Source organism: Bos taurus, chromosome 11 (assembly GCF_002263795.3).
Source record: "Bos taurus isolate L1 Dominette 01449 registration number 42190680 breed Hereford chromosome 11, ARS-UCD2.0, whole genome shotgun sequence".
Lineage (NCBI taxonomy): Eukaryota > Metazoa > Chordata > Mammalia > Artiodactyla > Bovidae > Bos > Bos taurus.
In genome coordinates, this window is record NC_037338.1 from 100871344 (window position 1) to 100932291 (window position 60948).

Sequence of the window (60948 nt, forward strand, 5' to 3'; positions counted from 1 at the left end):
GCTACCACCGGCACTCCAGCCCATTTCTGTCCGCTGACTCATGTCTCTTTCCCATCACAGATATCAACTATAGGCTTTCTTTATGGTTTGGTGATTATCTTCTGTCCTTTGTGACTCCTTCCTGGATTTCGTTTCCAGGCCCTGTCCTAACTATCTTGTTCCTGACACCATGCTGTCTTGGTGAGGATGGATTATTGCAGGAAGGGCCTTTCAGAGGCCATACTTCAATAATCTATACACAGGAAGAGCCTTTGTTGGGTGGATGAACAGGTGGAAGGAAGGAGGTTTAATGTAACAAACCCTGCTGCTGCTGCTACTAAGTCACTTCAGTCGTGTCCGACTCTGTGCGACCCCATAGACAGCAGCCCACCAGGCTCCCCCATCCCTGGGATTCTCCAGGCAAGAACACTGGAGAGGGTTGCCATTTCCTTCTCCAATGCATGAAAGTGAAAAGTGAAAGGGAAGTTGCTCAGTCGTGTCTGACTCTTAGCGACCCCATGGACTGCAGCCTACCAGGCTCCTCCATCCATGGGATTTTCCAGGCAAGAGTACTGGAGTGGGGTGCCACCCTAATAGTCATTAATTACTCTCTGTGCAGGAAGAAAAAGTTTCACAGGCAATCAAATGATTTTGAGAAAGTCTAGCCAGGAAAGAAGCTGTCTGTTCAATGCATAGTTAAGGATGAGGAGGGCTGAATGTGTCTAGTGGGGTACATGTATTTTATTGACGTATAGTTGATTTACAATGCTGTGTTAATTTCTGCTATACAACAAAGTGACTGTTTTATGTATCTATACATATACATACATACACACACATATGTATTCTCTTTCATCTTCTTTTTCATGATGGTTTATCACAGAATGTTAAATATAGTCCCTGAGGGCATGTATATTTTTGAATGCTGTCTGAGCATGACCCATTTAAATTCATCTTCTTTCAATCAAATCTGTTTCTTCTCTCACACACTCAAACTGTTTTGGGGTCACTATTTTTAGTGGACAAGAGTTGTTTTTTTTTCCATTGTACCCACTTTTCTTCTGGTACCAGCTATATTTTCTTCAAGCCCTTCATTCCCTTCTCAGGTCTACGGCTCTGAGATCTCTGAGATCTTAAAACACTATGGCTGAGATCTTTGGCTCAACTTTCTTCCTCCAAGATGGCTGATGTAATCTTTTTTTCCCAGCGTATTATAACAAAAGTTTCAAATAGACCAAAATTGAAAGAATTTAATAGTGAACAACTATTAACCCCACCTCAGTTTCTCCTATGAACATTTCACTACATTTGCTTTATCTCCTGTCTATTCACTTACCTGCCCCTCCATTAAGCAATTAATCCATCTTATTTTTGTTGCCTCCCAATGTAAATTGCAGACATTAATACATTTCCTCATAAACCTGTATCATTCAGTACATTTCTTCCTAAATGTGTATCATTGATTAGAGTACAATATTTGTCTGCATGCTTTTTCTTTCATTATAAAATTTACATACAATGAAATACACCAATATTGACATATGCTAAATTCTGTACATATTGTGCAGCCCCAATCCCTATGAATATACAAACATTAGCATTACCCTAGAAAGTTCCCTCATTCTCCTTTCCAGTCAACCTCCAGTCAACCTCCATCCTCCTTTCCAGTCAACCATCCATCCAATTTCAGAGGCAACTACCATCCTGATTTTTCCACTTGGGCTGTTTCCAGTTTTAGGCTATGATGAAGTTATTGTGATAGTTACTGTATAACTTTTTTTAATGGACACATGTTTTCATTTCTCTTAGGTAAATATGTAGGACTGGAATTGCTGGGCAAAAGAGTGGGCATATTTTTAATTTATTAAGAAACTTCCACTCTTTTTCTTTGGTTGTACCATTTTACAGTTCCCAAAACCATGTGTGAGCATTCCAGTTGCTCCATACCTTGTCAATATTTGATATCTTTTCAGTTATAGTTTTAGCCATTCTAGCCACCCAGCCATTCTGGGTGTGTAATGGTTTTAGTTTGTGTTTGTTTAATGACTAATAATGTTGAGCACATTTTCTGGGGGGTATTGATCATTTATTCATCTTCCTTTGTGGTGTGTCTAATTTTCTTTTTACCCCCTCAAAAAGATACATTCACTCCAATGTTCACCGCAGCACTATTTACAACAGCCAAGACATAGAAGCAGCCTAAGTGTCCACTGACAGATAAATGGATAAAGAAGATGTGGTATATTTATACAAAGGAATATTATTCAGCCATAAAAAGAATGAAATAATGCCATTTGCAACAACATGGTTGGACCTAGAGATTATCATACTAAGTGAAGTAAGTCAGAAACAAGACAACTATCATATGATATCACTTACATGTGGAATCTAAAAAAATTATTCAAATGAATTTATATACAAAACAGAAATAGACTCATAGACATAGAAAACAAACTTATGCTTACCAAAGAGGGAGGAGGGGGGCTAAATTAGGAGTTTGGAATGAACATATACACACTGCTATATAAAATAGATAACTAACAAGGATCTTGATGAAAGTGAAAGAGGAGAGTGAAAAAGTTGGCCTAAATTCAACATTCAGAAAACTAAGATCATGGCACCTAGTCCCATCACTTCAGGACAAATAGATAGGGAAGCAGTGGAAACAGTGACAGACTTTATTTTGGAGGGCTTCAAAATCACTGCAGATGATGACTGCAGCCATGAAATTAAAAGACACTTGCTACTTGGAAGAAAAGTTATGACCAACCTAGACAGTATATTAAAAAGCAGAGACATTACTTTGCCAACAAAGGTCCATCTAGTCAAAGCTATGGCTTTTCCAGTAGTCATGTATGGATGTGAGAGCTGGACTATAAAGAAAGCTGAGCGCTGAAGAATTGATGCTTTTGAACTATGATGTTGGAGAAGACTCTTGAGAGTCCCTTGGACAGCAGGGAGATCAAACCCTGCTGGAAGGACTGATCCTGAAGCTGAAACTCCAATACGTTGGCCATCTGATGCAAAGAACTGACTCATTGAAAAAGACCCTGATGCTGAGAAAAATTGAACGCAGGAGGAGAAGAGGATGACAGAGGATGAGATGGTTGGATGACATAACTGACTCCACGGATATGAGTTTGAGTAAACTCTGGGAGTTGGTGATGGACAAGGAGGCCTGGTGTGCTGCAGTCCATGGGGTGGCAAAGAGTCAGACCCAACTGAGTGACTGAACTGAACTGAACTGACCGAACAAGGATCTACTATACAGCCCAGGAAAACTATACTCAATATTTTGTAATAATCCATAAGGAAAAATAATTTGAAAAAAGTAGATACATATGTATATATAACTGAATCATTTTGCTGTACATCTGAAACTAACACAACATTATAAATCAGCTATGCTTCAATAAAAAAAAATTTTTAAAGGAAGGAAATTCTGACACATGCTACAGCATGAAGTAGCCTCTAAGACATTAAACTAAGTGAAATAAGCCAGTGACAAAAGAACAAATATCGTATAATTTCACCTAAAATAGTTAAATTCATAGAGACAGAAAATAAAGTGGAGGTTTCCAGAGCCTGGGAGAGGGGGAAACAGGGGATTTGTGTTTAATGGATACAGACTATTCATTTGAATAGTTGAGATATTGAATTCAATATTCATTGAATATTGAGAGACTTTCTGGAACTAAAGAGCTTTTTGATGAAGGTGAAAGAGGAGAGTGAAAAAGCTTGCTTAAAACTCAACATTCAGAAAACTAAGATCATGGCATCTGGTTCCATCAATTCATGGCAAATAGATGGGGAAACAGTGGCTTTATTTTCTTGGACTGCAAAATCACTGCAGATGGTCTCTTCGGCCATGAAATTAAAAGATGCTTACTCCTTGGAAGTAAAGCTATGACCAACCTAGACAGCATATTAAAAAGCAGAGACATAACTTTGATGACAAAGGTCTGTATAGTCAAAGCTATGGTTTTTCCAGTAGTCATGTATGGATGTGAGAGTTGGACCATAAAGAAAGCTGAGCACCGAAGAATTGATGCTTTGAACTTTCATGTAAGAGAAGACTCTTGAGAGTCCCTTAGACAGAGGGGAGATCAAACCAGTCCATCCTAAGAGAAATCAGTCCTGATTATTCATTGGAAGGGTTGATGCTGAAGCTGAAGCTCCAAAAGTTTAGCCACCTGATATGAAGAACTGACTCATTGGAAAAGACCTTGATGCTGAGAAAGATTGAAGGCAGGAGGAGAAGGGAATGACAGAGGATGAGATGGTTGGATGGCATCACTGACTTGATGGACATGAGTTTGAGCAAGGTCTGGGAGTTGGTAATGAACAGGGAGGCCTGGCGTGCTGCAGTCCATGGGGTGGCAGCTGGGGTCATGACTGAGCAACTGAACTGAACTGAACTGAGATGTTCTGGAGGTGGATGGAGGTGGTGGTTGCACAGCAATGTGAATGTACTTAATATCACTGAACCGTACACTTAAAAATAGTTTAAATGGGGACTTCCCTGGTAGTCCAGTGGTTAAGACTTTGCCTTCTGATGCAGGGGGTGCAGGTTGGATCCCTGTTTGGGGAGCCAAAAAAAGCAAAACAGAAAACAGAAGCAATATTATAACAAATTTAAAAAAAGACTTTAAAAAATCTTTTTAAAATAGTTTAAATGGTAATATATGTAATCACAATATAAAAATTAAATATTTATTTTAAAATTGATCAGATTTCCAAAACTAAAAATAGTGATATAAACAAGTGTCAGCCAGGAGGAAGAGTAACAAGAACTCATCTGCGGCTGGTGGGATGTGGGTCCTCCTTTGGAAATATTGTCCACGTTGGAGAGCAATTGGGCTTCACCTACCAAAGCTGACGAGGTGTATTCCCTATCACTTCCCCCAATTCCCAGGAATTTCACCCCTGGGCGTACATCCTAGAGAATCTGCCAAACACTACATAAGCAGACAAGTTCAAGAAAGCTCATTGCCACATCATTTTGTCGCAGAGAAAAGAAACATGGAAACAATTTAAATGGTGATCCATAGGAGAAAGAATATATAATTTCTGGTTTATTCATATAAGGGAATCACAGAGTGGAAGTATCTAAAATATGGCTACATATTTGAACTTGCATACACCTCAAAAATACATGTGGGGCCAAAAAAAAAAAAAAAGACACAAATGACAGAAGGATATATAGAGCGTGATACTATTTATATAGTGTTTAAAAGCATTACACACACACACACACACACACACGAACACAGTGACCATTAGAATGGATTTGTATAATGTTTAAAGGCATTACACACACACACATGAATACAGAGACCATTAGAATGCATATCACCAAGTTCAGGAAGGCAGTTACTACTGGAGAGGGAAGGAACAGGCAAGGATCATGGGGGCTTACACAGGGCTCTTCACTAGTAACTGCAGTGCTGATTTCTTATGTTGACATTAGGGACATGGATATTCATTACATTATTCTATATAATTTTTGTACGACCCAGATAATCACGATGGTGTGATCACTGACCTAGAGCCAGACATCCTGGAATGTGAAGTCAAGTGGGCCTTAGAAAGCATCACTACAAACAAAGCTAGTGGAGGTGATAGAATTCCAGTTGAGCTATTCCAAATCCTGAAAGATGATTCTGTGAAAGTGCTGCACTCAATATGCCAGCAAATTTGGAAAACTCAGCAGTGGCCACAGGACTGGAAAAGGTCAGTCTTCATTCCAATCCCAAAGAAAGGCAATGCCAAAGAATGCTCAAACTACCGCACAATTGCACTCATCTCACATGCTAGTAAAATAATGCTCAAAATTCTCCAAGCCAGACTTCAGCAATATGTGAACCATGAACTTCCTGATGTTCAAGCTGGTTTTAGAAAAGGCAGAGGAACCAGAGATCAAATTGCCAACATCTGCTGGATCATGGAAAAAGCAAGAGAGTTCCAGAAAAACATCTATTTCTGCTTTATTGACTATGCCGAAGCCTTTGACTGTGTGGATTACAATAAACTGTGGAAAAGTCTGAAAGAGATGGAAATACCAGACCACCTGATCTGCCTCTTGAGAAATCTGTATGCAGATCAGGAAGCAACAGTTAGAACTGGACATGGAACAACAGACTGGTTCCAAGTAGGAAAAAGAGTACGTCAAGGCTGTATATTGTCACCCTGCTTATTTAACTTATATGCAGAGTACATCATGAGAAACGCTGGACTGGAAGAAACACAAGCCAGAATCAAGATTGCCGGGAGAAATATCAATCACCTCAGATATGCAGATGACACCACCCTTATGGCAGAAAGTGAAGAGGAACTCAAAAGCCTCTTGATGAAAGTGAAAGTGGAGAGTGAAAAAGTTGGCTTAAAGCTCAACATTCAGAAAACGAAGATCATGGCATCCGGTCCCATCACTTCATGGGAAATAGATGGGAAAACAGTGGAAACAGTGTCAGACTTCATTTTTCTGGGCTCCAAAATCACTGCAGATGGTGACTGCAGCCATGAAATTAAAAGATGCTTACTCCTTGGAATGAAAGTTATGACCAACCTAGATAGCATATTCAAAAGCAGAGACATTCCTTTGCCAACAAAGGTTCGTCTAGTCAAGGCTATGGTTTTTCCTGTGGTCATGTATGGATGTGAGAGTTGAACTGTGAAGAAAGCTGAGTGCCGAAGAATTGATGCTTTTGAACTGTGGTGTTGGAGAAGACTCTTGAGAGTCCCTTGGACTGCAAGGAGATCCAACCAGTCCATCCTAAAGGAGATCGGTCCTGGGTGTTCTTTGGAAGGACTGATGCTAAAGCGAAACTCCAGTACTTTGGCCACCTGATGGGAAGAGTTGACTCATTGGAAAAGACTCTGATGCTGGGAGGGATTGGGGTCAGGAGGAGAAGGGGACGACAGAGGTTGAGATGGCTGGATGGCATCACTGACTCAATGGACATGAGTCTGAGTGAACTCCAGGAGTTGGTGATGGACAGGGAGGCCTGGGGTGCTGCAATTCATGGGGTCTCAAAGAGTCGGACACGACTGAGCGACTGATCTCTCTCTGAAACATTTTGTAATAAAAATAATAGATCAGAGATTAAGATAATACGATGGGACATTGCCAAAAGGGTCTACTCATTAATTTACAGAAATCGTTGCTCTTTGAACGTGTACTTGGGCTCAATACTGGAGACACAGGGGCAAACGTGGACATAGCGCTGCTCTCTCTGCAGTTATGGTCACGTGGAAGCATTAGTCAGATCATCAGGTGAATGAATGTATGATTTAAAATAGGTGCTTGGATTTCCAGAAAGCAGATTGAGCATTTTCTATGGGGAGTCTAACTGGCCCAAGAGGAATGGCTTAAAGATGCTGACACTGGGAGATGCCCAGTTGGACCATTCTACATTGAAGTCCACAGTCAACAATCCTCACCTATGCTCACTTAATCACCCACTCAGAAGCATGAACAGGCCACCATGTATTCCCAAACATTTGAGGAAAGTCTGCACCATGAAAGATAGGGACCATAACGCCTACCTACTTGATTGATAGATAATCACATACATACATACAATATGAAAACAGTGACCTGTAAGCCACATGAAATGTGCAATGAGAGTAAACTTTTATTTAAAGACTATCTTTATCATCCTCAGGGAGACAGGAAAGATATCCTATCCAGGAAACAAGAACAAAATGCTACTTTTTAAAGAAAGGAATGTTGGGAAAGCACGGAAGAGCTCTTAGGAATTAAAAACGTGAAAGCATTGATGAAAAACCCTACAGAAAGACAGGAAGATCACGTTGAGAGGAGATCTCCATAAAGAAGAGCAAAAGACAAAGAGCAGGGAAACAGAAAAGACAGAGTGGGAATGGCCTATTTACATGACAGTCTCATATGCAATGAGTAACCACAGAATATGTGATTTTTTTTTAACCTCCGAGAATCTTCTTCCTACCCAATATAAGCAAAATCATTCCCATTCATTAATTTCAAAAATATTGAGAGCCGACCAAATGCCAGGCATTGTGTTAGGTATTAGGGAGAACGATGAACAAGACGATACAGTCCTGGTCTCAGCAGAAGTGTTTTATTCTAGTGAAAAAAAAAAAAAAAACAGATAGTAAGTACACAGTGATTTAAAAGCAACTGCAATACAAGCTAGGATGATGAAGTCTAGGGAGTTAGTAGAACATAGAACACTGACCTGACTAGGTCTGGGTCATTCTCTTTTTTGGTGCCCCCAGAAATATTGAGAGTTGTCCAAAGCTACTCAATCACTAAACGGGAAGAATGGGAACCTCACTATCTTATTTAGGCATTCTGTGGTCTTTGGAATAAACCTTGAACTGTGTCTTATATTTGGACCAATCATCCTGTTTTCATTCAAAGGGCAAGCCAGCTGGAATTTGGATGAATCAACACGGTACTCAGTCATGTCTGACTCTGCGATGCCATGGACTGTACCCCACCAGGCTCCTCTGTCCATGGAATTCTCCAAGTAATAATACTGGGATGGGTTGCCATTTCCTCCTTCAGGAGATTCCAGACCCAGGGATTGAATCTGGGTCTCCTGCATCTCCTGCACTGGCAGATGGATTCTTTACCACTGAACCACGGGAAAGAAAAGTGAAAGTGAAGTCACTCAGTCGTGTCCGACTCTTTGCGACCCCACGGAATGTAGTCTACCAGGCTCCTCTATCCATGGGATTTTCCAGGCAAGAGTACTGGAGTGGGTTGCCATTTCCTTCTCCAGGGGATCTTCCCAACCCACGGATCAAACTCTGGTCTCCTGCATTGCAAGCAGATGTTTTACCATCTGAGCCATCAGGAAAGGAACCATGGGAGAAGCCCATAAATCAACGTACTCAGCTCAGAATTTTTAAAAATATTCAAAACACAAGTATCACTGATACTGGGTCAGTAGAGCTATTCACATTTGGGAAGGTTGATGCCATATCCTTAATTTTTGTAAGAATAAGAAAGTTAAAACACTAGCAAACCCAGGCTGGACCACAAATAGATGTGTTGGCCTGCCTCATAACAGCACTTAAACAGCAGTGACACAGCCAGCTATGTGATTTCCAACATTTTGGCCAAAAGTGATCATCTCCAGTATTGCAATCTTGCCAAATTCTTTTATTTTACCATAACCTGTGGAGAAGGAAATGGCCACCCACTCCAGTATTCTTGCCTGGAGAAGCCCATGGACAGAGGAGCCTGCCTGCCTCCAGTTCATGGGGTCACAAAGGGTTGGATGTAACTGAAAAATTAACACTACACACCATAACCTAGCAATTAATCCAACTTGGTTTTATTCAATTCAAAATAAGTTTCTAAGTACCTAGGGATACAGGGAGAGATAAGACTCAGTCTCTGCTCTAAAGGGACTCATAGTGGAATAGTGAAGTCACTAATAAAGGAAGAATTGCTCTTGGATTATTGGCCAATTATGTCTCTTACTGCTTTGCAAAACCTACAGTCTCCTATTAGTTTAACAAAAAGGCTCAAGAGAAGTCACACTTGATTTTTTATCTTTATTTTCCCTTTTTTAGTGCTCATCTTCCTTCATAACTTCAGATAGTGCACACAATGGTTGACAACATGACTCTCCATTAAAATTCAATTCCTTAGCACTATAGGGCTTGGAAATATTAATCACGAGGGTCATCTTGTTAGGCCAAAGAGGGGCACCCCAGTTTGGACCTGCCACTGACAAGATGGGACTTCCCTGGTGGCTCAGATGGTAAAGAATCTGCCTGCAATGTGGGAGACCCAGGTTCGATTCTTGGGTCAGGAAGAGCCCCTGCAGAAGGGACTAACTACCCAGTGCAGTATTCTTGGGGCTTCCCTGATAGCTCAGTTGGTAAAGAATCCGCTTCCAATGCAAGAGACCCCGGTTGGATTCCTGGGTTGGGAAGATCTGCTGGGGAAAGGAAAAGGTTATCCACTCCAGTTTCTTGCCTGGAGAATCCAATGGACAGAGGAGCCTGGCAGGCTACAGTTCATGGAGTCACAAGACTTGGACACGACTTAGTGACTACACCACCACCACCATCACCGACAAGATGCGTGTCAAGCCCCTAAATCTTGTTTCTTTGCAGGGGGAGGACGTTTGCTCATTTGTAAAAATCCACCTCAAAAGCTCAAGGTGTCCCAGTATTAAGATTCCGTCCCTCGCTTTGAAATATCCGTTATCTAGTTACTTAAGCGTTCCAAGAAGCCCTCTAGCAATACTGTTTTGACTCAGCAAGCAGTGAAGCAACGATGGTCCGGTGGTATTTCCTGTTTCCCCTGAGCCCGAGTTCGTGAAGGAATGTGTCAGAAGACACAACCGCTGGCTTCCACAGAAGCGTCCTTTCAGAGCCGTGTCGCTAAGCAATGCCAGGTGTGGCATTAGCTCATCCTACTGCAAACTGATGACGCTGCAAGAACTCGGGCCCAGGATTCTGCAAACGTGGGGCACTGACATTTTTGTGGTGCTGTTGCTTGCCCTCCAGCCACCCTCTGTGTCCTCACGGTGCCATTTCAAACCGCTTAGTCTCAATATTCCTAATCGATGGTCACTTTCTGAGAGGGACAGCCAGGGTGCCGTCTAGGGAAAGCCACGTCACTCCCCTCTGGGTTTCCAAACAGCCGACAGCCGGGCATCTCGGACCACAGACACACGCCTCAAAAAGTCTGTCACGACATCCTCGAAGGCCCTAGATGAAGTCGCGTCTGGAAATGGCCAGGGAGCAACCGGTCCCCTCAAGACCAGACGACAGGACCCGCCCCTCCACTTCCGGTCGGACCGCGGTCACGTGCCCCGACCCAGCCCCCGCAGACGCGGCTCCTCTCGCGTCGGCGAGCGTCCCGGCTTCCCTTCCGCCGGAAGTGGAGCGACTTTCCCTTTCCGGCTACGGGTCCCCAAGTGGAGCGGGAGGCCGGACAGGGGAGCCGAGCGGCGGTGGCGGCGGCGGCGGGCGGCGGCGGCGGGGGCGGTAATGGCGGAGCTGGTGCAGGGGCAGAGCGCTCCGGTGGGGATGAAGGCTGAGGGCTTCGTGGACGCTCTGCACCGGGTCCGGCAGGTACGCGCGCGGCCGGCCGGCGGGAGCACGGGAGCCCGAGGCGGGGCCGGTCGGGCCTGATGGGGAGAAGGAGGGGGGTCTGTCCTGGGGGCGGGACGTAAACCTGGGCTGACGCCCCAGCTGGGCGCTTCGGCAGTTTCTTGGGACGCCTGCAGCCGGGAGGAGCCATGGGATGAGGCACCAGTGGGAGGACCAAGGCCCAGACTGTCGGGCGGGTCTCCTAGGTTCCCGCAGCTGCTGGGAAAGGGTTGACCCAGGACGCCTGGGCCCTGTCGCGCCCTCGCGCCGGGGTGGGGGCTGGACCCGCAGGGCAGCCAGCCTGGGGTTCTGAGGTTTACAGGGGTAGGGAACTGGGGGGCTCACGGAGTGAACCCGGGTCTGGGCAGAAGGGGCCTGTCTCAGGCCCAGTAGCTTCTTAAAAGTGGGGAAACAGCCGGTTTAGACTAGGAATTAGAGGGTAGTTTACTTTTGAGGGCGCTCTGGGAGAGGGAAGTTATTAAGTAGATGTGGATGGTCCATAAGACATAGACATTCCTTATGGGCAATAGTTTTTCCTCTTTCAGGGAGCATGTGATAATGGAGTCATTCCAGCAGTGAAATTTGACCATCTGACAATGTCGTGCATTTTGTCAGAGTTAAATAAACTGGTTTTTAAGAGGTTTGCAAGCTTCCCTGGAGAATGAATATGGGACCTGCCAGAAATACTCTTTGGTTTCTGGTATGATGCTTAGAACAGAACCTGTATTGTGTGTGAAACTTAGCGATAAGTTAGCTCTAACACTTAAACTTCTTTGCTGAGTGTCTCATACTCATCATCTCTTCCTATTTAATTGTAGGCATACTAACGAATTCTTTAAAAGTTGGGCTATAACTAATTACTGCTTGATTCCTAACAGAAAGCTACAGGACCCATTGTATTAGAAGAAAGTCTCAACTTGGTCGCTTGAAGATACGGTCTTTACACCTCTTTCCAGTATTCCAGGGGAGGGAACCCTACCTGTTTCCCAGATACTGACTTTTCATTTTAATACTGATGCTCCTGTAGACATTACATTGGATCCCAGAAGTTTCCAAACCTGTGGTTCAGCCTAAAATTTTATCCGATGACTTGTTACTTACTGCCTAGGCACCAAGCAATATGCTAGTGAGTATCCATCTTACTTAGACTTCAGAGCCAGCCAGTGGCTGTAATGGATGAACAGTGCCATCCAGCTCCCCTTCCACCACTCTGCTTGCCGGCGTGTTACACTGCTCTCTACAGTACAGGGTCCTGAACCTTGTTTCTCACTGGCTACTAATATGTAATGGCTTTTCACTCTGTGCTGATGTGTGACAATCACCTTGTCGGCCTCTGTATCCAGGAAGAAGTATAGTCACTACCCTAAAGAGCTCAGATCCTCAGTTTGCAGAAGGCCTATAGTTGAACATAAAATGAATTTTGAACCTTTGAGAAGACTTTCTGCTTCTCTTGAGCCAGTGGTTGAACTCGTATTCTTGGACAACCTGCTCAAGAGGGAGAGAGACCCTCTGTTTATATGCTGACCTAATGTGGATTGTTGAAGCAGTGGTGTTTACTACTAGCAGAGGAAACTTCACTGGAACTGTTCCCAGCTCTGAAATGCACCATTGACTGGAGCAGTTGTAAGCCCAATGGAGACAGTGCTGTAAGTGTATCACTTCTGAATGTTAACAGCTGGAGGTCGATACTATCTCCAAGGACTGATGGCCTTAAAAACTAAAGAAAACACAGGTTTGTGGCTAATTTTAGGTTTATTTATAGATTTGCATTGGGCACGAATGGGATGTTAGAAATCTAAAATATTGTGTGCTTACAGTAAAGCTTACCTCAAAGGGCCTCATACTATTTGGGTATCTGATGGTGGTGTTTCTACTTTGCCATTGTATACACAGCGTGTTACAGAGGTGTGATCTCCGCCCCGCCACCCCCACCTCCCCACCCCCCCAGTAATTGGAGATAAAAGACAGTGAATTTCTTTAAATGATTGCAAAGCTTTCCCTTCTCTCAGGTACCCTTGTAAACACCAGGGTCTGTTGGTAAGGCCCTCCTAAGTTAGTCAGGGAGCACTGAGCTGTCTGATGCTCAGTTTATCCAGAATATCACAGTAGAGTCTGAGTTGACCCTGCTTGGATTTGAACCTATGGTTTCTCTTCAGTCTGGTATGTGGAGTCCAGCACCTAATCCACTAAGCTTCCCTCCTAGCCTCTTGAAGCCTCTTTTCATATCCTTTGGACGCTTTCCAGCAAAGGGAGCCAGTTGTTGCTGTTAGTTTGCCCTGAGCCTGGCATTCCTAGATCTGAAGGGAATCTCTGAAGATGTCATATAAAATTTAAAATCTCTGCAGCAGCATGAAGTCCAGTGAGTTAATAGTGTTTGGCCAAAGGGCTCACATAGCCATTTTGTAGGAAAGTACACACACATGTAGAAAAGTGTTGCAATTCGATCCCACTGGTGAAGATCTAAAACTGCTGGGTATTAAAAAAAAATCATGTCCAGTTCTCAGAAGTCATTGACTGGTTAGCAAAATGAAAGTGTGTCTTCCGCTCATTGTTTAGAGAGCACAGGGTCCAGATAAGAATGGGATGTGGACTCAAAGCCAGGTTATCCTGTACTGTGGCCCCACTGCACCTCTACCCTGACTGCTGTCTCTCAGGCTTTCGAGGGAACTTTGTGGAAATGATGGACAAATTAGATGCAAACCTGTTTTGTCTTATTTCATTTTCCTAAAAATATAAAAGCGTTCCTGGAAAGCCCACTGTGATGATTCAGTAGCATCCATGTCCAGGTTCACCCATCTGCATGTTACCAGGACAGTGTCACACCACTGTGTCTTAGAGGTCCCCAGCAGCCTTCTATGAGCTGGGCCAACCGCCTGCCAGTCGTCACCCAAATAGACATTCTTTTGCCAGACTGCCAGGGCTTTTTAAGGCTTTAAGGTCCTATTTTGCCCTCAACCCAATCAGCACCTCTGCACTGCATAACTCGAAAGGGTTCTGTTCCCATACATATAGCGTATGTATGGTGGCTGATGGCATTGGGCATCTGGGTGCTTCTCCTTCCAAATGATTGTGACCAAACCAGTGGAGAGTCTGTGGAAAGTAACATTTTGACCGGTTTTAAGACCTAGGACCCATTCCTTACCAGCACTTTTTCTGGGAGCTGGTGGGCGGCACAGGGCCTCAGAAGTTCCACAGTCCACCTGGACATGCTTTTCAGTGCCACCGGTTCACACTTTGAGCCTGAGCAGTTGATGGTTCGGCCCCTGTGCTGTGGAGATACACTGCGTGTCCTTTAACAGACTGTGTGTCCATCATTTAAAGAAAAGGCCTGTGTTCATTTCCCGCTGCACACCCCTTGAGAAGAGACGCCTTTGCTCACCTCATGTGTGATGTATGCACCTCACAACGGAGTCATGGGTACTCAGTGCTCAGTTGCTGTGAGTTTACTCCACTGAGACCATCTCAGGAATGCCCGCTGGTTGAGGAGCTCAAGTCATCGTTTCACAAGGGACTAACTCCAATGTGTGCATTCTTTTGAACTTTCTCAGACACTTGAAGAAAAGCAGCATCTGCAGGACATCTGTGGGCTGCTCGGTATTTAGAGGTATATAGAGGACCCTACAGGGAGCAAGTTCCTGGGTAAGGGTTTTCATGATGCGACTGAGCCCCTTTGGGTCACCAGACTTCATCTTTGGTGTTGAAAAAGGGTAGATAAAGAATGCATTACACTGGATGCCTCTTAACACTGTTCTCATTTTCAGCTGAGGCTTCTTTATCTTTCTTGTAAAATCTGTCAGCCCATGTGTATCATCAAATTAATGTTTCTGTTACATGTCCCAAATTCAAATTTGCCTAGACCAGAGTTTTTAAACTGGTGGCCTGTGGACTGGAGAAGGCTCAGAGTGGTCCTGCAGGCCTGTACTGTTTGACCACAGGGGTCCACCACTTGATAACCAGAACAATTCCATGCGAAAATGGGAATTTCCAGCTCAGCCTTGGCCACACTGCTCCCATGTTCTGCAGTGAGCTGGAGCTGAGTAGCAGGAGCTCAGTAGCAGCTGCCCCTTTGGACGTGATATTGACTCTCTGGTTTGCCTGGATTCCCACCACCTTGCTTTATGCTGCCCATTGGATTGCCTGATCAGCAGCTTTGTCCCCTCATCTTTGTCCAAATTGTAAGTCCATACTGTTACTTGAAATTTCTAATGGCGAGAACTCTGGGTGGAGAGTTAGGACATCTGAGTCTTTTGCAAATAGCTACATGACCTGGGGCCAGCTTGGCCTTTCCCAGCGTTTGATCTACAAGCTGTTCATAGGTCTTCCATGGAAAGGGCTCATGGCCAGAGAGGTCTGGGGGATACAGGGTTAAATAAGGGTGAATTGGCTTCTTCACTTCAGGACTTGTCGGAGCCCTTGTTGTTACGCTCAGTCTTGACTAACTCTTTGCAGCCCTCTGGCCTGCCAGGTTCCTCTGTCCATGGAGTTTTCCAGACTCGAATACTGGAGTGGGTTGCCATTTCTTGGAACCCTAAGTTTGCTTCTATTCATAAGGTCATACTAGGGTTTGGGATATGCATTGTAAATATGCCTAAGAAGATCTGTCACTTCTTACCCTCTTTTCATGAAACCAGATCACCTCCTGTGGATCAGACTTTAGGAAACATTAAGCTAGATAATCTCAATGGCCCCTTCAAGCTCACAAACATTCAGAGCTTCTGTCTAGCTAGATCTGAAAAAAATTTTGATGGTATTATTTTGATTCTTTTCCTTTCTAATGTGTTGTGTTGGGTGTCTGTTCAAGGTTCCCCTCTCCCTAGCTTTTCTGTGCAATTCTTTCACTCTGTTAAGAATCATCCCTCTTGAAAATGTTTTGCGTTTAGAGTTCAGTTACAAGGATACTTGGGAAAGAATAGCCAATACTTTTGGAAGCATGAACTGCATTTTTATCCTAATGTCAGATGATAGCAAATCACTTGCAAGACTGAGTAGCGTTCATGGAAATTGTGATGTAATTCAGATTGCCTGCCATTATTTGAGGATCTGCTGAGTCCAGGGCCCCTTGCTGGGTGCTGGGCCATTGTAATGATTAATAAGACAAGTTTACCACTGGTTTTATCATACCAGTATCAGCTCCTCACGACAACCAAGTGAAATAGTCAAGATAAGGGTTATAATTCCCATTTTATATTTGAAAATAATAAGCCAAAGGTAGATAAAGCAGTTTTCTCAGAAGCACGCAAATAATTAACATACGCAATAGTCCTTGGACCCTGTCTTCTGCGTTCTAAGAGCGACTTGTTTCCTTTGTAGTGGTAGTTTGGTAGTTTTCAATTTCAGTGAGAATTCTGCAGCGGGGTCTTAAAGCATTGAAAGGATGCTGGTGCAATTAGATGGAAACTAAGAGAGGGCTTCCCTGGTGGCTCAGAAGGTAAAGAATCCATCTGCAAAGCAGGATACCCGAGTTTGATCTCTGGGTCAGGAAGATCCCCTGGAGAAAGGAATGGCTACCCACTCCAGTATTCTTCCCTGGAGAATTCCTTGGACAGAGAAGCCTGGTGGGCTACAGTCCATAGGGTCCCAAAGAGTCAGACATGATGGAACAACTAACACTACAGGAGATAAGTAATGGTCATGTCATCTTTAGGGCCTTTGAGGGGGGCTCCTAGCTGGAAAAGTATTTTGGCCTAGAGCCTCAGCTGGTCATCGTAGCATTTTGCCTATAGGAGGCTTCTCTATATTAAATTTAGCAAAATTTACTGAGTACTTTCTATGTGCCAAACATTTTGCTGTGTGTTAGGGAGGTTCTTTAACTTTTTTTGGAGCGTGGAACTTTACAAGACTCCTGAAAACTTTGAACTATGTCTCAGAAATATTTAAATAGTTCTGTCTGTTATTTCAGGAGGTTTATGAATTCTCTAAAGCTAACCCCTGGAGCTCCCAGTCAAGGGACCTTTGTCCTTGGAGTACCAGGATGATTGAGAGGTCCATGCCTCAAAGAGCTCCCTACAGTGAGGAGAGTATAATCAATAACTTCCTCCATGAGATCAACCACTTAAAGGTAGTTTACACAGTGCTTTGCAAACAGATAATAGAGTGTTTAATTCTCACCAAATGTGGGTGGCCTGTATTGTCAGGAAAAGCTACCAAGAAGAGCTGATATCGTATTCGATTGTTTTGGTTAATGCCAGTTAATAGGGCAGGATCAGACAGGGCCCCACCTCTAATGACAACAGCAGTAGCTCCCATTCAGTGAGCTTGTTGTGGTGTGTGCCAGGCAAGGACTTTGATACAGATTCTCTCATTTGATAGTTGTGGAATACACAGGAGGTAGTGAAGTGATTATTAAGATGACTGGATTCATTCTATATGAGTTCCAATTCTGGTTCTGAAAATTACTCGGTTAATGACTTTGGACAAGTTATCTAACATCTAAGCCTCAATTTTTCTCATCTGTAAAATGGAGGTCGTGGGTGGTGGTTTATATGTATACACACATACATATAAAACCACCATATAGATATATGTATATATTTATGGAATAGCTTGGGAGGTAGAGGTGGGTAGTGACTGAAAGGAGTTTGAGACCAGCTTCGAGGGTACCAGTCATGTACTGTTTCCTGATCAGGATGCTAGTTGCACAGGCATTTTTGTATATGAAAATTCAGGTTAACAACTTGCCTATGTACTTTTCCGTGTTATTATTAATTCAATAAAGGATTAAAATAGCAAGCACTTCTCTTTCCTTACGGTGTGCCCAGCATTGTTCCGGGTGCCTTACATTGTTATCTTGGTATCCCCTTGGATACAGTTCCAGCAGATTGGCTCCAAACCCCATAGAATTGAGACTAGTAGCTACTTTCTGAGGTCACTGAGGATTAAATGAGGGCACCATCAGACACTTAGTACACAGCAAGCTTAATATACAATCTGTCTTCTTAGTAACCTAGATAGTGGGCTTGACTCTATCCACGGCTCTAGACCCTGCTCTCTGGGACTTGCTCACTCTTGGCCACTGGGTTCCACTGCTCTGGCCACATACTGTTTTCTTCCAGCTGTGGGGAGTAGAGACTTTGCATCCAGCCTGTGAATTCACCAGGGGTGAATTCTCCAGGGCAGGGCCACTTGGGGCGACTTTAGAGCAGAGGACGCAAGTTGGGTTCCTTCTCTGCAAGTGGTGGTGTGAGCTGTCACCTCTGCTTGCTGGCCCCATGAGAATCAGCAGTGACTCTTGAGTAGCACGGACACAGCGTGTGGATGACTTGCTGCGGCTCAGATGGCCTTGCCTGTTTCCATTTAGTGTGAAGTTTTACTGAATGTGAAGTTGTGAAAAGAGACACAGCTTTCTGTTTGGATTTATAGGGTGAGCTACTCTGATGACAGAACTTAAAGATGTGCACTGGGGTTAACTAATTGCCCTGGTTCTAAGTGAACCTTCAATATTCTTTTTACTTCATATTTTAAAATCATTGTAAAATTTAGATTTGCTAAAAATGTTTTGAACATTCATCCATGCACCTCCCCAAATTGCCTTGTGCTCCTTAGAAAACAGTGGTTTAGTTCGCCCCTGCATTTTTCAGGGAGCAAGCCCACTGAAGGTGGACCACTGAAGGTCTTGCCCAAGGTCGTACACTGGAAGGCCAGCTGGAAAGGCCGGATCATGACTGACCGCCGGTCCAGTGCTCCCCTTCGCGTCTCCACATTTCCACTAGCGGCTGGCAGTGGAGGTTAAGTGTCATGGCATTGATTTATAAATATTTCATCTATTATGGTGCTTAAAATAGCACAGGTAGTGAGGTAACCCACTCTTGCCGCCTTCCCTCCAGAAGGGAGGAAAGTGAATCAAGTAGCAGAAAATCAGTACCAGCGTTCCCTCAAGGTCGTGCTTTCAGATAAGCGTTGGCATGGCCTTGTTCTTGGAATATCCTGGCTTCTGTGGCTCTTTTCTGACCTACACCATTATTAACTGAAGATGTACCTTGCTTCCCTTAAGCAGCTGCTGTTCAGGATGGTCAGTTACAGGCATGACGAATTGCTGGAGTTCTGTGTACTGGAGCCCATTAGGCTTTAAGTCCTCGGGGAGTGACTCTGGTTAAGAAAGCATTAGGTGGAAGTAAGAGGGATAGTTAGCCTAGTGCTGTGATTAGTAGCATGGACTCGAGTCAGGCAGCCTGTGCTTCAGCAATGTTTCTGCCACTTAGAAGATGTGTGACTCTGGGCAGGTCACTCAGCTTCTTTTGAGCTTCGCTTTTCCTTGTCTTGAAATGGAAATAATACTGCTAACCTCCTAAAGAATCATCGTGAGAGAAAATGAGATGGCATCTTTAAACTGCTCTTGGAGTGCCTGGACATAGTAAGCACTCATAACACTTAAACTCGTACTATTTTAGAAGGCATTTAAAATCACTTCTTAGAACAAGGTTGCATTTGTTTGAATAAAGGAATACATTGTTTCTTTATTGCTGTAAAGAGATATTACAGATTATTGCAAAATATTACGTTATAAATATAAAAATTACAAAGTATATTGTAATATACAATGTAATATCAATGTAAACTATGAAATAATTGTGTATTATAATGTTCAAATACTTCTAACGTTTGTTTAGCCAGGGTTCAAGTGCAGTTATTGACTTCAGGGCTACAACTCTTAACCATTATCCTGTACTACTTTTCTCTTAGTGAAAATTTCCCAAATTTATAGCTGCCCGAAGCAAACATGATTTAAAAACAAATCTGAAATTCTCAGTCATGTTTTAGGAGGCTTGTTGACTTAATCAAAGGTAGGAGCAGAAAAGCTACTGTAACGTAATGATTTAATATCTCAGCTTTGGCAGAAAGTGACATTCTGGCAATATGTGAAACATAGTATATAAATTATAAGGAAGGCCAAGGACTCAGGAATAACATCTTGGCTACTTTGGAAGGAAGGAAGAAGCTCTGGGAGCCAAGAGGCATCAGCAGAAGAGGGTAGAAAGGGACTTCCTGGTGCTGGAGTGGTTTAGATTTTGCCTTCCAGTGCCAGGGTTACCAGTTCGATCCCTGGCTGGGGAACTAAGATCCCACTTGCCTCGTGGCCAAAAAACCAAAACATGAAACAGAAGCAATATTGAAAGAAATTCAGAAAAGACTTGAAAAATGGTCCACATTAAAAAAAAAAAAAATGGATAGAGTGTGCCAAATATGTAGAGCTTATCCTCTCTTTGAGAGTGATTCGGCATGCATGCTGTTGAGGGACTCCACTGATAATCACACCCTTTTCCCCTGTGTTTCGGGGTCCTCCTCACTGTCTCTTGCCAATATTTTGGTCTGTCTTTAAACCAATAATCTTGGAAAGCCCCGCATCGGCCATGTACCTGCTCAGTCCATTGTGGCAAATGAAAGGGTCTCCATGGGGGCATAAACTGCTGCAGTATTCTCGCCTTTTAATCACTTGCTTTCCCAGCTGAGTCCTTAAAGATAATTTTTGCATCTTAAGTAGCCAACTTTCCACTAGCTTATCCAAAACAAATATGGAGAGCAAGATTGTGAGTTGGTGGTAAAATGCTGTTAGGCAAGATTTATACAGTATTTTGTTTTAGAGCAAATGGCCACTTGCCTTGAAGTTTGAATATAGGAGATGAGGTTTCTATCAGCAGTCTCTCTTAACTTTGAGTGTTTAACTTAAAATAATACTTTAAAACAAGCACCTATCCAGGCTACCATCATCTGTAGCCTCGACAGGGCAAACTCTTTTTTGTTTTTTAAGTCCAGATATTAAATTATATACATGTATATGCTCTGCACAGCATATGATCTCTGTGAAATGGGTGTGGCTTTGTTATAATGAATCTTTATTTACCAGGATAGGTAGTTCATCAGCTATGGCTTGCTGACTTCTGGCCTAGAATAATTCCTAAATGGCCTTGCTACTTTTGTCCCCTTTGAATCTATTTTCTTTGTCCAAGGGAATCTTTTAAAATCATAAATTAGCAAGTTACTTCTTTTACTAAGTCTTGTAGTTGCCTCCCATCACCCTTCATATAAAACCCAAGCCCCGGATTTCTCTGACAGTCCATTGGTTAGGACTCCACGCTTCCACTCCTTGGGGCACAGGTTCAATCGCTGGTCAGGGAACTAAGATCTTGCAACCCAAGGGGGTGCAGCATTAATTAATAAATTAATTCTCTATATATACATATAATTCAAGCCCCTTCCAATGACCTCTAAAGCCCTACATGAACTGGCCATTGCCCACCTCTTGGAATACATCTGGTTCCTTCTATTCTAGTGACATCAATCTCTCTTTCAGGCACACACCTGCCAAGCTTGCTCTAGCCTCAGGGTCTTGGAACAAGCTATTTCCTCTGCCTGTAATGCTCTTCCTCATCATGCAGGTCTCAGATGCCAGCTGCCTTCCCTGGTCACCCCATTTAAAGCAGCACCTCCTGAAGGCTCTGTGTGTCCTTGCCTTTCAGTTAGTATTGTGTATCAGCAGCTGGAACGATCAGCTTATTGATTAGCTTGTGTACCTGTGACTCCCCCCTGACTCTTCACCACTGAGCCTGGGACATAGTAGGCCCTCAGCTCTTTGTTGGGTGAGTTGCCTTGTCTTACAGCTCTGATATTTGCGAAGTGCTTTCTCATGTGCAAAGCTCATTTGTGTTCAGAGTATGTTGTTATCTTTCCAGAAACTACAAAGCAGATGGTGTTAAACCTGGAAGGTCTTAGGCAGAGAGGAAAAGTACTTGCCCGACATCACAGAACTAGTAAATGAAAGGATGAGACCTGATCCAGGGTACCTAACATTAAATTCTGCCTTAGGTTTGCAGTATCGTGACTGTCTTTGGTTGTTTATTTGTCTAAAGTACTTTATGTTGGTTCCGGAAGCTCTCAGACTTCTGGGCACATTTGGACAACCTCAGGAAAACTACCTCTGAAAGGCTCTGCTCTGGGACATCTGTGCTGGCTGTCCCTTAATCCACCCTGGCTTGTTAGGCTTAACTGAGGGACTAACATCAAGAGCAGTTGCAAACATTCCATTGATTGAATCAGAGTTAATTTATGTGACCATGACATTTATTCCCTAATTCCTAGTAGATACATGTAGGAAGCTGTCCACAGCATCTGTTTCTGGTGGAAGTTTAATAGCTGTGTTCTGTTCTTTAACTGACAGGTAAATATTAAAAGTTAAGTAGCACTCACAGGTTATCTTGATTTCTCCAGTGCAGGAATCCTTCCAAACTAGTCTGGACAGATGGTCACCCCCCTGCTGTTTGGACTTCCAGTGAAGAGCAGCTTGTTTTATGTTTCCATGTATTCCATCATCAGTTTATAGGGGTTGAAGTTTTAAGATGACAAACATTTCTAAAGAGCTGTCAGATTTGAACAAATTCATGGCCTTTTAAATATTGCTTGGGAATTTGCTCCTTAAGGAAACCCTGTGTTAAAATATTTTGAACAAAGTTCTTCATATTGTTGGCCTGCTTTTTTCCTTAAAATGTGGTATAGCTGTATTTTTTTAAGTGATGACTTAAAAATTTGCTTGTGGAAGACACGTTTTTGGAAGTATCATTTCAAAAGACACCTTATTACTAAGACTAAAAGAAAATTCAGGAGTGCAAAGTCCTTGTCCTGTAATGTTGTTTTAATTAATCTCCTTCGGGTGGAGAAATGGGGTAAAGCCCTTTAAAGAAGACTGTCTTCCTCCCTTGATGGAGCCATGACTTGTTACTGAGTATTTAAATCTGGTTCTCTCTGTAGATTGCTGCTAAAATTGACTCAATCCCTCACTTGAATAACTCCACACCTCTGGTGGACCCCTCAGTGTACGGCTACGGAGTGCAGAAGCGGCCCTTGGATGATGGAGGTAAGTTGCCGTAAACGCCCTGGCCTTTCAGGTGGTGGTGAGCCTGCCGCTTCAGTTGAAAGCTGTGTCAGCCATTTCCTTAACAGCTTTCTCCAGCGTCACTCTAAAGTAGAGTGGTTGAGGGGAAATATTTAAGATGATTTTCTCAGCAATTCTGCAGCGTTTGAGTTCTTATTTGCCTTGATAATACAGGAAATCTTTTCAGCTGGGCGAGAGGGTAAAAGACAGTCTTAAAGCATCAGCTTGGAAGTAATTTGACTGCTTGGAGTTTTGCTTGATTTAGCCTCTGTTATTCTAGTGCATATGTAGGAATTGAAGTTCCCACTTTTCTCCAAAGAAAAACTGAGATTGGGGCATGGCTCTGAGGAAGCTATGACTACATACTGACCTTAAAGAAAGGAAAGAGGAGTCATGACCTTCCTTCAGTCTCTCTGCTGGGTTTGTTTGTTTGTTTTTCTTCTTCTTCAGCACTCCCCTTTATAACAGGCTCTTGCTAGCAGCATCCATTTCCCTTTCATTCATTCCTTTGTTTATTTCACTGGTTTGTTTATATACCCTACTCATCCCCAGAAGGATGTGAGACACTCAGAAGTGCGTATTACCAGCACTTTGGCTAAGAGACTCAGATGGGTTTCTGCAGAGCACATGGACTTCCTTTATCATGTTTCATCTCCCGCAAAGTAGGACTTGAAGGGACCCTGTAATATGCCAGTTTACGTGTGAATGTGCACGCAGTGGCTGGGCCAGTTCTGCTCTCCCTGTCCTCAGTCTGCACGTGTGCCAACTGTGTCGGGATGTTCATATTTCTGTGATACAGCATTAAATGAAAAAAATCAAGGTATGCTGCTGCTGCTGCTGCTAAGTCACTTCAGTTGTGTCCGACTCTGTGCGACCCCACAGACGGCAGCCCACCAGGCTTCCCCATCCCTGGGATTCTCTAGGCAAGAACACTGGAGTGGGTTGCCATTTCCTTCTCCAATGCATGAAAGTGAAAGTGAAGTCGCTCAGTCGTGTCCGACTCTTCGCGACCCCTGGCACCCACCAGGCTCCTCAGTCCGTGGGATCTCCAGGCAAGAGTACTGGAGTGGGGTGCCAGCAGTATATATTGTGTAGTCTTCTTTTCTTAAAAAAGTGCATGTTTTATGTTCTCGGGAAAAAAATGTAATGTGGCATGACTGATTGCTCTGGTCTCTGAGGATTCTAAAAGAGCTCGGCCATGGGTTTTATAAGCAGAGTAATTGTATAGACTCTCACAGTGCAGATTTTAAGGGCACAACACTCAATTTGGGTATCGAAATTCTTGTCTATTTAAGAAAATTATCAGTATTTATGATCACACACACAAACTCTTCCCCAAGGCCACTGGAACTAAGGTGACCATCTACACTGCTCCTCTGAAACAGTACGCTGTGGTCGTCTTACGTTTGATTGGTATCAGTGATATCTTAGGCTAAATATGAGTGACTTCATTGTCTGCATTTTTGCCTTAGCAGAAAGCTGTCATGCAAAGTAACCTTTTCTACCTTTTCGGGGCAATCATGTTTCAGTTTCCCTTACAGGACATCAGTGTAAAAATAACACAAAGTATACAACTCTGAGCATATGTATCGTTAATGGACAGTGTCTCTCAGGCCACCGTTTCCAGAAATGGAGATCAGTGCATTCCACAACTCTCAGCCTTGTTTTCACCTACTGCATGGTGTTCAAGTGTAGAACTTGTGCTTACAGAGAATAGTATGGCTATGTCCTTTGCCTGATGAGGGCCTAAAAATTGGCAAATGGAACCTTTAGCATCTTGCAGACTTTTTTTCTCCCAGTAAGAGATAAAGGTTCAGTCCTTGGATTAGGAAGATCCCCTGGAGTAGGAAATGGCAACCCAGTATTGCCAGTATTCTCCAGTATTCTTCACTGGAGAATCCCATGGACAGGAGCCTGGCAGGCTACAGTCCATAGGGTTGCAAAGTCGGACACGATTGAGCAACTGAGCATGCATGCATGCAATCCTTTGCACACCCTTTTGGAAGAATGTAGCTAGTAAGTCACCAGCAAGTCCAGACTCTCATTTGAAACTCCAGTCCATTATTATATGTATATCGTCACCTCTTTTTTGAGAACCATAATTTTTTGCATGTCTGCCTTTGGGGGACTCAGTTCTTATGATCAGAGAATGAATGCAGTTTCTCTCCTCCTCCAAAATGTTAAGTCTACTTTTAGTAGGAAAGAACTGAGACAGTACCTTTTCACCTGGGCCTGGGTCCTCCCTCATCCACAGGCCTGTGTCTCTTACCACAACAACGCACTGTATTTTGAACTACAAGAGATTTCCCTCAGCACTGCAATTTGATAAAATTAATCCTCTCTTCTGTTTAGATAGCAGAATTTTTTTTTTTCCCCAAGTTGGTCTCTGTGTAGAATTTGAGATGTGCTGAGGACAGAAATGGTATGGACCTAACAGAAGCAGAAGATATTAAGAAGAGATGGCAAGAATACACAGAAGAACTGTACAAAAAAGATCTTCACGACCCAGATAATCACGATGGTGTGATCACTGACCTAGAGCCAGACATCCTGGAATGTGAAGTCAAGTGGGCCTTAGAAAGCATCACTACAAACAAAGCTAGTGGAGGTGATAGAATTCCAGTTGAGGTATTCCAAATCCTGAAAGATGATTCTGTGAAAGTACTGCACTCAATATGCCAGCAAATATGGAAAACTCAGCAGTGGCCACAGGACTGGAAAAGGTCAGTTTTCATTCCAGTCCCAAAGAAAAGCAATACCAAAGAATGCTCAAACTACCACACAATTGGACTCATCTCACACGCTAGTAAAGTAATGCTCAAAATTCTCCAAGCCAGGCTTCAGCAATATGTGAACCGTGAACTTCCTGATGTTCAAGCTGGTTTTAGAAAAGGCAGAGGAACCAGAGATCAAATTGCCAACATCTGTTGGATCATGGAAAAAGCAAGAGAGTTCCAGAAAAACATATATTTCTGCTTTATTGACTATGCCAAAGCCTTTGACTGTGTGGATTACAATAAACTGTGGAAAATTCTGCAAGAGATGGAAATACCAGACCACCTGATCTACCTCTTGAGAAATTTGTATGCAGGTCAGGAAGCAACAGTTAGAACTGGACATGGAACAACAGACTGGTTCCAAGTAGGAAAAAGAGTACGTCAAGGCTGTATATTGTCACCCTGCTTATTTAACTTATATGCAGAGTACATCATGAGAAACGCTGGACTGGAAGAAACACAAGCCAGAATCAAGATTGCCGGGAGAAATATCAATCACCTCAGATATGCAGATGACACCACCCTTATGGCAGAAAGTGAAGAGGAACTCGAAAGCTTCTTGATGAAAGTGAAAGCGAAGAGTGAAAAAGTTGGCTTAAAGCTCAACATTCAGAAAACGAAGATCATGGCATCCAGTCCCATCACTTCATGGGAAATAGATGGGGAAACAGTGGAAACAGTGTCAGACTTTATTTTTGGGGGCTCCAAAATCACTGCAGATGGTGACCACAGCCATGAAATTAAAAGACGCTTACTCCTTGGAATGAAAGTTATGACCAACCTAGATAGCATATTCAAAAGCAGAGACATTCCTTTGCCAACAAAGGTTCGTCTAGTCAAGGCTATGGTTTTTCCTGTGGTCATGCATGGATGTGAAAGTTGGACTGTGAAGAAGGCTGAGCGCCGAAGAATTGATGCTTCTGAACTGGGGTGTTGGAGAAGACTCTTGAGAGTCCCTTGGACTGCAAGGAGATCCAAGCAGTCCATCCTGAAGGAGATCAGCCCTGGGATTTCTTTGGAAGGAATGATGCTGAGGCTGAAACTCCTCACGCCTCATGCGAAGAGCTGACGCATTGGAAAAGACTCTGATGCTGGGAGGGATTGGGGGCAGGAGGCGAAGGGGACAACAGAGGATGAGATGGCTGGATGGCATCACTGACTCGATGGACGTGAGTCTGGGTGAACTCTGGGAGTTGGTGATGGACAGGGAGGCCTGGCGTGCTGCGATTGATGGGGTCGCAAAGAGTCGGGCACGACTGGGCGACTGATCTGCTCTGCTCTGAGGCGCTGAGGGAGAGCTGGCATCTGGGTCCTGCCCCAGGCTGTTGTCAGTTCTCCCCTGACAGGGCTGAGGTCACTGGGCCAGTTCTGTCCTCATGAATAAATATGTGGATAAATAGAGCCCATCATGGAAAGAGATGCTCATGTTTATCAGACAGCGTTCTAAGGATCACAGTCTCACTATTTGTGAGGTAAAAGCTTAGAAAAGCAGAGACGACCAACAGGCAGGAATCCTGGCACTTTTTTCTTAGCCATAAAGATTTCCCGGGACTTTGCAGTTTTTTTATTTGTTTGGTTTGGCTCGGAAATTTTTTGACAGAAGTTCAGCAGATCGCTTCAGCAGTGTGAACTTGCTAACTTTCCTGTGGAGCCGGGTTCTTTGACCTTTAGGAGGTTAAAGTGCAGTCCCCTAGAGGTTTTTTGGAGGTGTTACTTGGGTCTGTTTAAAAGTACTGCAACTGATAAGTCAACCAGAAAGAACTTTAGCTTAGGGCTAATTCGGGACTCTGGGATATGCAAGCTCATGTATGAACGGGAAGATTTTCAACAGTGCTAGGCAGTGAAACAGAAAGATTTGTTCCTGATGCGGAAAGCAATCTGGGGTCCTTGTGTTCCAAGGCAGTTTGGAGGTGTCCGTCAGACTGCCGGTTTAGGAGCCACTTGGAACCCAAGAGCTTCAAGCCCAGCTTCCAGGGCTGGCCTCGGTCCGTGGCCTGGGAAGCGCAGCACTCCGCTGTCCTCCAGCTTCAGGTCAGGTCCGTTAAACTCTGAACATCTTCTGTCGTGGCACCCACGCTTTCTCACGGTCTTTGAGGTGTGCCTACCGATTCGGGAAGGGCCCCGCAGGTCTCCATGTGACAGCGTTCCCATCTAGTACTTTCTTCAGGCTTCCGTTGGACTCACAGAACCAGTTCCATCTCTGGTCTAAGAGTCGTGGCCGCTTCCGATAACTGGGGGCCCAGCCCTCCCAAACGTGACCACCACCTCCTGCCCTCTAGGCTGGCTCCCCCATTCTGTGCTCTGGCCGCCTCCTCACAGGTCTTCTCTTTGCCTAGCTGACTCCTCAGTCTTGGAGCGGCCGTGGCTTCCTCCTAGAGTCCTGTCTTCCTCCTCTTCTATGATTCTGTCCAGTGTCCCACTCCGGCGCCGCCTCACCTCTTTGGTTCCCCCAGCCCTCCTGGTCACCCCACCCCATTCTCACACGCCTGCCTCGGGAGGGGGTCAGAGACAGCGCTCCGCCCTCACCTTCGCCCTCAACTTTGACAGCAGGTCGCCTGTCCTCTTCCTGGGGCTCGTCCCGTATGCATTCTTTAGGAGGCAGAGACTGTCACCTCCTGGCTCCTTCCAGATTCCGCTTGCCATGGTCAGAGAGATGGTTTCTTGATTTCCCTGGCTCGCTCCTGCAGTGAGTAAACGCTCCATGTCCAAGTTCTCCCTCTGCGCATCCTGTGATGAGCATGTAGGAAATTTTGTGAAGAGTAAGCTCCAAATTTAAGAGAAGAGAACTAGGTAAGTGATTTAGAAGTGCAGATTTCAGTTTAATCTACATCAGAAGTTGGCAAACTTTTTCTCAGGTTTGTAGGCCATAGGGTCTCTGCCCCACTCACTGAGCTCTGCCATTGGCACTTGGAAGCACTTGGACCGCTCCTAAACAAGTGAGCGGGACCGTGTCCCCTAACTGGTTGTTTACAAGAACGGGAAGCCGGCCCTCCTCCGGCCAGCCTTGTCGAATAATTAACTCCAACACTTGCTTAATCCTCAGTTAGGAAGGGGTGCGGGGGATCCCCCTCCCTAGTTTCCTTAAACCTCCCTGTCTCAGATTCCCCTATCCGACTCCTGACTGCCAGAGAAAGCAGGTGATTGCTGGCATTTCTGTGGAGCTGTCGACAGATGGACGAGACACCCCTCCCACTGTCTCCTCCGTGTTTCCAGGGGCAACGAGAGCATCTTACCCAGGTTTTTACTCTGGGAGAGATTTAGGTCCTCACGTCCCTGTGAGCTTTTTAGTTGAATCAAAAAGACCACACTGTCCCTGTCTCTTCTGTGAAGAGTGGCACCAGAATTAGAACCTGGGGTAAGTAAAGAGCTGTTCCTGCCATTGCAAGGGGCGGGGCTGGGGGGGTGTCACACTAGAGATTTTGAAAATATGCCTTTGGTAGGTAAACCTCTGGTACTTTTGTAAGACCATTTTAGATTCACCACCATTTCTGTTCCTCGTGTGGTATGAAGGAAGGAGAGTTTTTAGGTGCGCTGCCAAATGAATCATTTATGGGAAGATTGGAAGGGGTGTGTGTGTGTGTGGTCCTTTCCACGTTTCATTTCAGCACTGGTGGCATAAGGCAAGGAGAAGGAGGAAAAAACAGTGAGGAGGAAAGATTGTTTGAGGTCCCAGGCTTTTCAGAGAGAGAAGAGGGCTGAGAGGTGCCTGTGCTTGGGAGTGGTGAGGGCCGGTTCTTGCAGCCGCCTGGCTGGTATGTCTAGACCCCTGCCCCTGCTCCTCAGGGTGGAGCCGTCTACTTTGCACAGACAGGAACATGTACCTCGGAGCTGCTATTTTCCCCACGTCAGGGGGGTCATAGTGGATGCTGCAGGTGTGAAGAGCGGAGACTAAAACTTGGTTCCTAAGAGTCGCAGGGGAAGAAATCAGGGGTGTTAAGTAGTAGTCTTCAGGCCGAGGTGTGTGACGTCTGCCCGGGGTGGACGGGCTCACGGATCCTCCTCCAGCTCTTGCACCTCTGTGCACCCTCTGCCCTTAAATGGATGGGTCTCTGAGAATCGTGTCTGCTGGGGACTCCACGTGGGACCTTCCCCTTTCCACACCCTTTCTAACAGCACCCTTCTTTACTTTGTGGTGGCTCATCACCAGGAGAGGCAAAGTCCTCAAACACCTCAAAAGGGGTGAGTCTGTGGGCCTTCCCTGGCGGTCCGGTGTTTAAGAATCCACCTGCCAGTGCAAGGGACGTGGATTCCATGTTTCCATCAGAACTAGTCATTGCACACTTACTAAAACGTGTGTAACTGTGTTAATAAAAAAGTTTATTAAATACGTATCCCAAATATGTATACACATATGGTCCCTTCTGTTTTCTATTTCATTTTTTAATAAAGTTGGTTGTGCCCCCTAAACTGGTTTCATTACTACTGGACGAAATGGAAATAAGCCAGAGTGCTGTAAATAAGCATCGCACTTATTTTTCCTCTTAATTTTTCTCCAGAGAGCCCTGGCGGGGCACTGGCTCTGGGGAGGGGCGCAGGCGCACGCCTCACACCTCTGTGCCCTGGAGACGAGGGTAGCGGCCGCTCGTCGTGCGCCGTCTGCTGTCCTCACCAGACTCTCAGCTGGTGTGTTTGTGGCTGTGTGGGCCTTCGTTGTTGTGCTCGGGCTGTCTGGCTGCAGAGAGCAGGGGCTCGTCTCCAGTGGCCGTGCCCGCGCGTCCCGTTGTGGTGGCGTTTCTTGTGGCTCGCGGGCTCTAGAGCTCGGGCTCAGTAGTCCTGGCACACAGGCTTAGTTGCCCCAAGGCACGTGAAATCTTCCTGGATCAGGGATCAAACCTATGTCAGCCGCATTAGCAGGCAGATTCTTAACCGCTGAACCACCAGGGAAGGTGGAACTCGAAACTTCTTGAAGGCAAATATGACCTTGCTCACCATTTTGTGCCCAGGACCCAGTGTGGCACCCAATACCCGAAAGGTGGTACAGGGGTCACCTGGGCATAGGCATTCACTCACCTGTGCCCTTTGCTGAGGCACCTCCATCAGTCAGATGAGACTGGTGGTAACAGCCTCTGCCTCCCAGGGCACTTGTAGGACTGAATGGGCTTGTATCCGTGAGGCACCTAGAGAAGCACCCTCGGAGACTAGTGCTGGGCCTTTGCCATCACGGGGCATATTCAGCTGCAGCTGAGAGTGATATTATTGAGATAAACTGGATTTACACTCACTTTTAAAAAAAATAATAATTTGCCAAATTAGTAGCAGGTTACTTGCCTAGGGACTCTCAGCTGAATTTAGCCTGTCAGTGTGTTGTGGGCCCTGGGGCATGAGCTGCTGCATTAGAACACAGGAAGCCTTTGTGTTGTCCTTGGGAGAAGAGCTTTTTAAAGCTGCTTTGAAAACTGCAGAAGTGGCCGCAGCTAACTGCTGGTGTGGCTGACACTGGTCAGAGTCGCGGAGTCGGGAATCCAAGCCGGGGCGCAGGATTGCATTCTGAGGCTGAAGAGGAAGGTTTGGTTGATTTATCTTGCCAGTCACTGCAGCACTGTGGGCATGTCCTCCCTGACCTGCCCTCTCACCCGCCCCGGGTCCGCTGCTCTGTGTGCGTGTTTTCGGTGTTACAAGCGATGCCGGGCACTGGGCCCCTAGGGCTATTTTGAGGTGGGGCTTGGGGATCTAACCATTAAGATTGTGTGTACTATAAAGCCGGGTGTATTCCCCAGTGGTATTTTGTTAGCATTTTTATGGAGCGGGTCGGGGGTGGGGGGGTGAATGGAGACTTTTTCCTCCTCTCTAAGGTGAAAAAAATGTGTCCAGTGCCTTATTTTTTTCAAAGATCATGACTGAAATTGGCGGCGGACGACTCTCCAGAAAGGAGTTCTCGTATTGTTTTTTCTCATGGATGCTTCTCTGGGAAGCTTATCTTTGCATTACCCAGATGGCCTCCCACTGTACAGCATGCAGGATAAGTGAGAGCCGCACCTGTGTGTGTGTGCCTGCACACATGTGCCAGGAAGTCTGGAGGCCAGGTGAACCGTGGTTGACCAGCATGTGCCATTAAGAGGAAGTAGGACTGATTTTATTCAGCATTTTTCCTTTTTTTACAGTAAAATGACTATAATTGTTAAATCGAGCTTGTTCGACGTCCCCATATGCCTCCCTCGTCTGACCCTGTTCATCCTGAAGATGAAGAAAAGCCCCCCCGTTTGTTTGCCATATGAGTGTGGCCAGTGTCCCTTATCTAACTGCTGGCTTTTATTTTTAGGCACCAAATGGGAATGTTTCAGAAGGGAGTGAAACTTTAAATCACACTTTTTCCTCTTTGAGCTCTGGCATTTGCGTGGAGGAGAGAGATGATCCATGCTGTTAAATAAGAATTCAGCAACTTAAAGGGTTGGGTGTGGATGTGAATTTGATTTCACTCTTCAGTGGGGGGCTCCCAGCAGCCCGTCTGTTGGTGGGATGACAGTGTGTGCCCTCGTATTTTCCATCTCTCTAAGCACCTCCACTTGTCGCCAGAGCAGTTTGCTGTCAGAAATGATACGGTGTGCGTGACATCCGTGACACATACTTTGCCAACAAAAAGGAATTTCCTTTTTTTGATGAGAACAAAATTTCAAATGGCTTTTGACCAGGAGCCCTCCGAACATCCTCGTGAATCTCATGAAGTCCTCTGTGGCAGTGTCACCCTCACTGTGCTGCCGCTTTTCTAGCTGAAGTGTCGGGAGACCATCAGCCTTGTGACATCTCTCACCAGATAGCGCGGCAGACCCTGAGCCAAGGTCCGGCCACGTGGCCCCAAGCAGGGACTAGTCCCCATTCTTCAGTGTTTGCATCATTTCAAGACATTTCAGTTTCTTTGTCCTCACTGGTTACTTTACTCCTAAGAGAAGGAGTTCCGACCGTGAGCAGGGATGCTGAGCGTGACCCTTAAATAGGAACAGGTGACCAGACTCAGCGGCACTGTGTCTTGGACCTTCTCCTCCCGTGTGTTGTCTTCCCGCCTGCTGCCTTTGCTGTGGGTGATCCTCTCTCACAGCGTCCAGGGCCTGAGTGGGTGACGAGGACTCCTCTCGAGCTGGTGCTTGTCCGCTTTTCACACGGAACGGGAATCGTGGACGCGGCCTGTGCGGAGTGAGGGCATTTGTCATATTCAGACTGGAAGCACAAAAAGAAAATGTTTAGGAGTCGATAAAAAACAGTGCTGTTGTCTCTGAGATAAGGAGGGTAATAGTCTATAAGGTCAGGGTTTTGGCTGTGGACCGTTACTGTGCCATTGATCAAGGAGAAATGTGGTATCGACTCAGTAGCTTTGTGTACTTCTTTGCTGTGTGTTTCTCCAGGCTTTCTCCTCTCCTTTTAAAACATCATGATCTGGTTTCTTTTCCTTGATTGTTTTATGACCAGCTCCTCTGCGGTCCGAGAATGACAGAGTTAAGTTCAAGCAGAAAGAAGAGCTGTTGGAGCCCTAGATTTCAGATGTCAGACGTGTCCCTCTTTGTTCTGAGGCTGATGTGATTGATTCTTCCCCACTTAGCGTGTATCTGTCCTTCTTAAAACTTTGCCGGGAGACATAGTTTTGAATGCTCTTGTTAGCATTTTGTAAGATTCATTCAGTTCCTTGTGATGCACTTGGGATTTATACTTTTTCATTGTCTGTTGACTGTGTTTCCTGGGCTGCATTTTCCAAAGAGAAATACCGCAGATTCATTTTTTGCTGATGGCTGGTGGAGACACTCATCAGTAGCTGAAAGAGGAGAAATGAACAAAAAGCATAGCTGAAGTGGCGTTGCAGGAGTGTAACTGCAGACTTGGTTTTCATAATTAGAGCCTGTTGGGCATTGTCGTCTCTGTGAAATGGGCTTGAAAGACAGTTGCTGACTCCTAGCGTCCGTGGCGTCCAGACTGCGAGGGTGGCTCACCGAAGAGGCCCCAGAAGGGAGGAGGCCAGCTCCTCATTCCTCTCCTTGAGATGCTTATGCTCTTGGGAGGGTAGGCAGCGTCGGGGGTGATGCCCCGTGGCGTGGCCAGCAGGAACATATGTGCACGTTCTTAGCGACTGCAGCTGCCACGGAGCAGTCCTTAACAATGCTTCTGAACTAGGAGGTTAAATCTTCTCATTTGTTTTAAAAAGGGAAAGAAGGGACCCTGGCCATCTTTACATTGAGTTTGGATCCCAAGCGGGAGGGAGGTAGGAAGTGAGAGGGATTTAGCAAGCAGGATTTTCTCCCAGGCTGCTCAGCATGTGGACACACAGATCAATTTCTTATCCTGCGTTCAGCTGGACACTGGGTTAGAGACTGTTGATCACGACATCCCCTCCTGTTTCATATCATGTAACGCATTCATTTCAGCCACTGAGCCTAAATTACTGTTTGCTTTCTTTCTGCCTTTCTTTTTTTTCCCCCTCTGAAATGGTAAGAAGTCATGTAAGGATGAAGTTAGTTTATCCGTGCTAATGCTTTGATTTTTCTTTTCTCTTTCTCTTTGCCACAGTAGGTAACCAGTTAGGGGCCTTGGTACATCAAAGGTAAGCGGTGGGTTATGTTTTATTATTTATTGATCATTTCTAATTGTTTATTGATCCACCATCTGTACTAGAGTGTTAGAAAGTCAGAGGTTGAGAGTGTGAAAAACCATGGGCTAGATTTCTTTTTAAGACTCAACTTTTTTTGTAGCCCTTTCCAAGACAGTGTAAGCTGAAGGGATAAACTGATACTTGGTATTAAAAATCAACCATTATTGTAAAACTGAACTTAAAAGACTTCTGGGATGTTGGAGCTGTTCTTTCTGCCCACATATGTTGAATTTAAAAGTAGAGAATGTGAAAATTATCCTCCTGATTTGATGGTTTTCCCCGTGTTCTGTGAATCATTCACCTCTTTGCTTGAAAAAAGCCATGCTAAAGAAGTGTGACTTGACTAGGCTTTCCCAAGATGAAGCTCATGTTGCTCCGGGAGTCAGGGCCCAGGATGTGGGAGTCTGGGTGCCCCCCCCCCCCCCCCGCACTAGTCAGAAGCCTCACCCCAGAACCTTGGATGGGTGCCCCGTTGATTTCCCTTCCTCAGTTTCCCCCCACCACTTTCCCATCAATGTTGAGGATTTAGAGAGATACAGAGATCTCTGGGCTTTAAAAAGGCCAATCTGTAAGACAGGATATTTGTGGTCACAATGTTACCCTTCTAAAAGAACAAAATATACAGGAAAACCACAGGGGAGGGCTTCCCTTCCCTAAGGGGTGAAATTGTATGCTGCATGTTGTTACTATAGCATATTATCCTTAACCTTCAGCCCTAGTGATACAGTTAAGAGCCTCTTTATTCTCTGCATATTGGGAGTTTCTAGACATCACCAGGCACTATCCCAGTGACTTTTTTGTTGTTTCTTTATTTGCTTCGTTTGCTTGTTTGTTTTTTTTTTTTTTAATGAATTGAAATACAGTCATGTAACTGAGGTTGTGTTAGTATCACAACTTTCCTATAAAGCCATAGTTCGTCAGGATTTTACTTTGCAAAGCTTTACTTTACTTTGTACCTTAGAGCAGTTTCAGCGTTGGGTTTGTAATAAGGCCTTGTCTTCCCGAAAGCCCAGGGCAGCTCATCTTAACTACATTTTTCCCTCAGAGAGAGTCTGCTAAAATTGTTCTGCGAGCCAAGGAACTGCCTGAGTTTTTGAGTGGGGCTGGTGCTGAACACCTTCTAGGACATTCCCCAGGACTGTCTCCCAAGAGTAGACCACTCTGTGCTGCATGCACAGGCAGCGGCCTGGTGGCTTCGCGTCCGGGAGCATGGTTACCCTTCACCACCACCAGGGGACGTCCCAGCAGGGCCCTGGGTCTCTCGTCCAGTAGACCCTTCAGGCCAGCTGAGGCCTGGCATTGGCGTTTACAGTCTTACTGCTGAGGAAGCCAGGATTCACGTGTCCCCAGAGATGTAGAGAACCCTCGTGCATGTGTAGCATGAGGATGAAGGCACGAGAAGCCGGTGGGCTGCAGCAGCGGCGCTGTTCATGCCGCTGCGTCTCTAAGTGCTGCGCTTTCCCTGAGCACACGCGCTGGATCCCGTGCTTTACGTGATGGGTAAAGATCCAGCTGTGTGAGGGAGGTTTGAAAGTGCTGGCTTTTTTTTTTTTTTCTTTTAAACTACTTGCATTTAGTTTTCCTCCTAAGGTAAATGTTTAGATTTAATTGCTTTCTGGGGTGTTGGGCAAATTGGATATTGTCCACAACACACTATATGGCAAAATTCGAAGAGTTGTTTGAAAGAACCAGTGCAGCGGTTGTTGTTTTTTTTTTTAAAGGCACATAATGGATGGGGTAGCATTTAACAGAAGTCCCTTGCGGAATAAGCAAGGTAATCATTCTGTACTGGTCAGCACCAGTTAGGCCTCAGCAGGACACTGGTTCCATTTGGGACGTCTCATCCCAAGAGGCAGATAAATTAGAGGGTGGCCAGAAAGCAGTAAAAAGATGGGGAAACAAGGACTGTTGACAAGTAGCTGTCTCTCTTCATCTGGGAGACCAGAATCGAAGGCTAAGCACACCCCACGCCTCAGAGGACCTTCAGGTGTTCAGCATTGCTGAGGGTAACTGTAGAAAGAAAAGTCAGTTGTTAGTGGAGCTGATGGTTTCATGAAAGAGGTTTTTTGCTCTGACATAGGGAAAGGGGAGGCTTGGGTCTTTGCAAGAAGTGATTGATCAAAAGGGTCTTTAGGGGGACCGCCTTTGCAGATGGTTGTAGACTTGTTGGCCATGTTGGCATGATTTATTTGACGCCTCTATCCTCTTAAGATTGCCAATATGGGAAGTTTGGGGAGCCGAAAATGATTGCAGAATTCTTTATTCTATGTATTTTTCCAAAATGTTCTTTGTTGTTTTTAGGGCAGTAATAACAGAAGAGTTCAAAGTGCCTGATAAAATGGTTGGATTTAGTAAGTACCCACGTCATCTCCTCTTTCCCTGATTCCTGTCCCTCGTGTTCCCTGTAACCCCCTTCGCGTGTCTGTCACTTGTAGTACAGTGCTTTGCACACTGCGTTCTCCAGAGCCCCGAAGCGGGCTCCACGCGGGGTACTGGGCCGTGGGCTCCCCGCTGACGTCAGCTGGGGTACCTGTCTTGTCTGCTGTGTTTCACGCACAAGTCCTGTGGCTCGCTGGTTTGCTGTGCCGCGAGCCGAGTATAAATGTTTGTTGAGTTAATGAAGTCGTCCGTGCAGGGTTAACTGTGGAGTAAGGGGCGCATCCTCACCCGGTTTCATTTGTTTCAGTTATCGGCCGGGGAGGTGAGCAGATCTCGCGGATTCAAGCAGAATCTGGTTGCAAAATTCAGATTGCGTCAGGTAAGGGCTGCTTTTTTCATAGATCTCAGTGTGGTAAAAACCAGACTTCATTATAAAGTCAGATGTAGTACCTCTGCCTGTTGCTTAGGAGCCTATAGGGGCTTGGTAAGTATACGCGATGGCTGTTTTCCCTGCAGTGGAGCTGGCCTCCCAGGTGAGAACCAGAAAAACCAGAGCAGAAGCAGGTCCCGGCGAAGCCGCCCATCTGGCGTCTGGGGAGACAGACCCTCTGCGGCTCTGGGCCCAGTGTGGTCCCTCCCGAGCACCTGCTGGTCCCGGACCTCTGTTTTCTGCACCAGAATGTGATGCCAGGCAGAGTGGGGCCTGGGGGAGTGCTGCTGTGGCTCTGGGCTCACTGCGGGGGTCTGCTCACCACTGCCCTGGAGTCGATGGTCCCTGCCCTTCGTGGAAAGGGGCCGGCCAGAGGCTCTGGCTCTGTGAGCACGTGTGAAGCTCAGCTCAGGACCTTCCCCACGTGAGATGGAGAGACACAAACAGGAAGAAGAGTTGTTACTTTGATTTATAATTTCATCATCTGAGTTCGACCACTTTCCACAGCAGAGGACAGGATTTAGAGGACATTTGACGACAGGCATGTTTGTTATTTTAAAAGATACTTCTACCGTGTCTCGAAGGCAGTTGCTGCTGTTAGCCATTTGTCTTTCATTTTTTGAATATGAATTTTCAGAGGCAGGTTTTTGTTGTTGTTGTCTGTTTATTTTTAATTGGAGGATAACTGCTTTACAATGTTGTGTTGGTTTCTGCCATCCATCACCATGGATCAGCCATAGATGTACACATGTCCCCTCCCCCTCGAACCCCTCTCCCGAGGCAGTTTTTATTTTAGGAACAGAATAAGGGTCCTGTGTGGTGTTGCAAAGTAAGGTTTTTTTTCCCCTCATCAAATGGCCCAGCACCAATTCCGCATGGATGTCACTGTTCCCTTGCAATATTTGTGCGATTACTGGTAATAACTCTGACACGCATACCATTAAACCCCACATGAGCGTGCCTCAGAGCTGCCAGCAGGTACCCTTTAAACTTCCCTGCAGGTGGACAAACTGAGGAGCAGTGGGTTCAGTGACTCTGGCACTTACTAGCACACTCATGGGGCAGGTACGAAGCTGAGGCTGGTAATTGGGACCAACACAGAGCCCACGGCTGTGTCCTTCCCACTGCCCCCTGCAGGACTTGTTTTTATTTGGAGAATCCAGGCTGGAGCTCCTAGCTTCATATTCTCTCCGCAAGCAGGAGCAGACTGTTTTTCTGGGAGCCGGGGCTTCTGTGGGGCTGGTGTAGGAACCAGCCCGAGAGACAGTCTCTGCACAGAGGCAAAGGCGCACGGTTGCCTGATGCCCACCAACACACCTCGTCTTCTTGATTCTTCTTGTAGAGAGTTCTGGGATTCCAGAGAGGCCCTGTGTACTTACCGGAACCCCAGAAAGTATTGAGTAAGTTTATTTTATTTACTTTCTCCTTTTCACTCTTCTTCCTCCGTCCCCAGCCGGGGAGAAATGGAAGGGCAGAATTGTTACTGAATACTGTCGATCTGTACTGCAGTCTGGCTGCGAAACACAGATGCTTCCTCAGGGAAGGATCTGGGAGGCTGCCACGCCAGGGGAGTTGTTCTGTTATTTTAAACACATAAGGTATCACCGATTTTTTTTCAAACCCTACAGAATTTCTCACAGCTGTCATAACACCTGCTTCCTAAAGCAGGTCCTCCAGAGTGTCCGTTCACCCTGCCTGAATGCTCTCATTAACTCACTTCTTCCTTGTTAATAACCTCCTTTACCTGAGCAGGTTTGGATCAGTTAAGCCTTTCTCACTTTGGGAAGCGTTGAGAAGCCTGGCATCACGTCTCTTGCCTGGGGCTGGTCCCGTCGCCCTTCTGCTATCTGTGAACCCAATGAGTCTACTCTCTTGGTGCCCATTGCCCCACTCAGAGGGCCCTGTGGACCAACCAGAGGGTGTTTTGCCTCTTGGGGCCCTTAGAGCAGCCTTGGGACAAGCCTCACTCTCGTACATGCATGCCCAGAGGCCTGTACCACATGCGAGCCTCCTAAGTCCCAGAACCTCCTGGGAAGGGGGAGGTGCTCACCCCAAGTCTGCTCCGTCTCCTCTTTCCATCTACCAAGCAGCGTCGCGTCGGGGGACAGGGGTGCCGAGATTATGTCTGGCTCAGTAGGTAGGGCTGTTTTATTGTTTCCCTTTCTCAGGGAGTCTAGATGAGTTTAAATTCTCTTGTTCTGCTGTAACATCGCAAGCAGTGAACCAGAATAAACACCACTGGCAGGTGTGCATTAGAGGCAGGCAGGACGCTTTTGCTGGAGTCCAGGCGTTTTTCTTCCAACGCAGGTCAATCTAGTGCACAGGCAAAATACTAAAAGGCTGCTGTAACTGAGAAGATGCCCACGGCTGGCTCTACACAGAGGCTCAGGACTGCAGCGGGCAGCATCCATTTCCTGCTGTTCGCCTTCTTCCTCCTCTTCTAAACATTCCTGCTTCCTGTTCTGCCCAAGCAGTCAAGGCAGCAGGGTTATAACTTGAGTAGAAAACTTTTTTTTTTTGCTTCAGTGCACAGTCCAGCCAGCCTGTTCAGTAGCTATTAAAGGAACCACAAAATAGATCATACGTGGTGATTCAAAGAACAAACACTGCAAATAACAGCCAGGGGAGATTCTGGTGCAGAAAAGGAGGTTGGCCCGACAGAGGACCTCAGTAGGCTGGGTTGTACTACTTCACCAGTACAATTTTCCTCCCCCCGTCTCCAGGTACATCAGCATAAAATTCCAGGGGAATGCAGGCTTTTGACCATCGAAAAAGCCCCAAGAAGGTGTACATGGCCATGCAGTTGCACCAAGGCCCTGCCTCCTTTTCTTCCCCACCCTTGAAACTGAGCTAGTGACTCCTAGCCCTAGCTGAAAAGTCACCCAAGCAGTCTGGTTGGTTATGGAGAAGAAATTCCGAGTTTGAGGATTCAGATGACGACTACTAACCCTTGCTTTCTTTCTTTCATCCTGTCTTTCTCCTTGCTTTCTCCTCTGCCCTTATTTAACCACCGTCCGTTGAGCGTGTGCTCTGTGAGGAGGGTTGTGCTGGACTGGGGCGCAGAGAGACGCAGGGGGATCAAAGGTAGGCTCTGCCACCAAGGCCGCTGACATTCGAATAGGAGACAGGCGTGTGTGTGGCATGCACACGAGACACGAGGGCAAGCGGAGGGCAGACGTGGAGGGGCTGTGGCGGGACGTTGCTCTTGTGGTGCGTGTTGCTTTCAACTTCAGCCCAGTAGCCTGGCGGATGGCAGAGCCCTCCCGGGTAGTGGGGGCAACAGCTGGAGTTGGCTGGAGGGCAGCCTTGACCCCTTCTTGTGTTTCCTGGGTGCTGTTTGTCCCTTCCTGGGCGCCCGGAGCGTTCACTTAACCACTGGTTCTCTTGTGGTTCTTCTCCCTCCCAAAGACAAGCCAAACGGCTCCTGGGGCAGATCGTGGACCGCTGTCGGAACGGACCCGGCTTTCACAATGATGTTGACGGCAACAGCACGGTCCAGGAGATTCCCATCCCAGCGTCGAAAGTGGGTCTGGTCATCGGCAAAGGCGGGGAGACGATAAAGCAGTTGCAGGTGCATGACCCCCGGCCAAGCAGCACTTCAGCAGGCCTCCACTTCCTTCGTCTTCCCAGCTCGGGAGGTTTGGTCATGGCTCTGGCTTGCCCGAGCTGGGCTGGCTGTGCATCACGGCGCAGGGCTCCCCCCGAACCTCTGCCCAGGGGCTTCCACACTTCTGAACATTTACTGTGGCCAGGCTTGATGCCAGCTGTGACACCAAGGCCTGGGGTCCCCCTGAACAGGCAGCACCCACTGTGGCAGTGAAGCCCTGTAGAGACTCAGATGAAGACCCTGTGTCCAGAGCTGGCAGCACTCCTGCTCATCAGCTGTCAGGCCATAGATGCAGCCGTGTACTTTGCTAAGGCTCAGGGTCCTCGTCTGTAAGAGCAGGGAGGCGCTGCCCTCACTGTTGTCGTGAACTGAAGTAGTACCCGTTATCTTTATTTATGTGGGACCCTGAGCGAGGTGCCCACTACTGCGTAAATGCTTCATGAACTGCTCTGAGCTCCAGATTCCCTCATCTGAGACATGTGGGGCCAGGCGTGCTTTAGGATTTAACACCCCCAGCAAGTTCCAGGGCTGCACCGCGTAATCAGATAGAGATTTCCACGGCTGAGCATAGTCACAGTCACTGAGAGGAGGACTAGAAGGATGCTTCCGTGAGTTTGAGTTCGTTTTGCTGCCAGATTTCGTTAGGAACAAGCTCTTATTTCAGGGCTCAGGGCCTTTGAAGTTGCAGGTCGGAGTTGTGGCTTATGTGCTGTCTCAGAGCCCAGTTCTCGGAGGCAGAAGGCTTTCTGCTGAGGACCCATGTGCCCCCACAGGAGCGGACCGGTGTGAAGATGGTCATGATTCAGGACGGCCCATTGCCCACAGGAGCAGACAAGCCCCTTCGCATCACCGGAGACCCGTTTAAAGTTCAGGTAGGAGAGAAACCGTGGGTCAGGCAGGTCCCAGGTGTGGTGGCATCACTTGGTGGTATGCTTGTTGTGTTTTTGTCATTTGGGAAATCATAAGGGGGGTGGTCCTTGATTTAAGGTAAGCTATGTTCTCACTCCAAGTTTGAGGGTGAAGAGAACTGGGTCATTCTGCCCTGTACCAGGGCTGCTGGACACATGTGGCTGTTGGAATCGTTCATATTAAATAAAAAATGAGTCCTTTATTTACACAGGCCGTGTTTCAAGTGCTCAGAGCCAGCCCGTCCATGGAGGCTGCGGCAGGGGCAACGCATGCACAGAGCTTGTCCACAGCACAGACAGTTTTGTTGGCTGAGGCAACTCTGATCCGATGCAGTTTCTGGTGCTGACCTGTAGTCAGCTCAGGTGCAGGCTCCCTGTGGCTTTTATTTGTTCCCTCAACCCATTTCAACAAGACAGCTGGCTGAGGTGGGAGGTGACTAAAAAGATGCCTGGACCACGGAAGGCACGTGCATGCCATCATCGCAGGCGCCCCATGTGCCTCCGAGGATCGCCCCCAGTGCTGAAAGCGGGCAGGGGCTCAGGTCTCAGTCACCCAGGGGCTCTGCCCTCCAGCTCTGTGACTGTTGGCAGGAGTGGGCGTGGGCGCGCGTCTGTCCCCGAGAGACATGAACGCTCATTTTTCTGCCAGCCTTCACTGCACTTTGAATCTCTCCAGAGCAATACATCTTGGAGAGCCAGCCTGGCAGCAACAGCTCTCCTCTGTAGGGGCTCTGGGGCTTCGAGCTGGCCAAGGCTACCAGTCTCTGACAAAAGGTTTCCCTTAGTTCTTAACATGGTCATTCAGCTGAGCTCAGATGATAGTCCCTGGTAGATATCATCTGATAATACTTTTTTCTGGTCAAGGTCTTCATATAAAACAATGATTTGAAAACAGGATTGAGGTGATTATGGTGGCTGCTCTGCTTAGGTTCCGGTCAGCAACACGGCCCTTCACGCCCTCCCTTCACTCAGCCCCGTCAGGTCCCCCAGAGTTTCCAGCCTCTTTAAATGTAGAAGGACTGTATCTAACCCTTCTGCACTTGGCTCATCCAGTCCAGCCTGTGGCCTCCACTGCTGTGCTAGTGGAACATTTGGCTTTTGTCTTTTGTAGAAAAGATACCTGGGCAGAGAGCTTATTTCATTGATGAATTTGCAGGAAAATTATTATAATGGAAAGTTTTTAGTATTTATTTTTTAATTTTAAAACTTTATTTTTTTATTTGGGAGAAGCTGTCTGCTGTATTTAGGGTAAACTGTTCTTTGGGTTTGGTTTTTTTTTTTAGTTTTCCAAATTTTTTATTATGAAAAACTGCAAATATAAAAGTTGAAAAGATGGTGTAATCAACATCTGAACACCCTCAACCTGCTTATACCATTTATGTGTGTGTGTGTGTGTGTGTGTGTATTTTTTATTTTTTTGCTTTACCATTTGTGAGTAAATGGCAGGTACCATGTAACTTTTCTGGGCTTCCCAGGTGGCTCAGTGGTAAAGAACCCCCCCACCAATGCACGAGATGAGGGTTCAACCCCTGGGTTGGGAAGATCCTCTAGAGACGAAAGATGGCACCCCAGTTCCAATATTCTTGCCTAAAAAATTCCATGGAGAGAGGAGCCTGGCAGGCTACAAGTCCATGGGGTTGCCAAGAGTCAGACGCAACTGAGCACACGCATATGACATTTTACCTCTAAATCCTGCAGTATGTATCTCCTAAGAATAAAGCGTCCTTTTTTATTATAAAGCGGCCTAGGAAAATAATAGTAGTACCATGACATCATCTTACAGTCAGTCCGTATTTCGATTTCTCCAAATGTCCTCGGACATTGCTGTTTTGGTTTTTCTTGTTGTTTGATTTGATTTTTTCAGAACTCTGACCCTTTCTGGGTTCCCACAAGACCTTGACTTGTTACATGTGGTTGCTCCTTCGCCCCAGCTCCTCTGGGACTGGTGCTGGCCCGGGTGGGATGGACTGACTTAGGGACCTCCGCGGGGAGAGGACCCTGGATGTGCCTTAGAGATGGTCAGGTGTGGGGCGTGGGCTTGCCAGTTGGGAAGAGACACTCGAGCTCTGCGAGCCGGCAGGTATTTGCAGGCTCCCAGGCTGACCTCTTCCCTTGACCTCCCCAGAACTTCTCTGCTGAGAAAGCTACCCCACAGTCAGAGCTCTCAGATACACCCTCTCCCCACAAGAAAGAGATGGCATACTGGAACATAGTGGGACGACCGTAATCGAGTTCTGACCCAGCCCAAGTGTGCTGACCCACTTGCGGCTGTAGCAGACAGTGAACCCTTGTCTGTGTGGACACTTGAGATTTTATATGCACGCTATGCTGCTCGGCAGCAGCCTGCCCCTGTCCCAGGTAACAGTAATAATCATACAACACAGTGAGTTCTCCCACAGCTGAGCACCTTCTGAGGCTTTGAGCCTAGCGTAAGAGGGTTTAATCTTTCACCTGGGGTCATGTGTTTTTTCAGGATTGTTTTCCTTAATGCCTTTTATCTGTGTTTATGCAGCAAGCGAGAGAAATGGTCTTAGAAATCATCCGAGAGAAAGACCAAGCTGACTTTCGAGGTGTGCGCGGTGATTTCAGCTCTCGAATGGGAGGAGGCAGTATAGAGGTATGCTTGAGTTACAGGTTAGTAGGCAAGCTTAAGGTTGAAGGTCATGTTCTATTAGCATTCAACCTTGAGCAAGTTATTTAACGCCTATCTCATCTGCAAAACCCGACAAGTATGCTTGCTTCCCTGGGGGTGTATGGAACGAGTGTCAGGTGTAGTGAGGGATGCCAGCTGCGTGCATTTCAGGGACTGGGGTCTTTCCCCCTGGCTTGGGGTTGTGCTTCAAAGCTTACCCCACTGCCCAGATAAAGACCAAAGTCCAGGTTTTCGCGGTGACCTGTGTTGTGATGGTATCTAACCGCTAAACCTATTTTGCTGATGAGGTGGAATGGGATTGTAATATATCCTTGATGTTGCTACAGCATGAGTGGATCTTGCAAACATGATGCTTGATAAACTCAGCCCAAATGCAGAAGGTCAGATATCATATGGTTCCACCTACATGAAGCGTTAGACTAGGCAGAGAGACAGAAAATAGAATAGAGGTTACCAGGGCAGTGTGGTTTCACAGATACTGACTGCTTATTGGGGTGATGAAAAGGCTTGGGGCATAGGCGTCGGACACTGTGATGGGGTTTAGTGCCATTGAAACGCCGCGTTTACATCGGTTAAGGTGATAAGCACTGTGTTACGTGTGTTACCACAAAAGAGTGAAGGACCATGTACCAATGTGTGTGGTGCATTTATGCTTATTTCATAGAATTTGGAAGATAAAGTTTTAATCTTAAATATTTTTTAAACTCTTTATCAGGTTTATTCTTGCTTTACTTCATTTTTGTAACTATTTTTGATCAAGTCTCATACCTGCTAGATGCATTTAATGGACAGGAATACAGTCATCAACCACAACATTTTTCCTAAGAGGAAAAAAAATATGCTTTATGTATCATTTCCAGGAATATGTTGTAATAAAAATGGTATGCATACACACTTACACCAGACTTGCAGAAAAGACAGGTTTGCAGGGAAATGCTGATGAGGTTTTGTTTCTCTGTGCTCAGGTGTCTGTGCCTAGGTTTGCTGTCGGGATTGTAATAGGAAGAAACGGGGAAATGATCAAAAAGATCCAGAACGATGCCGGTGTGAGAATTCAGTTCAAACCAGGTTGGTTTTGATGATTCTCGAAATCTTCAGCATTATGAAGTAGAGAACACCTCACAGAACAAGGACTTTGTTTTGTTAGCCCGCTGTGTGTTCTTTGCTCTCTCTCTCACCTTTTCTCTCGTTAGCAACGTTCTGTTACCAGATTTCCAATCCAGTTTCTCCTCCGGCCCTCATTTCTTTCTGTGGATTTGCTGGCAGGGTCACCCTTCATGTACCAGAACACGCTAGCCCAGGAGTGTCCAGGCCTTTTTCTTTTTTTCTTTAGACCAGTAAAAGTTAAGGGAGTGGGGTTCAACATTAGCATTTCCAGCTTTTAATTTGCCAATTAAAGATTTAAAAGCAAACACCTTATTTTTTATTTCATAACATTAAAGATAAAACCATTTAAAAAAAAATCTTGGCCTTCCCTGGTGGTCTAGTGGTTAAGGCTCTGTGCAGGGGGTCCCAGGTTCTATCCCTGGTCAGGGAACTAAGATCACACAAAGCCCCGTGGCATGGCCAAAAAAAAAAATCTTAAGGACAGTTCTTTAAGTGTTACAAATTTACTTTTATGAGCAAAGTTATCTACAGTGTCTTTATTTTCCTCATCGCATGAGGAAAATCTTTGGAAAATATTGCCATAGCTCAAGTCTATTTTCAAGTTTAGTTTCTGTAACTTTTTTTTTTTAACATTTATTTATCTGGCTGTGCTGTGTCTTAGTTGTGGCATATGAGATCCAGTTCCCTGACCGGGGATCCAGCCTGGGCCCTCCGCACTGGGAGCATGGAGCCCTAACCACTGGACCACCAGGGAAGTTCTATGATGCCCCTTTTAAATGGCTGTAATTGCGTAATGAGGTTTGACAGAGACCGTGCAGAAAGACGTAGCTGTACATGTTTCCCTACCTAAAACGTGTCCTAAATGTAGAGGTGTGTTCTTATCATCCCTTCAGTGGTGGTAGGAACACTGACTGCAAATCAGATTGATGTTTGTTTCCTTCTGAAGCAGGGCTTTTCCTAATCCCATCTCTCCCATCTTGTTCCACAGATGACGGTATTAGTCCGGAGAGAGCTGCACAGGTGATGGGACCCCCGGATCGATGCCAGCATGCAGCACATGTCATCAGCGAGCTTATTCTTACAGCACAGGTGGGTCTGGCTCTCCAGAGTTCTCCTGTCTCACCCTGGAGAAGCAGCCTGGAGCAGTCGCCCCCCTCTCAAGTCCCATTTCTAAAAACCAGTACTCTCGTCAGTTACCTCCCTCCAGGATTATAGCCAGTGGCTTCTCTCCGTCTGTCTTTTAACTGCCTTCATTTTATTTTTTCCCTGCCAGTTTATTATTCTTCTACCTGTTTATTATTGCAGAATCTAGATTGTCTTCACAAAAGTAAGTTCCTGACTGTTTAAGCTACTTGGAGGATTCACAGTGTAGCTGGCCAGGTTTCGAACAGTTGGGCACACCTATTATAAGACAAGTCAAATCTACTCTTAGCTTTAGAAGGCACTTCGTGATCTGCCAGGATTTTAAAGCTGTCTTCAGGCACCACAGTCCATGCTCATATTCACATTTCTCTGGAATGAGAGCGGGCTCGTGTGACACCTTCCCCCCTGTGTTACACACTGCTCTGGGGAGCTACTATAGCTGGTGGTCGGCTGTCATGTCATGTCCCCCAGGTTTGTAGGAAAAGTCAGAGCAGTAGGAGCTGAAGAAAGAAGCAAGAGGTTAGAAGCCATCATCCCAGCTCTACCGTCTTTCATGTGGCCTTTGGCAGCCTAGCCATTGAGCCCCTCTGGGTATAGTTTTCTCAGCAGCAAGCCAAGGAGGTTGTTTGTACCTGGTGGTACACCCCACATGGTCCCGAGTCATCTGGGGGTATACCTGCTGAGGTTACAGATTTATGGACCACCCCCCACACCCGCCCCACCCCAGATTCCTGAATCAGAATATCCAGGAGTAGCTTGGGCTTCACCCATAGTCCCCAGGCAGTTCTTAGGATGAGGCAGGTTCAGAGAACAGTCACGGATTCCTTTCTGACATCCTTCTTCGTGGTAAGAACTGATGATCCCGGAACTGCGAAACTGTGAGATGAGGAGGAGACAGCCTTGTCTCCCAGAGCCCGAGGCGTACCCCTTTTAGCAAGTCGGCTGTGTGTGTGTGTTCTCATGTAGATCCCTAAATCACCTTGTTTGCTGGTCGTCTGTCGCTCATAAAAGCAGAGTGCCGCAGGAGGCATTCGTCAGTTCGGCTTCCTGCTGGTCTAGATTCCAGGTAGACATTCAGTTCACTCTTGGCCGACGGCATCCGGTTCCCTTACTCTGCACTGTGTCACGGGTCTGTCGAGCTGCCCCTTCCCTGAAGGAGCTCTCAGCTCCACCGGGTTTGCCATCAACATTGAAAAGGTTTTCAGGGCTGCCGCTCCTGAGTGCCTCACAGGATAGAGGCCAGAAGGGCTGCTTCCCCCTGGAGAGAAGGGGGTCTTCCTCTCTTGGCCGCCGGATGTGGGCCTTCTATCTGCTGGGTGAACGGTGAGAGCCCCTCCAGCCCCAGACACGGGCGGGTGTGCCTGGCTTCCCCTCCGTCTTTTGAGGAGTGAGATAACCAGTTTTGGTTGGTTTGCTTTTGTTTTTAATCCTTTTATTCCTTTTGCTGGTTGGATTGCAAGGTGCCGAGCTTTAGCCGACTCTTTGTGACCTCCATGGGCTGTAGCCCGCCAGGCTTCTCTGTCCATGGGGCTTTCCAGGCAAGAATACTGGAGTGGGTTGCCATTTCCTCCTCCAGGGGACCTTCCCACCCCAGGGACTGAACCAGCATCTCTTGGTTCTCCTGCATTGGCAGGCAGGTTCTTTACCACTCGCGCCACCTGGAATTGCAAGGTATTCTGATTCTCAGAGCAGTGTCTGAATTGTTCTTTATAGCAACCTTGTCGGGGGAGGGCCCGAAGTCACGCTTGCCACTCACGTGTCACTTTCAAAAGCCCACACGTAGCTCTTCAGCATCTAATATCAGGCTTCTGGTAGGCTCAGCACTGAGAAAACCAGCTCCTGATGCCTGTAGACTGGGGCCCAGTGATTAAAACTCCCGGGATCAGGGCACTGGGTTTCAGACTTCAGAATTTATACCTGACTGCCTGTTTTAGTTGGGTGTGTTTGTGCTGTTTATGTAACCATGTGATTTGTCTGCACACATCTCCGTGAATGTTCCTGTGATTTGTGTTAATTCTGGTTTTAAAAGAGCACTTCAGAATCTGAAATGTGGGAGAGGTGCTCAGGTCCTAATGTGTGGCTTTGATTGCATCCTGTCACTTAGCCTCCTCCCCAGAGAGGAAAACTAATCCTGGAGGCAGCGGCAGAAACGTCACTTGAGCTCCGCTTCCTTCCCAGGAAAGAGACGGCTTCGGAGGCCTGGCGGTGGCCAGGGGGAGAGGCCGCGGCCGTGGCGACTGGAGCGTGGGGACCCCCGGCGGCATCCAGGAGGTGACCTACACTGTGCCGGCCGACAAGTGCGGCCTCGTCATCGGCAAAGGTAAGCCGTGCTGTGAGGGGTTGGCGCTCCCCCTCTGGCAGCTTGGCCTGAAGGCAGACAGGCCACACGTCCAGTACCTCCGAAGCACGAGGTTCACACTGCTTTCTACACTTGACCAAAGGGGCCAGGCGCAAGGCTGCCGCGGCCTTCCAAGGCACCCCCCTTGCCTGGGCCTTCTCACGAGCCAGGGCACAGCGAGTACTTCATCACCGTGTGGAAACAGATGTTATATAAGGGAGACCGGCTGCCTGTTGAAGCAGCCTGGGTTGCTGGAAATGCACAGGTGAGGAGCCCCTGAGTGTTTGTCAGTGGACTGATTGGGGATTAACTCACTTCCAGGGAGCTTGGAGGAAGCATTCAGATCATTTCCGCCAGCGAAGAGTGCGTTCCTTTTTGCCTCACTGGATGTGGGTGTTTGGTCTGCACTGACACGACGCGTGGGAAAGGCTTTATCTTTTCAGCGCGTTCACCGCAAGTGACAGACACCCTGTGGAGGGAGACACACCTTGACTTGTCAGTTGTTTCTAGGTGTTTTAGAGAACATTGGGTCAGAAGCCCTTGTTACTGGCTAAATGTGGCTCCTTCCTTCAGTGAAAAGCAAGGGAGAGGGCAGACCGGTTTCTGGGCCATCTGAGCTGGCAAGAAAGGCTGCTGAGAGCAGGTCTGGGGCCTGAAGCAGTAGGCCCGGCTTCTCCACCCTCTAAGCAGAGCCCTGAGCTGGCAGGAGACTTGTTCAGCGTCGGGCTTTCTGTTTGCTTCTCAGTTCATTCCTTTTGTATGTATTTGACAACATATGGAAGATAAAAATACCATTTTCTCCCAGAGTTTCTCCAATTTCTGTGATCACCAGGCATCTTGTAGCTGTTGGAGGGGTGCTGGCATCCCACGGAACACGGCCCGGGGACATCTTCACCCCCAGAAAGCCGAGGCTGCTGTGGCCAGTGCCCCCGAGCCGGCCTTCGGTCGTCTCCCAGAGTCTGTTCTGGGCCCCGCTCTCGGACGCTGTGTGTTTTATGCTCTTTTAAAACGTTTTATCTCCTGTATCTGTGCTGTCACTTGGTTATTAGCCTCTCAGAGGTGGGAGGAGTGACGTGAGTTTGTTCTGATTTTCTGGCAGGGCGTATTCATGCTGGGAGGTGTTCAGTGGACATTGTTAGCTGCCCAAATGCTGCGATCATTCAGACATGTGACCCAGACTGTCAGCTGGCCTTCTGCCATGACGTTAAGTCCAGCTGACGCCTTGGAGTTCGAGAGTCAGATCTAGGTTTTTCTGTGCTTTTCGAGAACCGTCATGTCAATGAAGGTTTCACGGAAAGTGTCTTTTCCAAAGCTGGCGGAGCCTTGCTGCCGGTGCTGTGACAGTTGCTTGTAGTCAGTGACGCCTCGGCGCTCACAGGACGGCCTCTCTGTCCTCTGTCCTCTATAAGGTCCTCCTGAGCGATCCCCAGAGGAAGGAGGCGGCAGAATGCAGCAGTCACAGACGCTGTGCCCTACCGCTCCAGGAGCAGCCTCAGGAAGCCAGGATGTATTTCACTGGGGCAGGAGCTGGGGTCTTTCTGTAACTCCCTCCCTGCAAGGGCTGAGTCTGAGGTCTTCCTGTTTTCTTGGGAAAGGCGCCAGGGTGAGGGGCGCCACACGCAGGCAGGCCTGCTCCCACCCCCCACCCCCCACCCCCCACGACAGCCCTTGGACAGACGCTGCGCCTCCCTGGGCCCCTGCTGGATTTCCATGATAAATACAGCAATGGTGACAGATAGTGTGGCCAGCCCTGCTCTTGTCAGCCAGGCCTTTTAGCAGGTTTGATTAATTGCTTTACGATTTCACGTCCGGCCGGGGGGCCACTGGTGGGTCGCTTCTGCCCCCCATCAGGTGGAAGAATGGAGCAGGCTGCTGAATGTGCCTGGAGACAGCCACCATGTGCCAAGCTGGTGACCTCATTTTGCAGGAAGATGAACTTAAATTAACTCCTTCCGGCCCCTCGCAGTTTTTCGGTGCCTCCTCACTGTATTAGCATGCGCCCGGCGCCTCGAGGAAAAGTCTAGGGCTGCAGGCCCGAGTCCCCGACCTGAAGGAGGGCCTGGCAGGGCCTGCAGGTTCTCAGTCCCAGGCATGCACGCCCTTTCGTGCTCTTGCCTCCGGGACCAAGCGGTCTGGGCAGAAGTGGGGTGTGCAGTAGAAGGGTCTCCCACCTATTCTTAGCTCTTCATCACTCCCCCAAACACTCTTGCCTAGGAGCGAAGCTGCTTACCTTTCACGATGCAGAGAAGATAAAATTCACAACCTGTGGGTAAAGGTCAGTAGTTCGGGGGCCGGGAGGGGCTTGTACAGACCCGGAAGTAGAGCGAAGCTGCTGAAGACTACAGCTAACCTAACCCTTGGCTAGCGCTGCCCCCAGGAGCACGTGTTTGCTCAAGGCAGAAAATGCAGGGACGCTGTCCTTACACTGTCGCGGATCTTCAAGAAAATCATCCATTCAGCCTTTGGGTCAGCTGGGCTTCTCTTTTTATGAATTTCCTTTTAAATTGAGCACCACCCTAAACCCAACTAGCATCCTGCCCAAACTGATGCTGAGCCAGGCTTTCCTGAATGCCCACAGCCGCCTGGTTTCCTTCCTGTGATGCCGAGGGCCGCTCACGCTGCCTTCAGGGAGAACGGCAGACCCAGGCCCCGTCTCTACTCCTGGGCCCTCGTAGACTCCCCTTGTGCTTTCAGGGTGAGATGAGCCGGTGCAGGCCGAGCCTGTTGGCCAGGCCCCTGCTCACCTTCGCCTTGATGCTTTGTGTACACGTGGCTTTCCAGCCGTGCGGGTGAGGGGCAGGCTGGGGAGGGAAGGGTTGTGGACACGTTACAATGAAATGACAGTTGGAGGTTAGTTTTGACTCTGGGTGGGGAGGGGTGACACAGAGACTGGCCTCTAGTCTTCGCTTTGATCCTTTGGGGCTCCCTGGTACCCTACTCCAGATTTTATACAGACTGTCCTCCTCCGGTTTTATAAAATCCTATGCTCCAAATTCTCCTCGTATTCTGGCTTTACCCTACCCCAAAGAGCAGAGCGGATCTGTAAGTTCTGTGAAATCTGAAAGGAAGAATCAAACCATTGTTAATGCTGGTGGAGCTTTTGTTACGCAAATTTCATTAAGAGACTGGGACTCTCCCAGGTTTTCAAAGAGTCCAACTACATTTTCATTAGCCCTGCTCCACCCAGGCCTCTGTGACCCCCATCCTCAGCCTGCCTCTCCGTCTAGACCCGCCCCCACCCACGGTGAAGACAGAGACTTGAGGAGCGACAGGATGGGGGTATTAAAGGCCGGATGGGCTCTGGGTGTCGCTGGGCCTGTGGCTGTCAGTTTGACCTGTGGAGGGAGGGGACCAGCCCTGCGGTGACACCGCCCCTACCCGCCGCGGGGCCGAAGGCCCCCATTGTGCCAGGGAAGGGCCGAGCGGGAGGGAGCGCCTTCCCCAGCTGAGCTCATTGTGTGTAAATCTGCAGTCGGGCGCCTCAGCCCAGGACACAGACGGGGACCAGTGGCTTCTCTGTTGGGGTCCTTGCCTCAGCCTGGCTCAGAGGGCAAGACCAGCTTCAGGGCAGAAGCCTGGTTTCACGCGTGAGACAGCCCTAGTTTTGACTAGAACCGTTCTCAAGCATAAGTGGACAGGACTTGTCAACTCCTAGGACGAGCGCTGGTGGGTGGAAAGCTCCCCCTGCTCCTCTGTGAGCTCCAAGCTTGGGGTTTGCCACACAGTTGCCCGCTTACCCTTGTGTCTGTCCTGCCGCCCACAGGGGGCGAGAACATCAAGAGCATAAACCAGCAGTCGGGAGCACACGTGGAGCTTCAGCGGAACCCCCCTCCCAGCACTGACCCCAACCTGCGGATATTCACCATCCGGGGGCTCCCTCCGCAGATCGAGGTGGCCAGACACCTCATAGATGAGAAAGTCGGCGTACGTACGTGGGCCCTGCAGCCCGGCTCGGGAGTCGCGGGGGTTTCTTTTGTCTGTCCGAGGTACCTGCTTCCCCCCAGAACCTCACACTTCCCGGGCCTCTGGGTCCTCTGGTGATGCAAGGGCCGCGGCCCCCTCCCCCGGTGCCAAGGGGCAAGGTCATGGTGCAGGGACACGGGCCAGGCCCAGACGCGCAGGGCTCCCCTGGCCACCGCTGCTCAGGCCCGAGCCGCGGCCCCGCAGGCTAGAGGAGCAGCCGGGCGGCAGCCTCCCCCAGCTCTGTCCCCGGACCCCCACGGCCTCGCCCTGGCGGCCAGCCCCTCAGGCCAGCCCCTCAGGCAGCGTTCATTGACTCTGGCTTTAGTTTCAGGCGCCTCAAAGCAGATAAAGAAAGGGAGTGTTGATGGAGGACAGATGGGCCACTGCTCACCTCAGAGGGGCCGTAGAGTGGCAGAGAGAGCCGTGGGCCGGCCTAAGTTGACGGGAGAGTCCAGCAGGTTGGTCCCTCCCCCAGGGCGGCACGCCAGGGCAGGTGCGGTGGTGCAAGACTGGCGGCGTGGCGCATCGGCCACCGGAGGGGCAGCAGCCACCCCTGCAGTCAGGCCCTTCCGCGGGGAAGGAAGGCTAGTGAGTGCCGCAGGGTGCCTTTACCCCACGAGTCTCTGTCTTCCCGGAGACTGTGGCTCGTCCCGGGGCGGGCCTGGGCAGAGGGCACTGGTGCGGCCGGCGGGCAGTGAGAGTCCCCTCTGTGCCCTGACAGGGGACCAGTATTGGAGCTCCTGGACCCTTTGGACAGAGCCCCTTCAGCCAGCCGCCTGCCGCACCTCATCAAAAGTGAGTCTTCCGCACCCATCTGGACTGCGAGAATTCCCTGCCCACCCAGGAGGCCCTCCTTTGCCGCTGCTTCTGGGGATGCCAGCCGGAAGCCCGGGGTGTGGGCAAGACGCATCCCTGTCATCCCTCTGGCCTGTCCATGGCTCACTGACCAGCACTGGGCTGAGGGCCTGCCCAGAGGGCAGAGGGTCCCCTGGCCCACCAGCATCCCCAGGGAGGGCTTCCCGCCCTGAGCTGGGTCAGGGAAGGGTGTCTTTTGTGAAAGCCCTTCGTATGTTGGGTCCTCAGCTCTTGTCTTTATCTGTTTCCCACTTTCTTTCAGCACCTTTCCTCCAAGGAGCTCAGGGTGCTTCCCAAACATTGCTGCTAAAGTGAACGGAAACCCCCATAGCGCCCCTGTGAGGTGGGTGGCCGCCTTTACTCTGCTCACTGGCTTCTCCGGAGACCTTGGTGCTTGCCTGGGGGTGGGAGGTGGGGTGGGGACGCTGGTGGGGAGGGGGTGTGGTCTGCCCTGGAATGAATGGCCCTTGTCCTCCGCAGTGGTCCTCCCGCCTTTCTGACCCAGGGCTGGGGCAGCACCTACCAGGCGTGGCAGCAGCCCACACAGCAGGTTCCAAGTAAGTGATTCAGGAGGAGGCAGGACCCCCGCTCCCAGACAGGCCTCCTGGGGCCTCGGGCACATCTCCAGCTGGGCGGGGACACAGGGCCTGACGACTCCTCAAACCTTTCTGTCCCACCAACCCCGTCCTCCTCCGGGCTCCAGTCTTCACCCCTGTTCCCTGCCAAGGGTCCAAGAGGCCTACGGCTTGGCCTGAGTGCCCCCGCCCCGCACCCCGCCTCCCCCGCACTGGGTGCCCACCCGCTGTCCCCTCTGGTCTCCAGGCGGCTTGGCCTGAGTGCCCCTGCCCCGTACCCCGCCTCCCCCCCACTGGGTGCCCACCCACTCCCGCGCTCTGGTCTCTAGGCGGCCTCCTCCCTGTCTTCTTTTCTGGCACCATCTTAGGAAGGGACTCTTTCTATCTCCTGAACTTTCAGAAAACACAAAGAGAATTTGCTGTCTTAAGAAAACTGATTGTAAAAAAAAAAAAAAAAGAAAACTGATTGTAAAAGAGAAAGGTTGTTGGAATCATACCCACGCCCTCTCTCTAGCCCACATCAGCTTCAGGAACTCGTTCTTGAGTTCAGTTGCCGGGAGAGCTTATTTTTCATAGGCTTCCCCCCCCCAAAAAAAACCAAAAGCCCCACGAAATTGCTTACCTTAGGTTCTTTTTGTTTTGGGACATCTGAAGGGCCAGCTTGGCGGTATTTGGAAAGCGCTCTTCAGCGCGTCGGCAGGCTTCCCTCGGCGCCAGGCCACTGGACATGCTGCTCTCAGGAGCTGGCCCCGGGGTTCCACCCCTTCCCTCCTGCCCCCCAGCAGAGCACTGGCTGTGAACCCTGCCCCAGGCACCTGTCAGATCCATAGCTAGAGAAGCACCCAGGAGTCCGGAGCCTGGCTGGATGGCCTTAGGCGTGTCCCCCTTTCTCTGGGGCTCCATTTCTTTTGTCAGTGAATTGAAAGATTTGGATTTGATTTCTAAAACACACGTGAGCTCTGACACTGCATAGCTGTGTTCTTTACCTTCTCTTCTCTGGCATTTTCTTAACAAAACGTTTTAAACGTGCAGAATATCCTTAAGAACTCCACCACGAACACCTTCCCACCACCCAGGTTCTCCCCTCCCCATTGCACAGTGCTCGCTCACCCCACAGCCCAGCACATTTCCTTTCCTCCTGTTCCATCAGAAGGCACCCCCAGCATGGGAAGCGGCCTGGGTCAGGGCTCTCCTGTGCCCATCACCCAGGACAGAGAACCCGGGAGGAGCCCCCGACTGTGGGGAGACTGTCCCGTAAAGCTGCAGGGTTCACGTGCGTCTCCGAGGGGGTTGGGGTTCCTGCAGAGCCCACCCCGCTGCTGCCCCAGGCCCAGGTGGGTAAGGAGTCAGCAGAGGCACTCGGGCCAAGTAAGCGGAGCACAGCTCGTCCTGGTGTTTCGCCGGCTCCATCTGTTCTGTTGCTTGTTTACTCAGGAATTGAGAATTGATTTTGGTCCATGTTGTCGAGAAGAAAAATCCTGTTGCCCACACCCTCCACATCTGAGCGGGGCGCCCCCACTGACCCGTTCCTCATGCCTGGCCTTCTCCGATCTACGGCCTCCTGTCATCAGCACCCAAGTCCGAGTCTGGTCCTGCCCCAGTAGGGAGGGGGCTCTTTCCCCAAACCCATGCCCCTCTCAGTCCTCAGTAAATTAACTCGGGGAAAGCATTTGACCATGAAACCTGATTTTGAGTACATTCTTCCTACCTGAGAATGTCCTTCCTGCCTGAGAATGAGATGGTTGGGTGGCATCACCGACTCAGTGGACATGAGTTGGAGCAAGCTCTGGGAGTTGGTGATGAACAGGGAAGCCTGGCGTGCTGCAGCCCATGGGGTCGCAAAGAGTCAGACACACCTGAGCGACTGAACTGAGCTTCCCGCCTGCTGCAGGCGGTGATTCTAACCGAAAGAAGGACATTGGTGGGGCCTTCACAGGGGGACACACAGGCCAGCCCTCAGCAGAAGAAAGGTCCCGCCTTGTCTGTGGTCAAGTCTAGTAACCACCCCCCACCCCATGCCCCAGACAGACTGCTGCTGCTCTGCGCCTCCCCCACCCAGCCTTTCCACACCCAGTAATTCAGAGAGGAGGGCGGGGGCCCCCCCTACACACATCCTCTGCCCCCCAGCCCACCCTGGACAGCGCGAGGCTGGGTGGGGGTCAGGTGTGCATTTTGGCGTCAGCCCCTCGCTGCGTGTACTCCATCTTGTCATCTTGAACATAGTTTCTGGAACTTTCCCTATGTGTTTCCTGTAATTTTCTCCTTGTCCAGAGGCAGCCATCAGTCTTTGAACAGTAAGGGCAGGGGAAGGGAGTGGTCAGTGCCATTTGGACTCTCTGTCCATCTGAGGGCCAATCCAGGGAGCCGCAGACAACGCTCGGGGCCTCAGGTTCTGGCCCCGGAAGCCCAGGTCTCTGACCCACGGGAGTCGAGGCCGCTCCTGCTGCTTGCCCTAGCCTCGCGGGGCTCAGTGGCATCCTCCCTCAGGCGGCCTGCCTCCCTCCTCCCGGGCCAGTGAGCGAGAGTGGAGAGCAGGGCCCGGAGCCTGTGGGCCGGGGAGCCCGAAGGCCTGACTGCCTTTGTGTTCTCCGCACAGGCCAGCAGAGCCAGCCGCAGAGCAGCCAGCCCGACTACAGCAAGGCCTGGGAGGACTACTACAAAAAACAGAGTGAGTGCTTCGGCCTCTCCACAGGGAGGCCCCGGCGCCGGGGCCCACGCCTGCGGGCTCCAGAGCCGTGGCTCCCGTCACCTCGCCGCGTGCCCTGTGTGCGTCCATCTGGGCGTCTGCCTGTATCTGCTCCACCTGCCCCAACCCTGTCAGCGAGTTGCGCGGGCGTCTTTGTCTTCCTCCCCTGCTCGATCTTCCCTTCTGGGCTCCACACGGGGCGAGCCTCAGCCTGGGCTGTCCATGTGAGGACCCTTGGTTAGGCCCAGGCCGGCCAGGGGCCGTCAGCCATCTCGCCACCCAGCCACTGCCCAGCTCTCCCTGGCCATCACGGGGCAGGTGAGGCAGGGAGGAGGTGAAACTGAGCGGGGCCTCTGAGGCTGCAGTAGGGACTGAGATGTTTTCTTCCAAAGTAAGCTCCTCGCTGTGCCAGTTTTCTCCACTAACCCAGTTTTTTTAAAAAGAGGAGAAAACTTCATAACGGCAACCCTCCCCCCAATAAAAACTACCTCAAGTGAATCACTGAAAATGAGTCCTGAGCCCTCTGTGTGCATCCCACAACTGCTGAACCAGCGCGTTCAGGTGTGGTCAGAAGAGGTGTCTCGTGTCTTGAGTCTGAAGGATCTCACTTGCTGCTTGGAAGAGCGCGGCTCAGACACTGTCAGAGAAGCAGTCATCCTGTGTTTGCGATCGTTACCAGGCCCATAGCCCTTCTAGGGGCCGGGGCAGGGGTCAGAGGGGTCACCGTCCCCTGGAGCAGCTGGTGAAGGCGCCTGTGCCCAGTCTTCCCAGACCCCCCCAACCCCCACGGTCCAGATCCTGGACCCCCATGGGCTGCGATGCCCCGTGCAGGCGCGCGCACATACACCCCTGCTGGGGCGCCTGCTTCCTTGCCCTCTCTCCTCCCACCCTGGCCCCGGGCACTGGCAGGGAGCTGGCTGGACAGACAGACGGACGCCGAGAACATGGCTGATGAGAGAAGCAGACTGTAGGTGTGGAGCGGGGCCCAGGCGAGAAAGCTCTGATAACCATGCTGTCTGCAGCCATGCTTGGGCAGACCACGTCTGGCCAGACAGCGTGGGCATCAGGCACTTCGTCCAGGCGCCCCCTGGGAAGCCTCCCAAGAGGCTCTGGGAAGGGGTTCCTGCAGGCTGACTGTGCCCTTTGCCTCCCAGTAACCGGCGCTCTGCTTTGCCTGTCAGGTCACGCCGCCAGCGCCGCGCCCCAGGCCAGCACCCCACCGGACTACACCATGGCCTGGGCGGAGTACTACCGGCAGCAGGTCGCCTTCTACGGGCAGACGTTAGGGCAGGCGCAGGCCCCTAGCCAGGTCTGTAGCCAATCGCCCGCGACGCCGGGACCACCCAGGCCTCCACTCCCCCACCCCAAGCCTTCTGTGTGTGCCTGACCTCGGGCCCCAGTGGTACAGAGCCACCACCCTGGCCCCCTCCTCGCCCCTGCTGGAACAAATTGGAGCCTCTTAGGGAAAGAATAGGTTAGGCAGACTGCCGGGCTGAGCGGCCTCGGTGTCTTCCTCTGGACCCAGGCTCCCAGTTGTAAGTGAGCCTGCCAGGCTGAGCCGGCCCTGGGCAGGCATGGCACTGCCCCTGGGGACTGGTGGCCACTGCCCAGTGCTGTTCTTGAAGAGGGTGGGGTGGCCAGGCTGTCACTTTTGTCCCCAGTCAGCAGTGAGGGGCAGCAGGCGGAGAGCAAGTCCCCCCCTTCCAAGGCTGGAAACCAGAGGGCTCTGTCCAGAAAGTTTTCTTCCAAATGTGGGGAAGACGGGGGACCAAGTACTCCTGCAAGCCGCATTCTAGGTGACCTGATGCCAGTCAGGTCCCTGTGCACAGTCCCTTGGTGACCACAGGCCCTGAACCCCCAGACCAGTCTGTCATCTCACTGGGAAACTGGGCCCTGTGGGGACAGGAGTTGAGGGGGGGAGGCGGTAGGTGACCAAGGAGAAGTGTCACTCACTCCCCTCTCCCCGCCCAGGATCCCCTGTGGAAGGAGGCGCCCAAGGCCTCATGTGTGAGAGCTTGTCTGGGCCAGATCCCGGGTGCGAGGGCAAGAAGGCGCTGAGACATTGGCGCTCACACACGTGTGTGTGTGTGCACGCCCAAGCACGCGTGTGCCAGTGCCCATTACCTCTCTGCAGACAGAGCCCCAGACGGCACATCAGCACCTGAGACTGTGCCCTCAGACTAACCTGTCCCCCTTCCTTCCACAGGAGCAGTAGGACCCGCGGCTCCCCTCCCTCAAAAGCATTGTGAGCAAAGACCTGTTTGTAACAGAGGTTTTTGGATTTGCAAACCCTTTGATGAAGAACCTTTGTTTTGTTCTGTGAAACACTATATTTAGATTAACAGAATTTTTCTAAAAATCAGGAGAATTAGTTACTAAAAATTGCTGACAATTTTTGTTTCATTATCGTTGTTCGTTACTTCAAATGCGTAAGCTCTGGGAATCTTTTTGGAGCAATACCTGCAGATTCTGGTACCAGAATGTGCCTCAGAGCGGTGACATTTCAACGTGGTGTGTTCTGGTTTTGTTTTGTTTTGTTCGTGTGTCTCTTTATTTACAGTTTTTTCTGTTGCAACAGAAAAAAGTGGCTTGGAAGTCTTAGGTGGTTTGTAACAAATTCTTTAAAAAAATTTTTAAACAGTATTTAAATATTCTTAAATGTGTAAATTCATTAAATGTTTTACTTCTAATTTCTTGTATCTTGGCTGTCTGGTTTTATTGCATTTTTTAAAAAACTGAACTATTATGTATTGTAATTAATTATGTGAATTCTGAATTGAGACAGATAATTGTATTGCTGTCCAACAGGGATCGGGAGGGGGCATTTTTTAGGGTTTGTATAATTTCTAGAGTTCTAAGGGGGTTAATAATATAAAAATGTTTTTGTGTGTTTAGCAGATGTTTTTTCATGTCTCCATTATCTACCGGTTGCAATTGTGTATCTAAGACCTCCAAGCTTGTTTTAAAAACAAAACAAAAAAACCTTTCTCTATTCTCTCAGAAATATAAATACTGTTATTTTTAATATTAAAAATAAATTCAATATAACTTTTAACAAACACTGTGGAACATTAAACCGCATAAAAATGTAGTAACTATTTTTTAATTCCAAGGTGTTTTTTGCTTTTTTCTTTTAAATATTTTCTTAATATTTGTCAAATTAACTAGATGAATAAATAAATCTAGCATTAACCGCAATATGAATTAAATAATTTTGATTTAATAAAAGGGATAATATGGTTTCCAATGTTTACTGTAGTGTATCTTGTACAGGTAACATGTATTTTTAAAGGAAAGAAAAACGGAATTGAAGCTATTTTTTTTTTCTTGCATTTTTCAATTGACCTGGGGGACATTCCGTTTGAGATGTACTGAAGTTACAGTGTCTGGGAGGTATTCTCCTTTTTTTCCTTATAATGCTTGAAATGTCTAACTATTAAAAAAGGCAATTGGAAAATGTTATGCATGTTGTTTTTTTTAAAAAAAAAAAAGACGTGTTCTTTTTATTTGACTGACAATTCATTTTACACTCTACATAATAAAATTTCCACAAGACATCTTGTGGGCAAAGTATTTTTCAGTCTGTTTGCTTCCGGTCTTGTTCCTCCCACGGCCCCTGCCTGCTGCCCGCCCCCGCCCACCCTTCCAAAGAAAGGCTTCTCGGTCCCATCACCTGTGCTGCCTGGCCCAAGCTGATCCGAGCACAGCCTGCGTTTGCAACTCCTTCGTTAAGCTAACTTTACGTTAATGGCTACGCATCATCTGACAGTTTTGACTTTAGAGCCTGGGTTACCATCAGCCCCCTTACCTGTCACATCTACACATCTCTCAATGTGGGTGTGACACCAAGAAGTCAATAACGGGTCTCCTTGCAGGGGTGCTGTCATCGTAAGTGGAGCCGGAAGATTCATCGAGGGCAGTCAAGATGGGGGTGGGGGGGGGCCGGGGGCGGGGGTCCAGGCACATCCCCGCACCTGAGTCAGCTCTCTCCCGCCCACCTACCTCCCCACACA

The 60948-nt window shown here is 48.2% G+C and overlaps 1 protein-coding gene across 3 annotated transcripts; it reads left to right on the top strand.

Moving 5' to 3' along the window:
• Nucleotides 1–10902: 10902 nt before the first annotated feature.
• Nucleotides 10903–60508, top strand: FUBP3 (far upstream element binding protein 3). Of its 3 annotated transcripts, XM_010810464.4 has the most exons (20): nt 10903–11061; nt 11958–12811; nt 22819–22924; nt 34210–34243; nt 36593–36642; nt 36978–37049; nt 38443–38500; nt 40509–40671; nt 41481–41579; nt 44128–44232; nt 45234–45336; nt 46364–46464; nt 48697–48838; nt 52620–52780; nt 53541–53614; nt 53937–54017; nt 54155–54231; nt 56846–56917; nt 58117–58244; nt 59142–60508. In XM_010810464.4, exons 5-20 carry the CDS (start codon nt 36630–36632, stop codon nt 59148–59150), a joined length of 1458 nt encoding a protein of 485 aa, XP_010808766.1. In that variant the 5' UTR covers nt 10903–11061; nt 11958–12811; nt 22819–22924; nt 34210–34243; nt 36593–36629; the 3' UTR covers nt 59151–60508.
• The last annotated feature ends 440 nt before the right edge of the window (nt 60509–60948 follow it).

Bases quoted from the DNA above. Each gene is read 5' to 3' on its own strand.
- FUBP3 (XM_010810463.4), top strand. From the start codon at position 10,978: ATGGCGGAGCTGGTGCAGGGGCAGAGCGCTCCGGTGGGGATGAAGGCT. The intron at 54,232-56,845 runs GTAAGTGATTCA...TTCTCCGCACAG, and splicing joins GCCCACACAGCAGGTTCCAA to GCCAGCAGAGCCAGCCGCAG. The intron at 56,918-58,116 runs GTGAGTGCTTCG...TTTGCCTGTCAG, and splicing joins GGACTACTACAAAAAACAGA to GTCACGCCGCCAGCGCCGCG.